We start from the raw sequence: 72,089 nt of genomic DNA, 5'->3' as shown, positions 1-72,089 counted from the left end.
TTAACCTTAGTTTCAATATTTGGGGGTGAATGATCAGTCTCTTACAGATTAAATGAGGACAAAAGTACTTTAATGAGGCACACATCTGCATATAACCACTTTCCAATAGAAATTAAATGTAAACCACATACATAGTTTAAAATTCTCCAGTGACTACATAAAAAGCAGAAAGAAACGGGTGAAAATAATTTTTATTATATATTTTACTTTAATATATCCAAAATATCCTTTCAACATGTAATCAACATAAAATTATTAATGAGTTATTTTCTAGCTTTTCACAGTAAATCTTCAAGACCTCAGTTGCACTTTATACTGACAGTATGTCTCGGTTCAGACTTCAGTGACTCACTAGGGACTAGGGGCTACAATGTGGATGCGAACAGCTATGTGTATATAATTATTAATAGTGCTTTAAAAGAAAACACAGTGGGGGCTTACAAATGGAGGAAACATTGACAATATTATGTAGATTAAAAAAGAATTTTAGCTGGAGGATGATTGATCTACAATGTTGTGTTGGTTTCTGCCATACAACCATGTGGAAGTAATTTCTTCTCCCTTGTGAGCCTCCCTCCCACCCCTCTAGGTCATCACAGAGCACCTTGGCTGGACTCCCTGTGTTATATAGCAGCTACCCACTAACTATCTATTTTATACACGGTAGTGTATACATGTCAGTGCTACACTGTCAACTTTTCCCCCTCCCCTCCTTCCCCCACTGTGTCCACAAGTACATTCTCTGTGTCTGTGTCTCTAGTCCTGCCCTGCAAATAGGTTCATCAGTAGTGTTTTTCTAGGTTTTTCTCACTCTGACTCACTTAACTCACAGACTCTAGGTTCATCCACTTCAGTTATACTGACTCAGATTTGTTCCTTTTTATGACTAATATTCTATTGCGCATATGTATCACAACTTCTTTATTTATTCATCTGCCAATGGACATTTAGGTTGTTAAAAAAAAATGAAAGGGAACTTGTTTCTCCTCTCCCCAGCTTACACTATGGAATATTGATTTGTGAGTTCATTTGAGTCAGACAGTATGTTATGCCAATAGTAGTGCTTAATTCCTTAGCGAATGAGTATCTCAGAGCTCTTCCTGCAGTTAGGTAGTAGTAAACTGAGGCAAGCTCTGATTACTTGAAATTGAGACCATTCGGGAATAGCAGAGGGGTTGAAAGTTGGGAAACACAAGCTGCATTTAAGTCTTTTTAGGGTTTGGATTGGACTGTATTTATAGGCAAGGAGTGCAAAGAGTGAGGAGTCTGACCAGAGTTCAGGCAGTAAGTTCTTGGGCTTGAAGATGGAGAGACTCATGGTGGATGTTCATGGATCAGGAAATAATGCTTGATCTTCTGTAAATTAGGTATTTAACAGAGATCAGTCTCATGTTCTGTTCTTCTGAGGGCAGATACATGAAGTTCTACCATTTCATATTCTCAAGTTCCATTCTAGGCTGAAATCCTTCTACATTTTCCCTATTGGATCAAGAGCTTTCACAGAAGGTATTGCTGATCAAATGTATAGTGTAGACATTGTTTTCCTTCCTTCTTTGTTAACTTGTTTGTTTTTATCAAAGACATTCTTATCTGGAGTACATGTCCCTTGGGAATGAGGAGGACCTATTTCAGTTGCCCTGTCCCACCATGGAGGGAAAGGACAACTGAATTTTATTGATTTCCTTTAAACAACAAATTTAAACATCAACTTGAATCAGGATAGCTGAATCAGAGAAACAAGGAAGTCTAGAGGTGGCATGGACAGACTTGGCCGTTGGGGGTTGGTTGGTATCCTTTGCTATTTTCTGAGAAGAGCTGCAAATTCCTGTAAGACTAGGTCCTTTTATGAATTTCACTTTTGCAAAAGCAACAGAGTAGAACGATAAATCTGTCCTGAACTCCTGACGAAACGGATGGGCACAAGGGCCTCTGCTGGTACCCCCATCCAGTTTCTTGTAAAGTTCAGGTGAAGGAGAGAATTCTGCTCTGTGTCCCTTCATGTTGGTCACCAAAACTGTCTACTGAAAAATATAGTCACAATCTTAAAGTAGAATTAGAGAGCATCTCAGTAGCTCTGGGTAAGCTCCTTTATGAGCTTGCCTTGACCATCTTCATTTTTTTTTTTTCCTGCCATACATAACTCCACTTCAGTTTGGTTCCATATTTCCCCTTTTTGGGCAAGTACTCATTAGGGGGTTTGATAACCCAACATATTGCTAAGTGTTTCTTCTGTATAGACTTCATTATTTGACTGATCATCTTTTTTGTTTGTTTTTCTACATCTTGACACAATTGGACATCTTTCTTCAGAGTGAGAGAAGCTTTTGAAGTTAGTAGCAACCAAAAGGCCACAGTTGAACAATTTCTTATATTGAGTCAAAGTGGAGGGTCAAAGCAGGAAGACTTTGTCAGAGATACAGGGTTTAGATATCATTTCAAAGCATGGGTGCAGGCATCAGGGTGTCAGACTTGTTATTTTTACAAAGACCAGATAAACAAAAACTGAATACGTTAAACACCACAACACAAATTGAAGTATACATCTAAACCCTGAGTCCAATCCTGTCGATAACCAGCTAAATAAATCAAAATTCCAAGATGAAGCAGTTTACATTTGTTGTAGCCAACAGGCTTCTTCTTAGAAGTTATATATTTGAAACATGACGTTGCAGAAATGTTAATTCAAGTACAAGTGGTGTTGACTATAGCACAGACACATCCTTGTTTAGTCAAGAGATAATCTTCATGTCAGTTACTTCTCTTCCTAGTCCATTTGATTTTGAGACTACGGTGTTTGCCTGGGATTAGAATGTCAGGTGAAGTCTTGTTCACTAGTGAAATATGCACTGGAGGTTTTTCAGCTTGTGCTTTGGCAGTCAGGTCAGAGATCAAGAGTACTTAGCAGGGTCCTTTTATGAATTTCACTTTTGCAAAAGCAACAGAGTAGAACAACAAATCTGTCCTGAACTCCTGACGAAGCAGATGGGCACAAGGGCCTCTGCTGGTACCCCCATCCAGTTTCCTGTAAAGTTCAGGTGAAGGAGAGAATTCTGCTCTGTGTCCCTTCATGTTGGTAACCAAAACTGTCTACTGAAAAATATAGTCACAGTCTGAAAGTAGTATTATTTTATTTGGTGGGAATGTTTAGGACTCTGAGCCCAGGAGAGAGCATCTCAGTAGCTCTGAGTAAACTGCTCCATTTTTCTCTGAATTTTTTTTTTTTTTTAAATCAGTGGTGTCTTTTGTGCTCTGAAAATGTTGCAGGCTGTGGGGGGTTTTAACCCAGAACTGCAAAACTTGATGTGGGGCAGCTGCTTGTGCCCCAACACCTTGCTTCTTCCTGCTTTACTTCTCTCCCTAAGGAGAGACGCAGGAATATGAGGGAAGGAGGAAGAATGGAGTGGAGACTCTCCCCACAAACCCCCATTACAAACTTTTGGCCATGTTTGGAGACGTTTTGGTCACAACTGAAGAAGCAGTGATGTTGACACCTTCTGGAGGAGGTGACATTGAGAGAAGCTTTAAAGAGTGAAGACGAGCTAGCCACCCACAAGGGATGAGGAGGGAAATACTTGAAACAGGGGTGTAAGAGTAAAGTGGGTGTGTGCAGGGGTTGACAAGCTGCCTGGTGAAGCTTCAGGATAATTGTGATGCCAGGAGAAACAACCAGTGTAACTTGCTATTATACCCTAAGTCAGTCCTCTACAATTCCATTTGACCTGCTTGATTTCCCCCCAAACTGTGTCTTTTACTTCCTCTAAGCCTAACCCCATGCTCAGTTCTATGGGGAAAAGAGCTAATACGTGAGATGTGATTTCTGCTTTAGGGTATCCCGAGCACATGCAGAGTCCAGGGTGATGGCTGGCCAGGGCTGTGACCAGACCTCAGCAGGCTGCGTGGACCACCATCATTCTGATTTGAACCTCTTCTGATGGGTTTTGCCCTTGCTTATATATGACTTGGAACATAGTTTGCTCAGAGTTGTGCAGGCTAAATCATTCTTGATTCAGAGTTCACCTCCTCAGCAACCCTTCCTCATCCTCCCTGTATGACCCTCACCTGCTCTAACCTTCTGTCCACTTCACATTTTGCTGCCTTGCTTTCCTGGCAGATCTTATCACTATCTGAGATTACCTTTATTTGCTGGTTTGTTTGCTTGTTCATTTCTCTATGGCCTGACCCCTGGCAGAATGAGAACCCCAAGAGATTAGGGCCTGGCCTTGCGAGTTCAGTGCTGTGTCATTGGCCTGAAATGTTTGCCTTGAACCTGCTGACACTCAGTAAATATATTTAAGTAAATGAAAGCATCCACCTGGAAAATAATCAAAGAGTAATTAATAACACATTTCCTGACACAGGTGAGTGGCCCCATCGGGTCATTGAGATCATAAGGGGTCACCTAAGAGGAGGTGAGAGCCTTCTGTGGGAATTCCTGGCAGAAGGAAGCTAGTAAATACAGTGTGTGTAGTAATCAATTTCTTTATCAATTTCCATCACGGAATCATTCACTCCCTTTCCCGGATCCTGGAAAGAAACTGGGAAAACAGGCTTAGGTTTAAAATATACCCTCAGTCCTCCACCGGGAGCTTGTCCTGGGCAAGGCCAGGCAAGATAGGGCGGGTGACCAGCTTGCAGATGGAGAGGAATGGATTACAATTCAGATTGCTGCTGCTTGCTTTTGCTTTCAGTTTAAGACCTGAAGACAAGGGGCCTTCCCCCTCCCAGGCTGGCAGATGGGTCATGGTCCACTTTTATGGAGATGAAGGAAAAATGTCTAAGATAATGAAGACATGGTGGGCAAGTTCAGGAGAAGCCACAGGAGGAAGGGCTGTCTGTGCAAACTGCCAACTGACTTGCCCTCAGAGGAAGGAGAGAACAGTATGTCTGAGCAACTCCGGGAGGGCCGGGGCCATTGCTTGTGTGCAGGGGCCTGTGGAGTTCCATGTGAGAAAGTCTCCTCACACAGTGTCTCCCCAGAACATGATGTACAAAGGTCATCTTTAAGATGTCATTCCAAAACACCTTGATCCCCCACCACTGCAGTACTTTCCAGTGAGTCTTCCTCATCTCCGTGACATCATCGTCTACCTAGCTGCCAAATCAAGACCTGAGAGCTCTCCCAAGGCCCTTATTTCCATCACTCAAAGTCAACTACACCCTCCTCCCAGCAGTAGATCTAGAATCAGACTGCTGCTCCCATTTCTAATGCTACCATCCCGGTCAGGACCAGTATCACTGGAACCTGGACTGTAACACCCCCTCCACCCCCAATCAGGTCATTTAGTTCTACTCATACTCCTCTGTTCTTTATGCAGAAGCTGAGATGACCTCTGAAAGATTTAAACTAAATCATCCCACTAACTACCTCATTTCTTTGGCTTCTCCCTGCACTTGAGGAAAATAGAAAACCAAAAACAACTCTCTGCCTGAATTAGCTTGTTCCTAACCTGAGTTTCCAACTTCACCTCACATCACCTTGCTCCTGATCATATCTCAGCTTTGGGTCCTGAGAAAGTCAGGATCCCATGTCTAGGCTTTGCCACCTTTTGCTCCTGGGCTGTCCTGCCCTCCCCTTGCTCTTAGCATGACTTTTTCCTTCTGACTCTTCTGATTTACACTTAAATGTGGCTTGTTCAATGATGTCCACTTGGACTTTTCTCCTCTTGGCACCAGTCTCTGCCCCCGGTGACCCTCATGTGGTTCTCCTGAGGCTCTCAGCATGTGTTGGCACCAAGGGAGCTCATGGGGTGCTACTCTGTATGTCTGTGGGAGGAACAGGGTGTGTGAGAGGCCTGGGGTTGGGATGAGGACGTGTGTGACAGTCTGGTGGCTGAAGGCAAATGACAAATCCAGAACGCGGTCTTTATCAGCAGGAACCATGCTAACTGTAGGGGAACCCAGCAGAGGCAGCCACACCTGCTCAGTCCCGGGGAAAGGATCCTCAGTGCCCAGGAAAGGTGGGCAGGACAGATCCAAAGGCATGTATGAACAAGTAGTCCTTACTTGCAGCCATGGTGCTGCTTAACCTTTGCTTCCACCTGAGGAGGATAAAGAATGACTTCTTCAGACAGTATTTAAAAAAACGCAATTTAAACTTTGACTTGTACCACGTGGGCAGTCAACTTGATGCTGCGTTAACTTCATATGGTACCAGGCTATCCCCAAACCCACGGAACATAGGAACTCAAAGACCAAATTGAAATGCTTGAATCACAGTCTTCATTAAGTCAATGGAAACTGCCAATGAAAATGAAGCAAGGGGGAAATATGCAGCAAATTAATACAGTTTAGAGATGCTGCAGGCAGGATGGAAGGACCAACCACACTACCCGAATCCTGGGATCCAGGAAGTCTGCATCTCCTGTCTTTTTCTACCGCCTTCAGCCTCCCCCACTGATGACATCATTACAAGGATCAAAGTTGACATTCAAGTCAGAGGCCCATGATCAGACGTGGCGCTAGGCCAACAACACAGACTAGCTCTAGTAAAAGACTCAGGGACAATATACCTGACTGACCACTGCAGCTTGGCAATTAGCCAGATGAACAGTTTCTTGTTTGTTTCTTGGGAACAGGACACATAGAACCAGAATGGAGGTCTCCAGTGGGCAACTGAATCAAAAACTCATGTATACTTAGGCTCTCAACACATTCACCTTATAAATGCACTCAGTACCTTGTAAATCCGATGCATACTTAGTGTGCAACAGTCATTATTACTCAGGTGCTTCATGACTGCTAGGTATCTTTTGCTTTTCCCATCTCTTCCTATCCATGCTTAACACACACATGCTCTACTTTCTCTATTAATATTCAGTTCAGTTCAGTCACTCAGTGGTGTCCAACTCTTTGTGACTCAATGGATTGCAGCACACCAGGCTTCCCTGTCCATCACCAACTCCTGAAGCTTGCTCAAACTCATGTCCATTAATATTAGTATATTTAGCAAAACTATTTCTATTATCAAAGATGAATGTCTTACAGAAATTTATCTTCAATAATAGAAATGAATATAATCTACAAAAAACCTGAATCCCTTTGCTGTACACCGGAAACTTACCCAGTATTGTAAATCAACTATATTTCAATAAAAAAAGGAATGAACATTCTCTAAAAACAAATGTGTTTTTACATCATTACAAGTTGGTTGTCTATTTACCTCAAACAAACTAGGAATAAATGCAATATCTTTGTGACATTTAAGCTTTCCTTTATTTTTCTTTTCTGCCTTCATTAGGAATGAGAGTTCAAGAGCAAGATGAGAAGATTTACAGACAAAGAAAACTACTTGATTTTCTACTTCTGAGCTCTAGTTCATAGAATGTCACCAGAACACGTTGCAAGCAGAACGGTGTCTAGGAAATTGATCACTCTGTTCCATGACCTATTTTTATGCACCTCTCCTTCTCTGAGGGCCCTTGTCTCTTAGAGTTTGGGACTCGGTTTGTGTTCAATCTCCTGCATCATTCTCTCTCCCTTGCTGTGCTGGTGACAGATAGCACGTGCTCCAGGACCTCAGCAGTTCTGGCTTCAATTCTGACTCTTCCTTGGGGATGGAGGGTGGACTATGTCCCTCTGATTTCACACAAACAGCTCCCCATGCTGTTGACTTACACCCATTTCATTTCCAAAATAGAAAGTTATTTAAAGTTGTTCAATCATGTCCAACTCTTTGCAACCCCATGGACTGTAACCTGCCAGGCTCCTCTGTCCATGGAATTCTTCGGGCAAGAATACTGGAGGGAGTAGCCATTCCCTTCTCCAGGAAATCTTCCCAACCCAGGGATTGAACCCGGGTCTCCTGCACTGCAGGCAGGTTCTTCACCATCTGAGCCACTAGGTAAGTTCAAAACTAAAGCATTCTGTGAACAAAGAAGGTTAAGAGCCCCTGAACTGTGTTCTATAGCTGTTCTGGGTGATGATGAGCCAGGGTCTGCTGAGAATCTGCATATTCTGAAATGGGCCCCAGCTGGACTCCCACAAAGAGGCAGGGGTGTCAGGTCTGAGGAGAACAGGGAGGAGAGATGTGAACAAGGGCCTTGAGGCTTCAGTGGCAAGCATCACCTACACAGCTGAGCCACAGGGCAGTCTGAAGCTTCTGTGAATGGGAGTGTGATTTCATCAAATTTCAGGTAAGATTAATTCTCATCTCCAGGATACTTTAGTGACTCCCTCCTTAGTGGATGAACTCCAGACCCGAAAGGGAAACACCTCTGGCCTTCTCTACCTGGATCTTACCCTGACTTTGCTGGGACCCTCCCTGGCATAGCCCTATGTTCACCCTCACAGGGATACAGACTGTCCCTGACTTAGGATGGTTCAACTTATGATTTTTCAACTTTATGATGGTGTGAAAGTGATATAATTCAAGAAATTACACTTTGAATTTTGATCACTTCTCAAATTGGTGACATGTGGTATGATATTTTCTTATGATACTGGGCAGCAGCAATGACCACGGCTCCCAGTCTGCCATGTGATCAAGAGAGTGAATGACCAATACACTAGCAACCATTCTTTATTCAGACCATGATTCTATTTTTCATTTTCAGCACAGTAGTCAAAAGATTACATGAGATATCCAACACTTTATCATACAATATTCTTTGTCCTAGGTGACTTTGCCCAACTGTAGGCTGACATAAGTGTTCTGAGCATGTTGAAGGTAGGCTAAGCTACCTTCATGTTAGGCTAAGCTATGATGTTTGGTGCATCAACTGCATTTTCAATTTATCATATTTTCAGTTTATGATGAGCCAGTTTATCAAGATGTAACCCCATCATAAGCTGGTATAGATCTACCCTGAACCAGTTGTCACTTCCAAGATACTGGACATCCCTCTGCCTCAAACAGCCTCTCCCTCTCCATCTGATTATTTACTGCCTGAAGAATTCTCTGCGTTGCTTAAGCCAGCATCACAACTGTTCACAAAGTTTGCCTTGTTAAGTTGGGAAAAGTGTCTCTCTTTCTAATGTGAACTGTCTCTGATGTCAGGAACTATGTGTGCTGTGTTCAGTGGCTAAGTCATGTCCAACTCTTTGCAACCCCGTGGACTGCAGCACACTAGGCTTCCCTGTTGTTTGCTGTCTCTTGGAGTTTGCTCAAATTCATGGCCATTGAGTCAGTGATACTATCTAACAATCTCTTTCTCTGCTGCCCTCTTCTCCTTTTGTCTTTGATCTTTCCCAGCATCAGGGTCTTTTCCAATGAGGCAGCTCTTCACATCAGGTCATCAAAGTATTGGAGCTTCAGCCTCAGCATGAGTCCTTCCAACGAATATTCAGGACTGATTTCCTTTAAGATTGACTAGTTTGATCTCCCAGCTGTCCAAGGGATGCTCAAGAGCCTTCTCCAACACCACAGTTCAAAAGCATCAATTCTTTGGTGCTTAGCTTTATTTATGGTCTAACTCTCATATCCATACACGACTGCTGGAAAAACCTATAGCTTTGACTATATGGATGTTTTTCAGCAAAGTGATGTCTTTATTTTTTAATAAGCTGTCTAGGTTTACCATAGCTTTCCTTCCAAGGAGCAGTCATCTTAATTTCATCACTTCAGTCAACATTTACAGTGATTTGGGAGCCCAAAAGAATAAAATTCATCACTGTTTCCACTTTTCCCCCTTCTAATTGCCATGAAGTGATGGGACCAGATGCCATGATCTTAATTTTTTGAATGTCGAGTTTTAAGCCAGTTTTTTCAAGCTACCTGACAATTGCACGCATTTTGTATGCTGGTAAAATAATGTTCAAAATCCTTCAAGCTAGGTTTCAGTAGTACGTGAATCAAGAACTTCCAGATGTACAAGCTGGAAAGGCAGAGGAACTGGAGATCATATTGCCAACTCTCCTTGGATCATAGAGAAAGCAAGGAAATTCCAGGAAAACATCTACTTCTGCTTCATTGACTGCACAAAAGGCTTTGACTGTGCAGATCACAACAAAGTGTGGAAAATTCTTAAAGAGATGATAATACCAGATCATCTTACCCATCTCCTGAGAAACATGTATGCAGGTCAAGAAGCAAGAGTTAGAACTTTACATGGAAAAACTGACTGGTTCAAAATTGGGAAAGGAGTATGCAAAGCTGTATATTGTCACCCTGACTATTTAACTTGCATGCAGATTCCATCACATGAAATGGCAGACTGGATGAATCAGAAGCTGGAATCAAGACTGCTGTGAGAACAAGCAACAGCCTCAGATATGCACCAGTCTGATGGCAGAAAGTGAAGAGGAGCTAAAGAGCCTCTTGATGAAGGTAAAAGAGGAGAGTGAAAAAACTGACTCAAAACTCAGGAACTTTATCTTAACTCATCTCTGAGTCTCTAAAACTACATGCAGCTCTTTGTAGATGGTAATTGAATTAATTAATTCCATGGATTTATTAATTAATATTGAGCTACAGCTGCAGGGGTTCTATCCTATGCTCTGGCAAGAGCTCAAGCATCCAAACACACGTTCCTCACTGATGAATGCTGATTAATAAGGCTTGAACGGCTGACCAAGTTTGCTTTCCCAAGTAGAAAGTAAAAAGGTTTAATTCCTGCCAGCTCCTTGGCAGGCTGGGTAGTAATAGAGCATTATGTCAAAGCCCAAGAAATGGATGTGCACTCAGCCATGGTGGGTGACATGCACAATTAGAGATGCTTATAATTAGCACTTGTGAACACAACTTCAGATTAAATGGTTATTAAGAGGATACTCATGAGGCTTGAGGTTTCCTTTTCCTAATTTATGCTTTTTTTTTTTTAAATTCATGCTGAAAATCAATTAAGCATGATGAACAAAGTAGCTAAATTATACATTTTCATAATTTGTTTCCTACAATGAAGAAAAAAGCAAGAAGGGAGACCAAAAAAAGCAAAGCTCATTTGATTCATGTATGTTAAGTTGCCTTAGTCCTGTCTGATTCTTTGCAACTCAATGGACTGTAGATGGCCAGGTTCCTCTGTCCATGGGATTCTCCAGGCAAGAATACTGGAGTGGGTTGCCATGCCCTCCTCGAGGGGATCTTCCCAACCCAGGGATCGGACCTGGGTCTCTTATGTCTCCTGAATTAACAGCCAGTTCTTTACCACTAGCACTACCTGCAGATTCTTCCTCCTGATTAATATGATCCCTCCACAGTGGAGGGAGTTTCATTTACCATCAAAGTTTTCCAGTAGAGGAAAAACATCTTTCTAAAGTCAAGTTTCAGAGGAAAAGTCATCACTGAATTTTCTTCTTCTTTTATCTTTTTTTTTCATTTTGAAATGGCTTATTCTCTCGACCGAGGCAGTACTTTTCCAGTCCTCAAATTAAAAAAAAAAAAAAAAAAAAGCTGCCCATTTGATTACAAGTGTTTCTCTCTCGACAAATAACATCCCAGCCCATTTGATTCATGGCATCAGGGTCTTTTCCAATGAGTCAGCTCTTCACATAAGGTGGCCAAAATATTGGAGCTTCAGCTTTAGCATTAGTCCTTCTAATGAACTCTGTAACCCTATGGACCATAGCCCACCAGGCTCCTCTGTCCAGGGGATTCTGCAGGCAAGAATATTGGAGTGGGTTGCCATGCCCTCTTCCAGGTGATCTTCACAACCCAAGGATCAAACCTAAATGTCTCCTAAATTGACAGGCATGTTCTTTACCACTAGCACCACCTGGGAAGCCCTCATGGTCCTATACTGGGTGTATATGTTTATGAACACTATATCTCTTATTAATTCCTTTATGATTATATAATGTCTGTCTTTGTCCTTCATTATAGACTTTGTTTTAAAATCTACTTGGTCTGATATGAGTAAGGCCACTCCAGCTTTCTTTTGTTTGCATTTGCATGGAATATCTTTTTCCATCCCCTCACTTTTAGTACATGAGTGCCTTTAGCTCTGAAGGGAGTCTCCTGTAGGCAGCCTATCTATAGGTCTTGTTTTTCTAATACAATCAGCCACCCTATATCTTTTGATTGGAGCATTCAGTTCATTGACATTTAAAGTGATTATTGATAGATAACGTACTTAGTTCCCTTTTGTTATTTGTTTTCCACCTTTTTTGTATGTCTTTGCTTTTCTTCTTATTTTAGTCTCTTTTCTTGTGACTTGGTGATTTTATTTAGTGTTGTATTTGTGTTCCTTTTTTCTTTAGCTTTTGTATATCTATGATAGGTTTTTTTTTTTTTTTTAATTGGGTTGGAAAGTCATTCAGGTTTTTCAGTAAGACTGTCAAAGAGGAAAATAGTACACTTAGTAAGATAAAATAAATAGTTTAGCAAAGTGGCAAAAAAAAAAAAAAAGAAAAAAAAGAACTTACAGAAAACTTGAACAAACTTTTTGGCCAATGAAATATTTGCCATTACCATGAAGTCCATATATGTTGACCTTTAAGTATATCTACCTGATTTAAACTGATAGTCATTTAAGTTTAAAATCATTCTAAAAGGTCTCCCCAACCCTACTTTTTGAATTTTCTGTATCATATTTTAGGTCTTCATGTATGTCACTTAAGTCTTTATTTTATTTATAATTGACTTTTCAATGTAATTATCTTTTAGGCTCAGTGGTAAAGAATCTACCTGCCAATGTTGGAGATGCAGGAGACACAGGTTCAATCCCTGGGTCAGAAAGATTCTTTGGAGGAGGAAATGGCAACCCACTAAAGCATTCTTGATGGGAAAATCCCATGGTGGGCTACAGTCCATGGGGTCGCAAAGAGTCAGACATGATTGAGTGACCAATCATGTACATGCACGCGTGCATTAGCTTATGTGTTTGTTCCACAGTGTAGTATTTATTTTCTTTTACCAGTAAGATTACCCTTTTCCTCTGATTTCGTATTTCTTATTGTAGCCTTTTTTTTTTCACCTAAGGAAAACCCTTTGGAGCTATGACCGTACCCAAGTGTCCTTCCTTTCTCATCTCATAAGGTGAGATGAATGGAGCTGTCAGGCCTCAGAGGACTGGGCCTGACTGTCAGCGGGCTGAAGATGGGAGGTGCTGAGGAAAGCTAGCCCTGGAAAAGGTTCAGCTCTGCACCCACAGCCGTGTCACTGCCCTTGGGCCAGAGCTCACCACAGTGACCCCAAATTGAAGGAAGAACAGAGGTGACCCAGCCAGGGACAGAAGGTGACTCACTGTGTAGAGTGGCTTACTAAGCAAACCCTGCAGACAAAACACGGGAGTGGCTGGTCAACCACAATGCTGCAGTACTTCTCAGAATCCAGAACTTTCTCTGGGTGACATGGCAGCCTTGTCTTCCTCCTTGTTGTGCTCTGATGAGTGTAGCAGAGAGCCCAAATGTGGGGTGAGCATCATCGCTCCCTCTTATTGCTAAGACTCTGCAAAGAACAATATGCTTATTGTCAGTTGATATGTTTATGGATACCTGTGCACTCACCATGTGCAGCCTGCAGGCAAGCCTGGACAATTTGGGGAGGATGAGAGTTGGACACTTTTCCTGAGGATTTCTGGATGGTCCTTCATGACTGAGTATACTCTGTTCAGTGAAATTTCAGCCTGGAGATGAGCTGAGTAGAGGTGCAGCAAAGAGATATTTGTGTTCCATCTTTGGAGGAGCAGAAGGATATTATGAAAGCTCATGAGAAGAGCCATGTGGAACTTGAATGGCCCCCAGGTCTGATCCAAGATGGAAAGCAGAGTTACCATCTGTCCTGTTCCAGTGAGGGGCAGAATAAGGAGGCCATGCCCTTCTGTGGGTCCAGTAAACAGACTGAGTGTGATATTCCTAGAGCCTGCCAGGATGAGGCTTTGTAGGAAGCAGAGGTCTCTTTGTTTGGACAGGTGCGTGCCTATGGGACCAGATTCCTCCACAAACCATGAAGCCTCTGTTCCGTTTGACCTTTATGGCACTTTAGCTCTGACTTCTCTCTGGATGCCCTGCTAGACCTTTCTATTGAGAAGGCAGAAGGGAAATGAAAACGTTAGAAGAAAGAGAGTTTCTGAAGTCCTTGCTCTGAGACAAGAGTTAGTGGCTTATCTGCATTTGTCTACCCATTCACCCTGTACATGGGCCATCTGGAGGGATATGTTGGCTCTGGCTGTGGATCACAGCCATTATCATGGTTAAAGAGTGTCAATATTTAACTTGGAGTTTTATGGGTTAACAGATAGGAGATTAGGACCCTGCATCAAAGAGTTTCTTCCCTTCTCTTTGTTCTTAATGGAATCCTATGTGGGCATGTCTGATTCCTTCTTGTTTGGCTTTGGGTCTCTAATGGTTGTTAAAGTTTTACAGCATCTGAAAAGATTTACCTTGTGGGTTTACAACAATAAAGCAAAATGACACATTAAAAACAAAGAAGATTCTTTAATACTTCTTGTAATGTTGGTATAGTACTGATGAACTATTTTAGTTTTTGCTTGTGTGAAAAACTCACTAACTCTCCTTCACTTCTCAGTGATAACTTTTCTGGGTAAAATATCCTAGGGTGTAGAATTTTTCCTTTTAGCTCTTTAAATTTATTATACCACTCCCTTCTGATCTGCAAATTTTCTGCAGAAAGACAAGCTGATAGTATAATGGGAGTTCACTTGTATGTAATTCTTTATTTTTCTCTTGTTATTTTATAATTCTTTTTATCTTTAACTAATAATTATGATATGCCTTGCTGTGGGTCTCTTTGGGTTCATCTTGTTTGAGTCTCTCTATAGTCCTATACCTGGATACCTGTTTCTTTCTTCATGTTCAGCAAGTTTTCAGCCACAATTTTATCAAATGTGCTTTGTATACCATTCTCTATCTTTTCTCTTTCTGGAATACCTATAACGTGGATATTAGTATGCATTAGGTTGTCTGTGAGGTCCCTTAAGCTATTCTCATTTTTGAAAGTCTGTTTTTCTTTTTGCTTTTCTGACTGGGTGATTTCTATTAATCTGCCTTCCAGATTGCTTACACATTCTTTGGTATCACCTAATCTCAATATATGAGTTTGAGTAATCTCCGGGAGTTGGTGATGGACAGGGAGGCCTGGCGTGCTGCGATTCATGGGGATCACAAAGAGTCGGACACGACTGAGCGACTGAACTGAACTGATTGAATCTCAATATGTTGATTCCCTCCAGTGTATTTTATTTTAAATTTCAATTGCTGTATTATTCAGGACTGACTGGTTCTTTTTCAAGTTTTCTAGTTCTTTGCTAAAACTCTCACTGTGTTTGTCTATTTTCCCCAGTTCAGTTAGCACTCTTCCTATTATTGCAATGAACTCTTTATGAGGTATATTTATCTGAGGTATATTTATCTGAGTTTCATTAGGGTTCTTTCAGTACTTTTTATTGTTCTTTCATTTGAAAAACCTTCCTCTCCCTTCTCATTTTGTTTAACTTCCTCGGCATCTGAATTTAGGGGACACATTTACCTATCTCAGTCCAGAGTGTGTGTCCTTGGGTGGGATCATCCCTGTGGAGTTGGCCTGTGCCCAGTGTCTCTGGAGGGACAGTTGGATCTGAAGTGAGCAGGGGCTGTATTTGTCCCCAGGGTCTGCTGGCAGCAGTCACCTTGGTGTGAGATAAGGCTGGAGTTGGAGGGGTTAGAGCCAGAGTCAGGCTTGAGCTGAGGCCTCTCCTATGCTCAATGACCTCCGCCACCCTGTTGGCAATGGGGTCAGGGTCTGAGGGGCTGGAGCAGGAAGCCTGTGAGTGTTGGATTTTCCCCATATCTGATGGTAGTTTCCACCTCATTCTGGGATGCAATCAGAGCCTAAGGGCTTGAGGCTGCCCTGCTGCGCTGGTTTCACTTTCTCTCCAGGGTGCATGCCTTGGTTAGAGGCTGACTGGTGTCCCACCACTGAGGGGTCCCGCCCCCTCCCTCATTTGCACAGGGTACCCCTGCACTGTGGTCTCCACCCTGGAGCAATTCCACCCCAGCGTGTTTGCAGGGTTGCTTGAGCTGGCAATGGCTGCCTCTGCTCTGGTCAGAGGCAAGGCCAGGGTCGGAGCTGCCTCTGTTCCCTGCAAGCTTGCACACTCCCATTGTCAACAGCAACCTTTGTCTTAGTGGGGATCAAGAGGGTCCGGAGCAGGAACCTGGTGCAGACTTGGGGTGCACTTGGAAAGCCAATCAGACCCCCAAGTTGTTGTCAGTGTGCTGACTCTGGGAATAAGCAAAGCCAGCCTGTGTCCACACTCTTTGAGAGTGGAGTTTTGGTTTCTTATAGGCGTTGGGTAAGCCCTGCTGGTCTTCAAACCAGCTAAGGGATCCCATCATCCTGGTGTTAGACCCCAGCACTGGGGTGCCTAATGTGGCTTGAACTCCACGCTCTCCGGGGAGGATCCACTAGTCTGTGATAATCTCCTGCTTGTCTGTGTCCGCTGCAAAGGCTGCGGTCCTGAAGAAACAACTTCTCCTCCCTTCCCATTGGACTCCATGTGGATTAATCTTCACAATCTTGGCTGGAGAGGAGCTGTCCTTCTAGCCCCCAGGTAGATTTCAGGGAGAGTCACTCTGTATGAAGTTGTAGTTTTGATGTGTTTGTGACGGGAGGTAAACTCAGTGTCTTCCTATTCTGCCATGCTGATCTCTTCTCTACTTGTGTGTGTTCTAAGTCGCTTCAGTGATCTGACTCTTTGTGACCCCAAGGACAGCTGCGACCCCATGTCTGTTGTGACCCCCACCAGGCTCCTCTGTCCATGGGATTCTCCAGGCAAGAATACTGGAGTGGGTGGCCAAGCCCTTCTCCAGGGGATCTTCCCGACACAGGGATTGAACCCGGGTCTCTTACATCTACACTGAAAGGTGGATTCTTTAATGCTGGTGCCACCTGGGAAGCCTGATCTCTTCTCTAGGACCTCACTTTTTATTTAGGTCACAGACTTGGTCATCTCAGAGGCCAGAAGAGAACAGGCCTAGAGAGACTGACAACAGCAAAGTAGGCTCACAAGGCAATAAGGGGCTATCACGGGCCTGGACCCTGGGTTTCTGGGTGTTATGGTGAGACCCTGCCACACATACTTCTGGGATATGTGCACGGAGCTTCTGCAGCAGGTGGTACCCAGCTGTGGAATTTGCTCCTGGTCACCACCTAAATGCCAGCCTTGGGGAACAGAACAGAACAGTGGAAAGTCTTAGAAACCACAGGACGCAGGAATCTGCTTTAGGGATGCAGAGGCTCATGCTCTGAAACTGGCCCTTGGATGGAATCCTGGCTGCAGGGTCAGGCCTGGGCTTAGGGCCAACCTAGACTGCTTGTACTGGGTTGTGCTCAGCTTCCAGAGAGGTGGCTGAATGGCAATCCTCTTTGGGAACATTCCTATCTCATAAGACAAACACTGGGAAGAGTGGTTGGAAAGAGTGTCCAGCTGCACGGCCAGCAAGGTATAGCCCCACAGCCCTGACTCAGAAAGGAACAGAAGTGGTAAGGAGCTGAGGCTGGACCTGGGGGAATTTCTGCTCTAATGACCAAAGGAGAATGGAATTCTTTTTGTTTGGAAGCCCATGTCTGTAGACAGGGTAGTGCTTGGAGTCTTTTGGAAATGTTTAGGACAGAGACATTTCTGAGCAACTTTTAAGCCTGTCCACTAATCTGTCAATTGGATAGCACCAAAAACAAAGAAGGGATTCTGTCTCCTTAGATTACTTCTCCTTGGGTGTGGTCAAGCAGAAGATGGTTAGAACACACATCAACATCTTAGGAGTCAGTGAACTAAAATGGATGGGAATGGGTGACTTTAGTTCAGATGACCATTATGTCTACCACTGTGGGCAAGAATTCCTTGGATGAAATGGAGTAGCCCTCATAATCAACAAAAGAGTCTGAAATGCAGTACTTGGGTGCAACCTCAAAAATGACAGAATGACCTTGGTTCATTTCCTAGGTAAACCATTCAATATCACAGTAATCCAAGTCTATGCCCCAACCACCAATGCCTAAGAAGCTGAAAGTGATCAGTTCTATGATGACTCAGAAGACCTCCTAGAACTAAAACCAAAAAGTGGGGATTGGAATGCAAAAGTAGGAAGATCAAGAGATACCTGGAGTAACAGGCAAGTGTAGCCTTGAAGTACAAAATGAACTAGGGCAAAGGCTAACTCATTTCTGCCAAGAGAATGCACTTGTCATAGCATACACCCTTTTTTAATAACATAAGAGATGATTTTAGACATGGACATCACCAAATGGTCAATGATGAAATCAAATTAATTACATTCTTTGTAGCCAAAGATGGAGAAGTCATATGCAGTCAGCGAAAACAAGACCTGGAGCTGACTCTGGCTCAAACCATCAGCTTCTCATAGCTAAATTCAGGCTTCAACTAAAGAAAGCAGAGAAAACCACTAGGACGATAAAGTAAGACTTAAATCAAATCCCCTGTGAATATGCAGTGGAGTTGACAAATATTTTCAAGGGGTTAGGTCTAGCAAAGGTCTAGTAAACCGTGTCCCTGAAGAACTATGGATGGAGGTCTGTAATATTGTACAGGAGGCAGTGAGCAAAACCATCCCAAAGAAGAAGAAAAGCAAGAAGGCAAAGAGATTATTTGAGGAGCTTTACAAATTAGCTGAAGAAAGAAGAGAAGTGAAAACCAAGGGAGAAATGGAAGAGTACACCCAACTAAATGCAGAATTCCAACGAATAGCTCCAAAAAAGAGACAAGAAGGCCTTCTTCAATTAACAATGCATAAAAATAGTGGAAAACAATAGAAGGGAAAAGACTAGAGATCGTTTCAGGAAAATTGGAAATATCAAGGGAACATTTCACCCAAAGATGGGCACAGTAAAGGACAGAAATGGTAGAGACCTAGTAAAAGCAGGGGAGATCAAGAAGACATGGGAAGGATGGACAGAAGAGCTGTATGAAAAAGATCTCAGTGAACTGGATAACCATGGTTGTATGGTCCGTCACCCAGAGGAGTCATTCTGCAGTGTGAAGTCAAGTGGGCCTTAGGAAGCACGGCTGTCAATGAAGCTGGTGGATATGACAGAATTCCAGTAGAGCTATTTAAAAGACTAAAAGATGATGCTATCAAAGCATTGCACTCGATATGTCTGCAAATCTGAAAGACCCAACATTGGCCACAGGACTGGAAAAGGTTAATCTTCATGCCAATTCCCAAGAAGGGCAGTGCTAAAGAATGCTCATACCATCAGACAATTGCACTCATCTCCTATGCTAGTAAGGTCAGGCTTAAAATCTTGCATGCTAGGCTTCAGTGTTATACGAACCAAGAACTTCCAGATGTCCAAGCTGGGTTTAGAAAACACAGAGGAACCAGAGATAAAATTGCCCACATTCACTGGATCATAGAGAAAGCAAGGGAATTCCAGAAAAACATTTATCTCTGTTTCATGGACTATGCTAAAGCCTTTGACTGTGTGGATCATAATAAACTGTGGAAAACTCTTAAAGAGATGGGAATGCCAGACTGAGAAACCTGTATGTGGGTTTACCTGCCTCCTGAGAAGCCTGTATGTGGGTCAAGAAGCAACAGTTAGAACCCTGTATGGAGCAACTGATTGGTTCAGAATTGAGAAAGGAGTATGACAGGACTGTTTGTTGTCACTCTGTTTTTTTCAACTTATCCATGGAGCATATCATGAGAAATGCCAGACTGAATGAGTGACAAGCTAGAATCAAGATAGGCGGGAGAAACATCACCAACCTCAGATATGGGGATGATAACACTCTAGTGGCCGAAAGCGAAGAGGCACTAAAGAACCTCTTGATGAGGGTAAAGGAGGTGAGTGAAAAAGCCAGTTTAAAGCTATATATTAAGAAAAAAAAAATAAGATCATGGCATCCAGCCCCATTACTTCATGGCAAATAGAAGGGGAAAAGTTGGAGGTAGTGACAGGTTTCCTTTTCTTGGGCTCTAAAATGACTGCGGTTGGTGACTGCAGCCATGAAATCAAGATGATTGCTTTTTGGCAGGAAAGTTATGATAAACCTAGACAGTGTGTTAAAAAGCAAAGAAATCACTTTGCCAACAAAGGTCCATGTAGTCAAGGGTTTCCCATGTGGTGCTAGTGGTAAAGAATCCACCTGCCAGTGTAAGAGACCCAAGAGATGTAGGTTCAATACCTGGGCCAGGAAGATTCCCCCAGAGAAGAAAATGGCAGCCCACTCCAGTATTCTTGCTGGGAAATCCCATGGACAGAGGAACCTGGTGGGCTACAGTCCAGGGGGTCGCAAAGATTTGGACATGACTGAGCACAGCATAGGGACAGTCAAGGCCATGGTCTTTCCAGTAGTCACGTACAACTGTGAGAGCTGGACTGTAAAGAAGGCAAAGCATTGAGGAATTGATGCTTTCAAATGGTGGTGTTGGAGAAGACTCTTGAGAGTACCGTGGACAGCAAGGAGATGAAACCAGTTAATTTGAAAGGAAACCAACCCTGAATATTCATTGAAAGGACTGATGCTGAAGCTGAAGCTTCAATTCTTTGATCACCTGATGCAAACAGCCAACTCATTGGAAAAGACACTGATGCTGGGAAAGATTGATTGCAGGAGGAGAAGAGTGTGACAGGGTGTGACAGAGTCTGGATTGCATCACCAATGCAACGGACATGAACTTGGGCAAACTCCAGGAGATGGGTGGTCTGGTGGGCTGTGTAGTCCATGGGGTCACAAAGAGTCAGACTGGGAGAATAACTCCCTAGACTCAGTTGTGCCATTTGCCTTCCACTTGCTTTCTTATCTGTGTCACCTTGGTATCTAACCTAACCTAATAGCTCTTCTTTCTAATCATGAGCTAATAGCCCAGACCTGGCCTTAGGAAATGGCCCAACCTTGGCCACTTAGAATAAAGCCTCCTGTGTGTCCTGTGTCCTGCCCTATCCGAGGCATCCTCCCCAAGTTTCTCTGCTGCCATGTTGTCAGCCCCAGGGGACCAGACTGGTGGTGCATGTGAGAAGTGAAAGGCATGAGCTCAGATCGTGGCTACAAGAATGAGGAGGAGAGGAAAGGATTTGAAGGCTGGAACAGGATATACGTCCAGGAAGCATAAACAGTGTGAGAAAGGGTGTAGAGTGTGGACATACATGGGCTGCCCTGGTGCCTCAGATGGTAAAGAATCTGCCTGGCAATGCAGGACACCTGGGTTCAATCCCTGGGTTGGGAAGTTCTGGAGAAGGGAATGGCTAATCAGTCGAGTATTCTTGCCTGGAGAATTCCATGGATAGAGGAGCCTGGTGGGCTACAGTCAATGGGATCACAGAGTCAGACATCACTGAACGATAACACACACACACACACAGATAGACACATGCAGCTGAGGCGGAGAAGCAGAGGGCGGCTGGAACACGGGGAGCATGGTTAGGGTGCCTGGGAATGAGGTCCTGAGGGTTGCAACCTCCTCCAGTTTCAGTGGTGAGATCTCTGCTCCAGGCTCCCGGCCCCTCACAGAGCACGAACACCAGCCCCTCTGATCCTGCCCTTGTAGAGCGCGGCTGCCCAGGTACCCAGCACAGCTGGGAGAGGCAGGCGGGCAAGGATGCAGATGTCCACCTGTTTGGCACTGGTTCTTGCTTGGCTTTATTTTTAATACTGGTTTCCTACTTGCGACCCCACACTCCTTGGAACCACTGACCCCTGGTTGCGTTGGTGATGTCTTGACCCTAGGAGAGATGGGACCTGTGGATGTTTGTGCTCACCTGAAAAGTCTTGAGGACTAGCCAGTGAAGGATCCCCAGGTGATGTCTTGGCTGCTCTGTCAGAGACGAGCTTTGTGACCTCAGACCCTTTGCCTCCACTGTTTCCAGTGCAGTCAATACTGCATGGCCTCCTTCTTCAGATGGATGATTTGAAAATAAAATGCGATAAGATACAGATTTCAGACTAACTGAAACTTAGATGCGGTGCTACAAATTTTTGCCTTCTTCAGAGTTTCAGTGGGGAATGAAGCAGACAGTTTAAATGAAAAAATCAGAGGAGGGAATGTAAGCGATTTGAAAGAACACCGTAGTGCAGACAGAGGCCTGCACATCTCAGAAGTAAACACAAGAGGGCGCCATATGCTCATGCTAAGGAATCAAATTCAAAATAGATTCCTTAGCATTTAATGCCTGATTTTTTAATGATTTTAAAAAAAAAATGATTTCTGTGTCACTCGACCTCACTGACATTCTTCATGTAGGGGTTAAAATGGGACAGCTTACCAGGAATCTGTCAGCTTCACTCTTAATCCGATTCTGATCTTGTGCAAAATAATTCTAAAAAGTGATATTTTGCCTGGTCTAAAGAACTATTCTTTCTCTCCAGAGCCAAAATCCCTCTCTTACTTCATGTATCTGAATCTCTGTCCTGAGAGTTGATGCATCTTAAGACTTCATTTAGCAAGGTCTAGTGATCTATACAGGACAGAAGAAGAAGGACCGAAGATCTGGACTAAGTGCTCTCTGGGGCAGATCAGGGGAGGGCGATAGAACAACCACGGTATTGAGAGATGGTCCAGTTTGGCCATCGGAGCTGAGGCTGTGGAGTATGAGACAGGCCTTCGTTCCAAGAGGAGGGACCCAAACGGAAAATCAAATGGTCCCAGCAGCGCTGAGTGGGCCTAGCAGCAAGGTGGAGCTGGGTTCAGGAGGAAGTTGATTTCAGGGTGAAGAGAATGTGTCGCTACCAGTTTTATTGCTTGACGGGGATCAGGTATACATGGGGGGTGGGGCGGGGCGGTGGTCACTGGGTTAGCAGCAGTGTTCCTGCGTCTGGTTGGGCAGGAGGCTTGGCAGGAGAGTGGTAAGCTGAGAATTTCTGTGTGACCCTAGGTCCAGACAGGCTGTCAGAGCAGGAAGTGGAGGACCCAACCCTGGCTCTCAGAACTGGACATCACCAAGGTCTGCTGGGCTCTGTTAATTTGAACCTTGGGATATAAAGGCTAAGAGATTGTCAGGTCCAGGACTGGGCAAACCATGGGCTGCAAACATGGCCTCCCTCATTTCTTATTGTTGTGGCTACTGTTTGTGTTATCAAGGCAAAGTTGCAGCAGGGACTGAATGCATTTTAGACTCTCACAAAGTCTAAAATAGTAATAGCTGGCCCTTTACAGAAAAAGTGAGCAGGCTCCTGGTCTAGTCTGACCTGTCCATCTTAGAATGAGGAAAGAGGTTCCTGGAGACACGAAGGGGTCAAGCTGGAAGTAAACAGAGATGAGAGCTGCCAAGGGGTTCCAGTGACTTGGACAGACTACGATGCCAGTCTGAGCTCATGCAAATTTCTTCTTTTTCTAATTACCCCACAAAGGAAGAGCAGACCGTGGACTTGCAATTCAGATTGATTTCAGTGACATTGTTCACTGTTTGGATGGGATTCTGGCCATGCTGGGACACAGAGCTGGAGATGATAACATCTTTATTATTCAAAGGAAGGACCTGGCTGGGGATGAAGGGGATGGTTTTATTGACTCGTCTCCTCAGGTCTTTAACTCCCTCTCGCACGTCTATGTTTTTTTTAAATCTAACGATAAATCTCTGCTGTACATTGACTAGAGGTTTTATTGATTTACCAGAAGTGGTTTTATAAGAATTTATAGTCCACGCTTGGCTCAGGGACTGACATGGATATAAGCTTAGCCAAGTATTCTTTATATCTGAGACTGCTGGTGTCTGGAGAGAGACCTCTCTGACCCTGGATTTCAGAGTTTGGATGACTAGATGACCGCTAGAAGAGACACTGAAATGAGGTGTCATCCAGGATTGCAGGTGAGCTCACTACTTCTTAGAGAGCCTCCCACATTTAAGATGTTATGATTCTTTTGTTTCATACCCAAAATAATGCAACCTCAGCCCCCAAATCGATGAGGCATGTGGATGTAAAAACTCAAAAGGAGACCTCTGAATCTTTTCAAAGTTCAGAGAACTTTGAACCTCCACAGGCTCAAAGAGCACCAAATTTTGAACTTCCACAGCCCATGGACTACGCAGCACTCCCTTCCATTCAACTGAGTCAACACTTACTGGGGGCTTCCTGTGGTCAGGGAAGGCAATTCACACAATTTGCTAAAATCTAATAGGTCAAGTGTTCAAGTGTACTTGTTTCTTTTAACTGTTTATTCCATTGGCTTTTTCTGCTCTACATTAAAATATTTAGAGGGGAGTTAGCTTTGTCTGTATTCACACTCCCTACTACTTGCAGCCAAAGATTAAGGATGGGGAGAAATGAGAATCCATTTTATTAAAAAATAAAATTTCCAAATAAGAATAACTCCTGAATAACTTCTTTGTGTTTTCAAAAATACTTTATTCACCATTTCTTTTAATATTGAGGAGAAATGCCCACCTCCACCCACTTGTGTGAGATACGCACAAAATTGTTGGACAAGTCATAAAGTTGGGATTGGCGGCCTGCCCTTACACCCTCAGGACAGGGGTGAAGCTCTGCTCTTCTACGACTATTATCGTTATCCTCTACTATCTCCAAACCCAGGAGTCCTCAGCTGTTAGACATCAGAGAGTAGAAAAGAGCATAGGATCAGGAGTCAGACAGGCTTTCAAATCTGGCGGCTCCGAGAGTGTGATGGGGAGTTTGAGACAGCGCTGAGAGGCATTGTTGCGGGAGGGGTGCTGGGCTGGAACAGACGACAGACGACGCGGTGAGCAGGACGAGTGGGTGCCGTGGCTGCTGAAGAGGAAGAGGGGGAACAAAATCCAAACTGGAACTGCCAAGCGGGTGCTGTGTCCAGAGCGGCTCCCTGAGAGGACTCGCTGCCTCTAACGGTAGCGGTCTCGGGCGCCCTCTTCTGGGGGCCCAGAGTTGTACAAGAGGTGGGTGGTTTGGGACTGAAGCCAAATGAAAGCAGGCTGCTTCTTCAGTTCAGTCGCTCAGTCTTGTCTCACTCTTTGCGACCTCGTGGACTGCAGCATACCAGGCTTCCCTGTCCATCACCAATGCCTGGAGCCTACTCAAACTCATGTCCATCGAGGCGGTGATGCCATCCAACCATCCCACCCTCTGTTGTCCCCTTCTCCTCCTGCCCTCAATCTTTCCCAGAATCAGGGTCTTTTCAAATGAGTCAGCTCTTTGCATCAGGTGGCCAAAGTATTGGAGTTTAATCATTAGCATAAGTTCTTCCAATGAATATTCGGGACTTATTTCATTTAGGACTGACTGGTTGGATCTTCTTGCAGTCCAGGGGACTCTCAAGAGTCTTCTCCAATACCACAGTTCAAAAGCATCAATTCTTTGGCGCTCAGCTTTCTTTATAGTCCAAGTCTCACATCCATACATGACTACTGGAAAAACCACAGCTTTGACTAGACGGATCTTTGTTGGCAAAGTAATGTCTCTGCTTTTGAATATGCTGTCTAGGTTGGTCATAGCCTTTCTTCCAAGGAGAAAGTGTCTTTTAATTTCATGGCTGCAGTCACCATCTGCAGTGATTTTGGAGTCCCCAAAAATAACGTCAGTCACTGTTTCCCCATCTGTTTGCCATGAAGTGATGGGACTGGATGCCATGATATCATTTTTTGAATGTCGAGTTTTCTTTTTTCCATAACTTATTTACTTTAATTGGAGGCTAATTACTTTATAATATTGTAGTGGCTTTTGCCACACATTGACACGAATCAGCCACAGGAATACATGTGTCCCCCATCCTGAACCCCCCTCCCCATCCCATTCCTCAGGGTCGGCCCAGTGCACCGGCCCTGAGAGCCCTGTCTCATGCATCGAACCTGGACTGGTGATTTATTTCATATATGGTAATATACATGTTTCAATGCTATTCTCTCAAATCATCCCACCGTTGCCTTCTCTCACAGAGTCCAAAAGTCTGTTCTTTATCTCTGTATCTCCTTTGCTGGTCTCACATATAGGATCATCGTTACTATCTTTATAAATTTGATATATATATACATTAATATACTGTATTGGTGTTTTACTTTCTGACTTACTTCACTTTGCATAATAGGCTCCAGTTTCATCCACCTCATTAGAAATGATTCAAATGCATTCTTTTTACTAGCTGAGTAATATTCCATTGTGTATATGTACCACAGCTTTCTTATCTATGCATCTGCTGATGGACATCTAGGTTGCTTCCATGTCCTAGCGACTGTAACAGTTATGTGATAAACATTGGGGTACACGTGTCTCTTTCAGTTCTGGTTTCCTCAGTGAGTATGCCCAGTGGTATGATTGCTGGGTCACATGGCAGTTCTATTTCCAGTTTTTTAAGGAATCGCCACACTGTTCTCCATTGTGGCTGTACTAGTTTGCATTCCCACCAACAGTGTAAGAGGATTCCCTTTTCTCCACACCCTCTCCAGCATTTACTGTTTGTAGACTTGGATAGCAGCCGTTCTGACTGGCGTGTAATGGTATCTCATTGTGGTTTTGATTTGCATTTCTCTGATAATGAGTGATGTTGAGCATCTTTTCATGTGTTTGTTAGCCATCTGTATGTCTTCTTTGGAGAAATGTCTGTTTAGTTCTGTGGCCCAATTTTTGATTGGGTCATTTATTTTTCTGGAATTGAGGTGCATGAGCTGCTTATATATATTTGAGATTAATTCTATGTCAGTTGCTTCATTTGCTATTTTTGCTTTTTATTTTTGTCCCATTTGTTTATTTTTGCTTTTATTTCCATTACTCTGGGAGGTGGGTCATAGAGTATCCTGCTGTGATTTATGTCAGAAAGTGTTTCGCCTATATTTTCCTCTAGGAGTTTTATAGTTTCTGGACATTTGTTGAAATGTAAGCCAGTTTTTTTCACTCTTCCTCTTTCACTTTCATCAAGAGGCCCTTTAGTCTTTCTTTGCTTTCTGTCATAAGATGGTGTTATCTGCATATCTGAAGTTATTGATATTTCTCTTGGCAATCTTGATTCCAGCTTGTACTTCATCTAGCCCAGCATTTTGCATGATGTACTCTGCATATAAGTTAAATAAGCAGGGTGACAATATACAGCCTTGACATACTCCTTTCCTGATTTGGAACCAGTCTGTTGTCCCATGTCCAGTTCTAACTGTTGCTTCTTGACCTGCATACAGATTTCTCAGGAGGCAGGTCAGGTGGTCTGGTATTCCCGTCTCTTGAAGAATTTTCAACAGTTCATTGTGATCCACACAAAGGCTTTGGCGTAGTCAGTAAAGCAGAAATAGATATTTTTCTGGAACTCTCTTGCTTTTTTGATGATCCAACAAATGTTGGCAATTTGATCTCTGATTCCTCTACCTTTTCTAAATCTAGTTTTAACATCTGGAAATTCACAGTTTATGTACTGTTGAAGCCTGACTTGAAGAATTTTGAGCATTACTTTGCTAGCATGTGAGATGAGTGCAATTGTTTGGTACTTTGAACATTCTTTGGCATTGCCTTTCTTTGGGATTGGAATGAAAAGTGACCTTTGTCAGTCCCGGGGCCACTGCTGAGTTTTCCAAATTTGCTGGCATATTGAGTGCAGCACTTTCACAGCATCATCTTTTAGGATTTGAAATAGTTCCATTGGAATTCCACCACCTCCACTAGCTTTATTTGTAGTGTTGCTTCCTAAGGCCCACTTGACTTCACATTCTGGGATAAGGATACTAAGAAGAGGTGGCAAGAATACACAGAAGAACTATACAAAAAAGATCTTCATGACCCAGATAACCACAATGGTGTGATCACTCACCTAGAGCCAGACATCCTGGAATGCGAAGACTTCCTCTCGGTGAAGTAAGGCAGTCTCAGGGCAGGTTAGGCTGGTGTTCAGGTAATGCAGAAGCCTCTGTGAGGCTTTGTGGGCACAAAAAACCTGTGCAGGCCCTTGCCTTCAATCACTGCCAGGGCAGCAACTCACCAGGCATCACTGGGAGTCCTTTATAGACACTCTGCTGAGATGGGCTTCCCAGGTGTCTCAGTGGTAAAGAATCCGCTTGCAATGCAGAAGACATGGGTTCGACCCCTGGTTGGGAAGATCCCCTGGAGGAGGAAATGGCAACCCACTCCAGTTTTCTTGCCGGGACAATCCCCATGGACAGAGGAGCCTGGCAGGCTACAATCCCTGGGGTCACAAAGAATCTGGTGAATCTGAGAAGGCTTGATTTGGGCAGAAGCACTTGGGGAAGAGTCTCCATTAGGGTCAGTCAAGTAGGGTTTCCCCTCAGATTGAATTATAATTTCCATTTTATCTTTCATTAAAGGGAAATATTAATAGTAATGACTTCATAGCTCTTGTTAAAAGAGTGTATTTAAAACAGATGAAATCATGATTACAGGCATAAAGAGAATGTGTCCAATATTTTATTTGACTCATTATTTAGTGAGAGAACCATTAAGATAATTCAAAAACTTTTAAAAGAGTCAAAAAGGAGAGGTGTTTATAGATTAAGAATACTGAAATGAATTGGTGTGTCTCTTGAATCTCCTGCATTGGCAGGGAGATTCCTTACCACTGCACTGCCTGGGGAGCCCATGAAATGAATTGGCAAATGGTTGCAAAACTGGTGTATCTACAAATGATTTAGGGGAGAGGTTTCATCCTAACAGAATTCGGGGCATGTTCTACAGACAAGGTTATTTACATTATGATCGGGTATCTAAAACTTCTGTTGTCAATAGCTGTTTGACAATAACTGTTGTTGAATAGCTCCAAAGACAATGAAAGGGCAGGTTCCTGTTAGAATTAGAATTGGATTCAGAATGAGAACCAGAACGGTATGGTCCGGTTTTCCATTAAACACATTTTTCCTGCAGTGGGCTCTGGGGATGAAGAGTTCCCTCTCCCTGGGCACACAGGACTTTGTAAGCTAAGAGAAGTGAAAAAGTCGTTGAGTTGTGTATGACTCTTTGCGACTCCATGGACGATACAGTCCATGAAATTTTCCAGGCCAGAATACCGGAGTGTAGCCTTTCCCTTCTCCAGGGGATCTTCCCAACCCTGAGATCGAACCCAGGTCTCCCATATTGCAGGTGGATTCCTTTCCAGCTGAGTCACCAAGGAAGCCCAAGCTAAGAGAAGCATTGACCAAAAAGAGCTGGTATACTTGGAGAGAAGGGGAGACTGGTGGAGGTGTATTGTCCAGCTGCTGGAGACAGAAGGTCAAAGAAGCATGTTACTAGGGGTTTTAGGTCAGTAAGAATAGTGATGACTAACAAGCTGAACACTTAGCAAAAGTCTGACTACGTTGTAAGCTATTCAAATTAATTCCATTTAATCTTCCTATTCACCATTATGAGGAAGGAGTCATACCATTTTACTGATAAGAACACTGACCTCCCGAGATGGGGCGTGGGTGGAGGTGCAACAAGTACACTGACATCTCAGGGGTGAGGTGTCCTGAATGGCTCCTCGCGATGGGGTCAATGACTGAAGTCTGGGGACAGACAGTGATGTCCAAGGCCTGTAGGGGAGGGGAGGGATCAGTAACAGCGCGGCAGAAGGGCCAGGCTCAAGGCGGCGCGGAGGTTCTGTAGTTGTCAAGAGCCTCTGAGAAGAGCCGGGAAGGGAGCGCCCTGCAGGTCACCAGAAGCTCCTATCCGGGCAGGAGGGCAGGCTTAGAGCAGCCCACTTGGTGTAACCAGGAAGGATGCAAGTCATAGTCTAGTCCCTCTAGGGGAAGAGGCCGGGACCCTCAGACGTCGACCTCAGGGCCTGGGGATCCAGGGAGGAGCAGGTTAGAGCGTCCTGGGAGAGTTTTGAGCTGAGAGACCGAGAGCGAGGAGCAGGGAAGAGCTGGGTTCTTGCAGCATCCCCCACGAGCAGGGAGTTGGGGGCAGCGTCAAAGGGCACGCGAGATGGGACCGACCGCAGAGTCAGGGCGGTGGTCCGAGGGAGAGGAGAGCAGGGCCTGGGACCTGGAACCGTCCCCTCCCGGCTCCCAGCCGCCCCCAGCGGGGAAGGACGCTCCCGCCCGGTTTCCACTGCGGCCGGAGTCGGAGGGCCGGGCGTCGGTCGCCGGTCGCTAAGGCCCGGGCCGGCGGGGAAGTCGGGCGGGGGCGGGGCCGGGGAGATCCGCAGACCGTGGAAGGCTGACGCAGCTCACTTGATGGGGGTCCCCCGAGGCCCCGGGGCTCAGAGGGGAGCGTGCCGAGGTCTCGGCCGGGCTGGGTGCTGAGGTCGGAGCCGCGCTTGGGCCGCGACCCGGGTAGTAGGGTTTCTGCGCCGAGGAGAGTCGAGCACAGCGGAGAGGAGAGGCCCAGGCTTCTAGGTCGAGCGACCCAAAGGACAGGGATGTGGGGAGGAGGATCAGCGTCACATCAGTCCCCCGACGTGTGACAGCCGCGGAGCCGTGGCGATTTAGGGCAGGTAGTGGTAGGACGGGGACGCGGGACGGGGCCGCGGGAATCCGAGGCTGAATAGAGAAGCCCCTCCTTCTCCGGCCCCGCCCCAGCTCGCTGGGAAGTGGGTCCTGCCGGGCGGGAGCTCTACGAAGCCGAAAAAAAGAGTCCTTGGTAGGGGGCTGAGTCAAAATCCCAGCGAGGCTTAGAGAAGCGGCAGGGTAGGCTCTTGGGGCGGAGAGAAATGGAGGTTCAGGGAACTGCTAATCGGGAAGTCCCGCACTGCGGGACCTGGCGCGCCCTCTCGTGGCCATTTGGATGAGCGCAGAAACATTTCCAATATCTCCGCATTAAAGGCAAAAACAGTGGAAGTGACAAAATAGATTCAAGGGATTAGATATGATAGTCGGAGTGCTGAAGACCTATGGGTGGAGATTCGTGACATTGTACAGGAGGCAGTGATCAAGACCATCCCCAAGAAAAATAAAGGCAAAATGATTGTCTGAGGAGGTCTTACAAATAGCTGAGAAGAGAAGCTAAAGGCAAAGGAGAAAAGGAAAGAAATACCCATTTGAATACAGAGTTCCAAAGAATAGCAAGGAGAGATAAGAAAACCATTGTGAGTGAACAATGCAAAGAAATAGAGGAAAACAATAGAATGGAAAAGACTAGAGATCTCTTCAAGAAAATTAGAGATACCAAGAGAACATATCAAGCAAAGATGGGCACAATAAAGGACAGAAATGGTATGGACCTAACAGAAGCAGAAGACATTATGAAGAGGTGGCAAGAATACACAGAAGAACTGTGCAAAAAAGATCTTCACGACCCAGATAATCATAATGGTGTAATCACCCACCTAGAGCCAGACATCCTGAAATGTGAAGGCAAGTGGGCCTTAGGAAGCATCACTACAAACAAAGCAGGTGGAGGTGATGGAATTCCAGTTGAGCTATTTCAAATCCTAAAAGATGATGCTGTGAAAGTGCTGCACTCAATATGCCAGCAAATTTGGAACTCTCAGCAGTGGCCACAGGACTAGAAAAGGTCAGTTTCCATTCCAATCCCAAAGAAAGGCAATGCCAAAGAAATGTTCAAACTACCAAACAATTGCACTTATCTCACACGCTGGCAAAGTAATGCTCAAAATTCTCCAAGCCAGGCTTCAGCAATACATGAACCGTGAGCTTCCAGATGTTCAAGCTGGATTTAGAAAAGACAGAGGAACCAGAGATCAAATTGCCAACATCTGTTGGATCATCACAAAGGCAAGAGAGTTCCAGAAAAGCATCTCTTTCTGCTTTATTGACTATGCCAAAGCCTTTGACTGTGTGGATCACAACAAACTGTGGAAAATTCTGAAAGAGATGGGAATATTAGACCACCTGACCTGCCTCCTGAGAAATCTGTATGCAGGTCAGGAAGCAACAGTTAGAACTGGACATGAAACAACAGACTGGTTCCAAATTGGAAAAGGAGTATGTCAAGGTTGTATATTATCACTCTGCTTATTTAACTTATATGCAGAGTATATCATGTGAAATTCTGGGCTGGATGAAGCACAAGCTGGAATCAAGATTGCTGGGAGAAATATCAATAAGCTCAGTTATGCTGATGATACCACCTTTATGGCAGAAAGCAAAGAAGAATGAAAGAGCCTCTTGATGAAAGTAAAAGAGGAGAGTGAAAAAGTTGGCTTACAATTAAACATTCAGAAAACTAAGATCATGGCATCTTGTCCCACTATTTCATGGCAAATAGATGGGAAAAGAATGGAAATGGTGAGAGACTTTAATTTTGGGGGCTCCAAAATCACTACAGATGGTGACTGCAGCCATGAAATCAGAAGATAGTTGCTCCTTGAAAGAAAAGTTATGACCCACCTACACTGCATATTAAAAAGCAGAGACATTACTTTGCCAAGAAAGATCCATCTAGTCAAAACTATGGTTTTTTCAGTAATCAAGTATGGATGTGAGAGTTGGACTATGAAGAAAGCAGAGCGCCAAAGAATTGATGCTTTTGAACTGTGGTGTTGGAGAAGCCTCTTGAGAGTCCCCTGGACTGCAAGGAGATCCAAGCAGTCAGTCTTAAAGGAAATCAGTCTTGAATTTTCATTGGAAGGACTGATGCTGAAGCTGAAACTCCAATATTTTGGCCACCTGATGCAAATAACTGACTCATTGGAAAATACCCTGAGGCTAGGGAAGATTGAAGAAAGGCAGGAGGAGAAGGGGACGACAGAGGATGAGATGGTTGGATGGCATCACCGCCTTGATGGGCATGACTTTGAGCAAGCTCTGGCAGTTGGTGGTAGACAGGGGAGCCTGGCATGCTTCAGTCCATGGGGTCGCAAAGAGTCAGACATAACTGAGTGACTGAGCTGAACTGCATTGAAAGGCAAAAGCAATTTTAAAAAGAGAAAGATGAAGGAGGGACAGTGTAACGGGTAAGTAGAATGGGGAGTAAGGAAGGAGAAGTGATAAAAGAAGTCTGGAAGGTAAGTAAAACATTAAATAGAAGGAGAGAGCAATTCTCAAGTGGGATCCAGAGGCGATCAGCCTGCCTTCCTCCAAGGCTGACAGGCTGGGGGCCTGGCTGGAAGTATCGGAGGTTGGGGATCAGCAATCTTCACATAGCATGCCCCTGCCCCAACCCACAGGAAAGGACAGGATCCGATGTGCTGTTCATAGTTGTAACTATTACACAGAATAGACTATTGGATAAAAACGAGTTAGAAATTTAAGAAAGAAAGCAAAGTACTTATTCTGAAAAGTAGTCAAATGCTTAGAAAGAGTTGCAAAGCCCACCCCATTTCCAAGACCTCAATGGACACTCACCATGTAGTATCAGTAAAACAAATCAGTGGGGATTTAAATTTCTGTCTCAAGTGTCATTTTAACTAAATTATCGGTATTAACCAACAGGTTTTCTTTTACTCAAATAACTTTTGGCTGAATACAGTCCAGGGCTCAAGCCAGGGATAACTTGTAGCCTCTCTCTAGCATAGTTTGAGAAAGAAGTTTCTCTCTGGGCCATGGTTTGCAAAGAGCACAGTGTCCTGAGATGAGGAGGCAACCTAGTGTGTGGAACTCGGCCCCCGGGGAGGAGGACCCAGGTCTGTTGAGTGACTTCCTTCTTTGTGATGCTGATCCAATAACCATTTCTCTTTGTGTCTCAGTGGTGAGGACTAGGCTGTTCCTCCTGGTAGTTTGCTGAGAGCCACGTGAAAATGACTTGAGACCCTGGCATCACCGCCCGCCTCTACTATTTACCCCTGGGCCCTTCAGATACGTGGGGTAGGTTCTAAAACTCTGTATCACAAAAGAAAAAAACTGAGGATGGTGCACTAATAAACTTCTTAAGGAGACAAGAATTATCGGTGATGTTCTATGGACTAGACCTCTTGTTGTTTTGAATTTTAGTCCATGGCCTTTTCTATTCTCCTCCCTACAGAACCTGAAAGCACAGAAGCAGAGGTTCCCTCCACAGAGGTGAGGCAGTGTTGTGCTGGGCCATCTAAGCATCTCAGTCTCTCTCTCTCACTGTTCCTATAAATTTAGGATAAACGGCAACTATTTACAGATTTAGTGTCAGCTTAACATCCTAGCCCTTGACATTTTAATTCCTTCAACTGGGACCAGTTTATTAACTTTTAAAATATTGAGGCTCTGTGAATTGGGGGCTAGGGTCACAAAACTAGTGAGGGAGATGGATGTGTAAACTAATTGCAGTGAGTAAGGTGTGACACATGAATCAACACAGAAATGGACAAATAAAGTCAGGTGTCCAGGAGGGGCACCTAATTTGTCTTGGAGGTATGACTTGAATGTAAAGACACAGTGACACTTTTAATTAGATTTTGATGAATGAATAAAACAAATAGAATGAAGGTAAAGGTTTGATGCTGGGCATTTCCCAGGGATATATTTCATTAAAGCTAGAACCTGGAATTTGTGATAAGGGTTGGAAGAAGGGGAGATGATATGGAAAAGATACAGTGGCTGGGTTTTGGTTTGGTTTTGTAAGGCAGGGGGAATCAGTAGCTTTTTGGAGGGCATAATAAGCTATGCTTTATTATTTCTTTTATGAAATCTTAGGGCACTGTGAAGAATGGATTTAGGGGTGAGGTGAAGGGGCTGGCAGTTGGGAGATCACTTGGAGTGCTGTTTCAATAGTTTAGGTAGAGACTGAAAACTTTAGCAAGTGGAAGGTAGTATCATTCAGTAACTAAGAGAGTGGTTTTTGTGTCGGGTAAGTCCTGGTTGAAATTTGAGTTCTGTGTGATTTGGGGAAACTTGTTTAATTTCTTTTATCCTCGATTTTCTGTTTTATAATGACAATTTGTAGGATTCAACTGGATAAAGTGTATAAAGTGGTCAGTGTGGTGCTTCAGTTCAGTTCAGTCACTCAGTCATGTCCAACTCTTTGCAACCCCATGGACTGCAGCACGCCAGGCTTCCCTGTCCATCACCAACTCCTGGAGCTTGCTCAAACTCATGTCCACCAAGTCAGTGATGCCATCCAACCATCTCATCCTCTGTAGTCCCCTTCTCCTCCCGCCTCCAATCTTTTCCAGCATCAAGGTCTTTTCCAATGAGTCAGTTCTTCGCATCAGGTGGCCAAAGTATTGCAATTTCAGCTTCAGCATCAGTCCTTCCAATTGAATATTCAGGACTGATTTTCTTTAGGACTGACTGGTTTGATCTCCTTTTAGTCCAAGGGACTCTCAAGAGTCTTCTCCAACACCACAGTTCAAAAGCATCAATTCTTTGGCATTCAGCTTTCTTTATGACTCAACTCTCACATCCATACATGGCTACTGGGAAAACCGTAGCTAGTGTGATGCTTAGCACTGGTAAAAGCCTTCACTGCTAGCATGTAGAGTTGTGAAGAGGGCTTTCAGAGTAGGAGTAGGAAACTTACAGTTCCCAGTACTGTCACTTATTTCACTTGGTAGTTTTTGGTGATTAGGAGGCTGATTCAAGACAGATTAGATAAAGTGTGTCTAGAAAAGGGGAGGGCTTCCCTTATAGCTCAGTTGGTAAAGAATCTGCCTACAGTGCTGGAGACCTGGGTTCGATCCCTGGGTTGGGAAGATCCCCTGGAGAAGGAAATGACAACTTATTCCAGTGTTATTGCCTGGAAAATCCCATGGACAGAGGAGCCTGGTGCACTGCTGTCCATGGCTTTGCAAAGAATTGGGCATGCCTGTTCTCCAAGCCAGGCTTCAGCAATACGTGAACCGAGAACTTCCAGATGTTCAAGCTGGATTTAGAAAAGGCAGAGGAACCAGAGATCAAATTGCCAATATCTGCTGGATCATAGAAAAAGCAAGAGAGCTCCAGAAAAACATCTATTTCTGCTTTATTGACTACACCAGTCTTCAACTGTCTGGATCACAATAAACTGGAAAATTCTGAAAGAGATGGGAATACCAGACCACCTGACCTGCCTCTTGAGAAACCTGTATGCAGGTCAGGAAAAAACAGAACTGGACATGGAAAAATAGACTGGTTCCAAATAGGAAAAGGAGTACGTCAAGGCTGTATATTATCACCCTGCTTATTTAACTTATATGCAGAGTACATCATGTGAAATTCTGGGCTGGATGAAGCACAAGCTGGAATCAAGATTGCTGGGAGAATTATCATAACCTCAGATATGCAGATGACACCACCCTTATGGCAGAGAGTGAGGAGCAACTGAAAAGCCTCTTGATGAAAGTGAAAGAGGAGAGTGAAAATCTTGGCTTAAAGCTTAACATTCAGAAAACTAAGATCATGGCATCTGGTCCCATCACCTCATGGGAAATAGATGGGGAGACAGTGGAAACAGTGTCAGACTTTCTTTTTATGGGTCTCCAAAATCACTGCGGATGGTGACTGCAGTCATGAAATTAAAAGACACTTACTCCTTGGAAGGAAAGTTATGACCAACCTAGACAACATATTCAAAAGCAGAGACATTACTTTGCCAACAAAGATCCATCTGGTCAAGGCTATGGTTTTTCTAGTGGTCATGTGTGCATGTGAGAGTTGTACTGTGAGGAAAGCTGAGCACCGAAGAATTGATGCTTTTGAACTGTGGTGTTGGAGAAGACTCTTGAGGGTCCCTTGGACTGCAAGGAGATCCAACCAATCCATCCTAAAGGAGATCAGTCCTGGGTGTTCATTGAAAGGACTGATGCTGAAGCTGAAACTCCAGTACTTTGGCCACCTCATGTGAAGAGTTGACTCCTTGGAAAAGACCCTGATGCTGGGAGGGATTGGGGGCAGGAGGAGAAGGGGACAACAGAGGATGAGATGGCTGGATGGCATCACCGAGTCGATGGGCATGGGTTTGAGTAAACTCCGGGAGTTTGTGATGGACAGGAAGGCCTGGTGTGCTGCGATTCATGGGGTTGCAAAGAGTCGGACATGACTGAGCGACTGAACTGAACTGAACTGAAGAGCAGAGAGTAAGGGAGAAGAGAAACAAAGAGAGTTTACTGGCATAAGACTGATGGTGGTTGATGATGGCTTCATTAGTCAAATGAATTCTGGAGAAAGAGACATTGTGGGGAGAGGGAAGCATTTGCTTTGAGGGTAGCGTTTGCTTTCAGCTTTGAGACTCAGTTTCCTAACACATATCCACATAGGTTTGCTTCAGAGGTAGATGATGAGGGCTGGAAATGCATATTTTTGGAGTTAGCAGCCTGAAAATGATCATTGAGACCATGGGTCAGTAGTTATATGGAAAAGACAAGAGGCTGAGGATAGACCACTGAGACCACACATATAGTTAAAGAATGAGTTCAGTAAAAAGGGCACGAGGAGTCCGTTTACTAAGTGTTTATGAACTCTTTGGTAAATAGAAAGGGAAAAACCAGAGAGATCATGGAAATGAAAGGAGTTACTCATAGGATTCTGCTTACTGTACCAAAAGTCAGGACAGGACAATGTACACTGGGTTCTTTAGGCCCTTTTCAGATTGCATTCAGTAAACTTAGGAGTAAATTCGAGACAATTAAAAGTAAGCATGTGGAATAGGTTGCTTTGCCAAGATGCTCAGTTTTGAGGAGAAGAAGGATGCATCTCTAAGTTCAAATTAGGTTGGCCTGAAGGTCAGTTTGTTTGTTTGCTTGTTTTTAAGCTTTCCCTTTCCCTGATAGCTCAGTTGGTAAAGAATCCACCTGCAATGCAGGAGACCCCGGTTTGATCCCTGGGTCAGGAAGACGCACTGGAGAAGGGATAGGCTACCCTCTCCAGTATTCTTGGGCTTCCCTTGTGGCTCAGTGGGTAAAGAAACTGCCTGTGATGCGGGAGACCTAGGTTCAATCCCTGTGTTGGAAAGACACCCTGGAGAAAGGAAAGGCTACCCACTCCAGTATTCTGACCTGGAGAAGTCTATGGACTGTTGACACAACTGAGTGACTTTCACTTCCCAAACTTGTTGAGGTGCATGTGACAGATGAAAATTGTATGTTTTTCAGATGTACAATGTGATGTTTTGATGTATGTATACACTGTGAAACTATTGCTACAGTCAACCTTATTAATATATCCATCACCTTATATAGTTCTGATTTTTATTTGTGTGCTGAAAACACTTAGTATCAACTCCATTATCAAAGTTCCAATTTTTGTTCTTTAGTCGCTAAGTTGTGTCCAACTCTTTTGTGACCCCGTGGATTGTAGCCTGCCAGGCTCCTCTGTCCATAGAGTTCCCAGGCAAGAATACTGGAGTGGGTTGCTGTTTCCATCTCTGATACAATACAATGAGGGCTTCCTTGGTGGCTCAGATGGTAAAGAATCCGCCTGCAATGTGGGAGACCTGGGTTTGATACAGTACTATTAGCTATAGTCTCCATCCCGTATATTAGATCTCCACAACATATTCCTCCTGCATAACTAAGACTTTGTACCTTTTGACCAATACCTCCTCCTTCCCCATCCCTCTGCCTCTAACAGTCACTGGCCTACTCTCTGTTTTGATGAATTTGACTTCTTTAGATCCACATATAAGTGAGATCATGCACTATTTGTCTTTCCATGTCTCTTATTTTACTTAGTATAATACCCTCAAGATCCATACATGCTTTTACAAATGGCAAGAGTTCCGTCTTTCTATTTTAAGACTGATTAATATTCCAGTTGTGTGTGCATGTGTGTGTCTCAAACCCTAGAGTGGGAGTGATGAATTAGATAGTAGCTTCATTTTTAATCTTTGAGGACCCTCCATACTCTTTTCCGTAATGGTTACACTAATTTATAGTTCCACCAATAGTTCAAAAATGGTCCCTTTTCTCTGAGTCTTGGCCAATCCTTGTTATCGCTTGTCTTTTGGATAATAGTGATTCTGACATGTATGAAATAGTATTTCATTGTGGTTTTGATTTGCATTTCCCTGATGGTTAGTGATGTTTCATATAGCTGTTGGCTGTTTTCATGTCTTTTTTGGAAAAATATCTATTCAAACCCTTTTCCATTTTTTAATTGACTATTTTATTTATTATTAGTTGTTTGAGTCTCACATATTTAACCCCTTTTCAGATATGTGGTTTGCAAATAGTAATATTTCTTCCCGTTCTGTGGGTTGTCTTTTCACTCTGTTGCTTGTTTTGTTTGATGTACAGAAGTGTTCAGTTTGATTCCATCCATTTGTCTTTTTTTGCTTTCATTGCCTGTATTTTGGGGGTCATATCCTAAAAATCATTGCACAGACCAATGTCAAGAAAAGTTTTCACTGTGCTTTTGTCTACTTGTTTTATACTTTCTGCTTTTATACTTGTCTTCAATCCATTTTGAGTTGTATTTTATATATAGTGTGAGATAAGGGTCCAGTTTCATTGTTCTGCATTTGAATGTCTAGTTTTCCCAACATCATTTATTGAAGAAACTATCCTTTCCCCATCATATGTTCTTGGCACCCTGGTCAAATATCATTTTGTCATAGATGTGGGGATTTATTTCTGATCTCTATTCTGTTTCATTGGTATATATGTCTGCTTTTACACCAGTACCATACTATTTTGATGACTGTTGCCTTGAAATTTAAAAATATGATGCCTTCAGCTCTATTCTTTTTCAACATTGCTTTGGTTATTTGGTGTCTTTATGAATTTCATAAGAATTTTAGGATGATTTTCTGCTTCTATAAATAATACCTTTGGGGTTTGGGGAAGAATTGCATTGAATCTATGGATAACTGTCGTATTGAGATTTCAACAATATTAAGTCTTCCAATCCAAGAAGTCCTCTATTTATTTGTCCTTTTTAGTTCCTTTTGAGTGTTTTATAATTTTAGTGTGTAATTCTTTCATCTCTTTGGTTATCTTTATTCCTTTGTTATCTTATTCTTTTGTTGCCATTGTGAAAATGATTACTTTCTGTTTCCTTTCCGGATAGGTTGTTGTCTGTGAATAAAAACACAGTCGTTTTTGGTATGTTGATTTTGCATCCTATAACTTTTCTGAATTTGGTTATTAGTTCTATGTGCAGGCTCATTTGCTTTAGTCTTGTCCAACTCTCTGTGACCCCAGAGACTATAACCCACCAGCCTCCTCTGTCTGTGGCATTATCCCAGCCAGAATACTAGAGTGGGTTGCCATTTTCTCCTCCAGGGAATCTTCCCAATCCAGGGATCGATCCTGAGACTCCTGCAGGCTCCTGCATTGGCAGAGGGATTCTTTACCTCTGAGCCACCTTGAAAACCCAATTATTAGTTATAATAGGTTTTTCTTGTTGTTATTGAGTCTTTAGAGTTTTCTAAATATATGGGTATGTCATCTGCACTTAGACATGATTTTACATTTTTCTTTTTGCTTTGGATTCCTTTTATTTCTTTTTCTTGTCTAACTACTCTGGCTAGGATTTCCAGTATCGTGTTGAATAGAATTGGTGGCAGTGGGCATCTTTCCCTTGTACTGTATCTTACAATAAAAACTTTTAGCTTTTCCCCATTTATAGCTGTAGGGTTTGTAGGGTTTTTATACATGGCCTTTACTGTATGGAGGTGTGTGTGTATGGTAAGTTGCTTCAGTCATGTCTGACTCTTTGTGACCCTATGAACTGTAGTCCAATAGGCTCCTTTGTCCATGGGGTCTTCCAGGCAAGAATACTTGTGTGGGTTGCCGTGCCCTCCTCAAGGTGTTGAGGTAGCTTCCTTCAGTTCTTATTCTGTAGCAAGCTTTAATCACAAATGGATACTGAACTTTGTCAAATGCTTTTTCCATGTCTATTGAGATGATTGTGTCGTATCTTTTTTTTCTAATTTGGTCACACTAATACTAAAACCAGTGAAAGAAACACAAGAAAAGAAAACTATAGGCCAATATCCTTGATGAACATAGATGCAAATATATTTAGTAAAAAACTAGCAAATCAATTTTACAATGCATTAAAAAGATCATACACCATAACAAAGTGGGGTTTATCCCTGGGATGCTAGAATGGTTCAACATATCCAAATCAATCAATGTGCTACACCATTTAACAAAATGATGACTTTAACTTTTATATTTAAGGACTGGCCCCCTAAAGGGACCAAGGTCTTGGGCTCTATTTGACTGTAAGTGGTTATAAGAATGTTTGAACCATTGCTTAGCAAATTAGCCACAAGTCGGCTTGACTGTTGTATACTCTGCAGGACTAGAAGCCAAAAATTACTTTGACAGCTTTCTATTTATTTTAAATTTAATTTAGAAATAGATTGGTATATTCCTTTGGATAGAATATTAGAATTTACATGAAGATTAGAATGTTAAAGAAGTTAGAGTTCTTGGACCATATGGCTGGAAACCAAAGTTTGGCATACTCCACTGGTTTCTAATGCATATTTCATTTTATACACTTTGTCAGATTTATGCACTGTATATACATCTAGCTAGATGAGATTAAAAAGAAAAGGGCAGCCACTTTGTGGATTGGAGAATTTCTGCAATATTTGTAAGTTAAGTTTATGACAGCAATATTTTGCAAGTGTAACCAGTGATTATTAAAATGAAAATCATCCTCTAGGTTCCTTGTCCACATCACTAATGACATGTGGGCATTGGGGGAAAGCATGCAGAAAATTCATGATGTAAAATGATTAAATATCAAGGGACAGTGAATTCTTATTTTTGGCAACTGGGAGTAACATGTAACTGGAAATCAGTAGAAACATTGTAGAAAATTATTAGAATGAATTAATTTACATATATGTAGAGAGAGAGTATATCTAAATATTTTATGATAGGGAGGACTCAGTACACAATACCATCTTTTTATTTGATAGATATTTTAGATATTACTTGAGAAATTCCCTGTTTACCACCTTGTTGATAATAGAAGGAATTCAAGATGGGTAATGAGTAAGTTAAAATTGAAAACCAAAATCTCAGAAGAGATATCTACAGTATGTAGTTCATTAGATTCTTTAAAGCTGTGTTATCAAAGTTTCATGGGTAGAAAAATCAGTATGTTTTTTGTAACAAGAATTTAAGAGCATTGAATAAGACAGTAAACATCAGAAGTAGTAAGGGGATATGTTATATGACACTTTGGAAAATGTTATTTGACACTGTGTTATATGACACACACACTGTGTGTGTGTGTTTATATGGGATTGTGATGTAAAATTAATATCCTACTATAGCTTTCAAATGTTTGAGAAATGATTTAGAGTATATTAGAGAAAGGACACTTGGAAAGAATAGGAAAATATAAAGTACATGTAGAATTGAATTATTAGAAAATTTTAACCAATGACTAAATTGATCAACCTCTGCAAAACAGATTATTATGATGATAGAGAAGTTTCAAGAGCAGAGATATGCACACAGAAGAATTGGGATAGACATCCAAGTTTGGCCTTTCTTCTCAGAAGATGAGGTGAGGTTTAGCATCATTTCTAAATTGAATGAAAATATAAGAACTACATTTCTTTTGACCTCAGGGGGTTGGAAGCCAAAACCAAGACTCTGAAGCTATAGCAAGACTGAGGGCAAAGCATAAAAAATTTGGTCCAAATGGTGAAGAGACTATTGATATCAGAGAAAACTTGAGAAGGAATGCCAAATTTTTACATAGTTGCCTCTCCTTTTTCCTGAGCTCCTTTAAGGTAAAAGTTTGCTTTTCCTGATTGCACCTGTGCTAGGCTGCTTCAGTCCTGTCCGACTCTTTGCGATCCCCGTGGACTGTAGCTCACCAGGATCCTCTGTCTATGTTCTCCAGGCAGAAATACTGGAGTGAGCTGCCATTTCCTACTCCGTTTTTGCCTGATTAGATAGTGCATAATATGAGTAGTGGGTTTCCCTGGTGACTCAGTGGTAAAGAATCCACCTTCCAATGCAGGAGATCCAGGTTTGATCCCTGTGTCAGGAAGAGTCCGTGGAGAAGGAAACAGCAACCCCCTCCAGTGTTCTTGCCTGGGAAATCCCGTGAACAGCGGAGCCTGGAGGGCTGCAGCCCATGGGTTCGCAAAAGAGTCGGACATAATTGAGCAACTAAACAACCACCACAATATGAGTAGTGTGGGCCACTCTCACCCAGCTGAAAAAGTGATATTAAGTTGTATCATAATTTTATTTTAATCCTTTTCGTTGGGATCAGCTGATGGTCCAATTGGTGGGAAGATAATAAATTATGAAACTTGAGGGATGCACCCTTGTCAGGATCCCCACCTCCTCTCCTGTGTGTGTGACTCTTTCAGGAAAGTTAGGATACAGTTTGAGGAAATTTTTTGATATGCTGCCTGCATTCTCTTTTAGAACATGTGTTCTTTCAGGGAAAAGACTAGCTATGTTTGTCTTTGAGAGGTCACACTTTGTTGCTGACTTCCTCACAGTGGGAAAGCCATCCACATTTAATACCTTAAACAGTTTAATCTGAAAACAGCAATAAAAACTACCAGCAAAATCAAATATAGTCAATTAACATAATCATGAGTCCCAAAGACTTAAAAGTTATCAAGTATGTAAATTAATTAAAAGCAAATAAAACAGTGACTGTACTCTCTGATTATTCAGCTATATTTTTCATGCCTTTGAATGCCTGGTATTTTCTTCCTCCTAAAAGTGAATGCATGACTTAGGAAAATTAGTATCTGATAAATGGCATGCTTGATCTATTCCTTGGTGAGGTGATATTGCCTAGCTATTTTGAGAACAGCCTTTATGCTTTCAGAGACTACCTACACTTAGATCCTAGTAGCCAGATTTCTGCAATGTATAGGAACTCTCTTGTCAAACCAGCTTGTGAAATTAAGGGCATGTATTAGATAGCATATCTGAAAAGAGGTATGTTGAAGAGTTTTGAGGTAGTTTATTCAAGGTTCCAGCTCCTTTCTTCTGTGATGCTCTCATCTTTGTCATGTCTATACTTATTCCTTGGCTCTGCCCCCACTATGGTTTAAAATTTTTGCAGCAGTTTCAAATCTTACATGTTCATAATGAAATATCCAGGTGAACAGAGTATGCCACTGACATATTTCCCAGCAGAAGTACCCAAGTTCTTTGGCTCTGTTTGTTTAGAATCCTTAGATTGCATGAGCACATGAACCACCCACAAGAACTAGAGGAAATGACTTGGGGCAGGGCGGAGGTGGTGGAATTGCCTTAGCCAAAGTGGAGGACTCTATCCTGGCAGCTGAGAATGGAATCAAATTCCCTGAAATGACATGAATCAGCCAAGGTAGTCAGGCAGTAGCCTTTCTCTTTTTTTTACTTTCCATGCACACATTGGAGAAACAATGCCATTTGTCCTGTGTGACATTTTAGACATGGCTGATTGCATCCCCAGGTGTTGTTTAATTTCCTCTTCAATTCCCTGACTCCATCAGGCTGAGTTGGGGGTGAGGGGGATGAAGAGATAGCATATCATGGCTCAGGTGCCACAAACTTGTTTTCACTGAGGTTTAGTAATTTTATCAAATAGCTATTTATTATTTGCTGTAGGCTCTTAAAATACTTCTCAGAGACTTTAAATGTTTTCTTTTTATTTTAAATAAACTTCACTTTTTATGGCTGCTTTACTGCAGAAAATAACTCCTCACACCACTTTCGTGGAAGTAGAACTCTATATTATGAGGAGCATATTTGGACTTGTTTTCTGTCATTATTTTAAGATGCATATTTGTCTAATTTTTTTACATATTTTTAAAAATTTTGAATTTAAAAACTGCTTCTTGCTTGATTTTTTTTCTCTCAGTTTTTTAAAGAATTTATATAGTATACTTGGGTAGTGATCCTTGAAAGTTTACCATTTATGTTTAACTTTAAAAAGTATAAAATTAAATGAGTAATTCTCAACTGGAGGTAATTCCTCTCCCTCCCCTCAAAGGATATTTTGCAACGTCTGGAAACATTTTCTGTGCTAAGAAGGGGTGGCCATGTGTTACTTGCATTTATGGATAGAGAACAGAGGTGGTGCTAAAAATCAACACAAGGATAACCTTTCACAGCAAAGGATTATCCACTTTGACCCTCATCATTTTTATCACTCTGGCCTTTGTTTATTCTTATTAGGCTTGAGACTTCAACTTTTGTGAAACCCGGGATGCCACAAATACTGTATCCTTTCTAGGCTTTAGTTGTGCTGTAGTGAAAGGGTTACTTGGAATCCCTAGTCGGCCCTAGCACCAGGGTGGAAGTCTCCCTGCATCTCTGTCAGAAGGCCAAGCAAAAGAATACTTAATAATTGACAGTCTGTTGCTTCCATCAGACCAGAAGTTCACATAACAGGTTAAAGAAGGAGTGGATACACTGTGTTGTCATTTTGCAAATTGAACGTTTGCAGCAAAGCCTTTATTGGCTAATGATCAGTGCCATGACATTTTGGACGGTTTCATGGTATAACAGATGCTGGTGTCTCATGATAAAAGTCAGGTTGGTGAAATGGACTTATTTTACTAGGTTGCCTATACGGTATGTGTAACTTTGCAGCCAAATTTGTGTTCAGATTCTTTGAGGTAAAACTGCCTCCAATTTTTCTAGACATAGATGGATCAACTTTATAAAATGCCAGTGTGTAATAGTGGGAGCAGGTGCTTGATCCTTACCTATTAGGGGCTCCTCTTGCCGAGGGATGGGTAGTCAGCACGGTCACTAGGTGCTCTGCAGAGCCGGCAGGTGTAATAGCTCATCTGTGACTTCCTTTGTTTTGGGAAGCCATTGCTGTCAGAGTTGGAATAAGTAATTTGAACACTTTAGTTACAGCCAGCAGAAATGGAATCAATACATGCCAAGATTAACTTCAGTGATTAATCCCAGAATCAATGAACCAAATGATTATCATTTCTGTCAGCTGAAGATTCTGGATGCAGAATTGTGATTAAAGAGGTGGGTTGATGTTCACCGGCTGGCTTCTGCAGCAGGCGTAGCTGAAGCCACTCTCTTCCACTTCCCTCGCCTCACAGTTGCTCCAGTGATGCCTTCATGCTGTAGCCAGTTCCTGTGTCACACGGCAGGATGCTCAGAAGCCAGATTTGACAATGATGAGATGCAAAGTCGACTTAGTCTGGGCTGCTAAATCTCCAAGGATAATGCCAAGCTAGGGAAACTTCTAACTTTTAAATCAGAGTGATTATTCTGACTCTGTGTTATGCGTGGGCAGGTGTCATTTGCCGTTTTTCAAAAGAGCAGAGGAGACTGGAGGAAGGGCTGAGACTGTGATTGCCTAACTGAAGTTTGTGTGTATCATCTGCACAGGGGATTGGAATCATTACCGTTGCGGTGCTTCCTGGTGCAAACCCAAGGCAGAGAACCCCACCCCTACTGGTGGGATTAAAGACTTACCATGTGCCAGGGGCAGTGCTCAAGGACCTTAGTATCTTAGTTAAAGATCACAGCGTCTTGTGACCTTTGTGGCAGATGGTTTTAATATCCTCACTTTACAGATAAAGAAACCGACATAACTTTCCCTGGGACACACACCTAATTTGAATCCGGGTCTACCTGATTCTGGATACTCAGGGCTCGGTTGCTTAATTATTCTCATCTAGATGTAGTTGAAGAGAGATGATTCTTTTTTAAAACTTTTTAAAAATTTATTTTAATTGGGGGATAATTACAACATTGTGGTTGTTTTTTATCATGCATCGATATGAATTGGCCATACGTATACTTGTGTTGCCCCCATCCTGAACCCCCCTCCGTGTCCTTCCCCACCCTAACCCTCCAGGTTGTCACAGAGCAACGACTTGGGAGCCCTGCTTCATACATAAAACTTGCACTGGTTATCTATTTTGCATATGGTAATGCATAAGTTTCGATGCTATTCTCTCAAATCATCCCACTCTTATTATGGGTTGAATTGTATCTATTTCCCCAAATAGATATGTCGGGCTTCCCAGGTAGCACTAGGGGTAAAGAACCTGCCTGCCAATGCAGAAGACTTAAGAGACATGGGCTCGATCCCTGGGTCAGGAAGAGCCCCTTGAGAAGGGCATGGCAACCCACTCCAGTATTTTTTCCTGGAGAATCCCATGGACAGAGGGGCCTGAAGGGCTACAATCCATAGGTGCACAAAGAGTCGGACACAACTGAAGTGACTTAGCAGGCACACACGCAAATGTTAAAGTCCTAACCCCCAGTACCTCAGAATATAAACTTATTTGGAAATAAGATCATTGCAGGGGTAATTAGCTAGTTAATATGAAGTCATACTGAAGTGGGGGCTTCCCAGGTGGCTCAGTGATAAAGAATCCGCCTGCCAATGCAGGAGATGTGGGTTCAATCCCTCGGTCTGGAGGATGCCCTGGAGAAGGAAATGGCAACCCACTCCAGTATTCTGGCCAGGACAATCCCATGGACAGAAGGTAGGTTACAGTCTAGGGGGTCACAAAGATTCACACATGACTGAGCAACTGAGCACATACGTGCTGGAGTGGAATGGATCATGAATCCAATAGAGGTGATGTCCTTACAAGAAGGTGGCCATATGAAGACAGACACAAGGGGAAGACCAAGATGAACCATTGGAGTGATGCTCCATAGAGCCTAGAAAAGCCATAGATTGCCCACAAACCACTAAGCTTCAGAGAGCACATGGCTCTTTCAACACCATGATCTTAGACTTTGAACCTTCAGAGCTGTGAAACAATAAATTCCTGTTGTTTTCAGCCACCCAGTTTGTGGCACTTTGTAATAGTCAACCTAGCAAACTCGGGTTAAGTGCTTATGTATGTGTGTATGTATTTTGGAATATCTATCAAAGCAAGGCACTCATAGTCCCTAAAGGCTACTCTGTACAGAACACAACATCAAGAGTGATGGGAAGAGATCTCTGACATGCAGTCTCTGTGCCTGGCTAGCATTACGCTCATCATTTCCTTCTCATTTCCTATTTGCCAGGCACTCCCTGGGTGAGGCCTTCATGTTACGAAGTGAGCTCTACCCCTGGGGTCATATCTGCTTCCTTGTGAAGACTTTACCTGTATCTGTGCTTCTTGATCTTGGAGAAATGATTTAGCCTGCCCTCTGTCTTCGTTTCTTATCTCTGATGGTGATGATGATAATAAAGTGGTGGTTGTGAGCACTGGTTAAACTAGTTTGTGCAAGGATTTTAGCGCCATGCTTAGCACACACATGTCCCATAGATGGGATGTATTCTTATGTTATCTTTGTGCCTCAGATAACTGTACAAGGTGGGTACCATTATTCCTCTTTTACACAAGGGCTAAGTGACTTCCCCAGGACTGTGGAGACTGTAGTTGGCAGAAAGGAGTATCTGCAAGTGAAAGTGAAAGCCATTCAGTCATGTCTGACTCTTTGCAACCTCATGGACTATACAGTCCATGGAATTCTCCAGGCCAGAACACTGGAGTGGGTAGCCTTTCCCTTCTCCAGCGGACCTTCCCGACCTACGAATCAAACCGGGGTCTCCTGCATTGAAGCCTGATTCTTTACCAACTGAGCTATCAGGGAAGCTGAAAGGAGTGTCTACCCTACCGGTGTGCAGTTCTTCAAAATCTGGGGCTTCATTTCTTCCACTGCATGGCCTCTCACACTACAGAGCATGCAGCCTGGTCTGATAACTCAGAGGAGATGGGTATAAGGCAGTGCAAGGAAATGAGCCCAGTGAGGGGGCTGACCTCCTCTGAGCATATTCTCCTCTCACTGGGACATTCAGAGGAGGCTCCGCTGTGGAGTAAGTGAGGTCTCAGCACCACTGGTCTGCTCTTCACATGTCCCAAGAACATCTATCAATCTCCCATTTTTATGTCTCAGTTACTTTGGAGAATACTGTATTTTGAAAGGGGGAGAAGGGCACTCCCAGGGCAGGGTGAGTTACAGGTGGGTACATTCACTTCTTGCACCATTAGGCTTATAAAGTGGGGAGATTTGAGACTGGACATCAATATTCTTAAAAGGCTTGTTGGCTGGAAATGTCAAGAAGTCCCCTTTTTCTTCTTGTTACACAAAAGATAGAGCAAAAAATAGAGCCAAACATAATACTTTAATGGACCCATTGGTTATGAAAATGAAAAGCCAAAATCTAGCTTCAAAATGGAGAAATTCAAGGCAGTATGGAACTAAATAATTTGCCTATATAAAATCTAAATATTTATATTAATATCATGGGCCAAATTTCAAAGTGAAAAGGGAAGAGGACCACTATGAAATATTATTCAGTAGGGTAGACACACATGCTGAGTAACTGGGCAGAGGGCATAGAACCAATTAAAGGTCCCAGGCTGAAACAACATTGTCTGTGGTAGAGAAACACAAAAGCCATTTCAAATAAAATGCTCCTGAACTCTTAGCCTCAAACCACTTTCCTGATAAAATTACAGAGCTTGTTCCATTTATATGTGTATTAACTTTTAACCTCTGCACTATTCCAATAGTAGAAGATTAATCACAGAGCCTAATGGTGTAAATTAATGAGGGCAAATCTGAATTACTGATAGTACCAAATGCCAGAAGTGTTTAACAAGAATAACGTTTTATTGTCTCTTGTTGTATTTGTAAGTATAAATAAATTCCAAATAAAAGAAAGCTCTTTCACCAGTATCACATGGCATAAAGTGCTGAAAATACTCCTCCGTGTTAAAAGATGCCTAGTAAACATAAATGAATTGATATTGTTGTTGAAGGAATTCTCAAATGTCCTTGGCTACTGATTTTAGTCACAGGTGTGTAACCTTGAATATCCACAGAGGAATAATGTTGAATTCTTCACTAAATGAAGCTCTCAAGATTTGATTATACATTCAGGGTTAATAGGTTAGCGTCTATTGATACTTTCAGATTCATCTGAATAGGCTGTCTGGGAAAGTCTCCATCATGTTCCTTGATATAAAAGAAGCAAAGAGCCAGCAGGTGGCAGTGTGGCCCCAACTGTGAGGCGAGCTTCCCCTTTCAGGAAAAGCCCCCACTCAGGCTGCAAACAAGTAGCAGGAAAAGGTTTCTTTGCTCTGTGAAGGTTGGAAATCCCTCGACCATGTTCTTTTCTCTACACAGCTGCAGAGGGCTGGTGAAGCACCTACCAGCAGAGTCCTTGGCTCTGAGGCAGGATGGAGCCTGCTGGCTCCTGTGTCCTCTGGGAACGCTGGTGCCCTTGGCCTCTCCCAGGGTCAGTTTGAGACCACAATCTCACACCTGAGTCAGAGCCATCCCAGTCAGAAATGTGTAAGCTCCAAACTCTCTCTAGGTAATGAAAGCTGATGGGGGAGCAGAAGGCTTCTGGCAGTGCTGCCCGTCTTCTTGCTTTTGATAAAACCTCCCCTGGGTTTTGCTCAGCAAACCAAAGTCATGAATCGCTGAGTTGGAAGGAACCTTAGAGTTCATGGCCAATGCCCTTGTTTCACAGAGAAAGCAACTGAGGCAAACTTGATTATTCACCTTGGACCACACTGTAGGTTATGTGATCTTCCTCCCACTCAGCTACCCTTTTGCCCTTAACATTTGCAATGCTTTGGAAGTAGGTGAAAAGGCAAAAGGAAAGGACATATTTTTTTTTTTTTTTTTGGTTTGTTTTATTTTTGGACTGGCTTCTATGTTCCACATGCTTTACTTGTTTCTTTTGTACACATCCAGTCCTTTAATCCCCAGAACAAGCTGCTAGCTGATGTTATCCTCAATTTATAAATTCATCACCCAAAGCTGAGGGGTTAAATGACTTGTCCAAGGTCACTCACTAGTAGGTGGTGGTGGATTTGTGTTCGGTACCTACAAAGAGAAGCAAGAGTTGGTTTTTAGGAGTTGTTAAATGCTGAGCAGGGAGGAAAGCATAAGAAAGATGAGCAGAGAATCCATGGCCAAATTGACTCATCCTTTGTCTTTGCAAATATCCCTCTGACTTTCATGGGATGCTTGCACCTGTCCTCTTTTTATACTCAAATCCTCTCATTCTCTGAACACTCCAACTCAAAGTGCTTAATTCCCTGAACAAATGTTTTATTTATGGTTGGTATCCATCACCAGGAACATATCATTTATCGCTTTTAAGAACCAGGTATCTCTTTATCCATTAAAAATATTTTCTTCCAGTTTGACAATAAATATTTACTTAATATTTTGTTGGACTAATGAAATATTAAATATTTAAGTAGTCAGTTGAAGTTTAAAAAAAATAGAACACATCCCTCAAGAGAACATGAATACTACTCTTTTAGAGTCAATGTTTTTTAGTTCTGTGAGTTCAGAATTTCATAGAACAGGGATCCTTGCTGCCGGGTTTCTGAAAGCAATGAACTGACTACTAGTGGACTGGTCTGACTAGCCTTGACTGTTGAGGCCATGCGAGTCCTTAGGAGAAACGAAGCAACTATCAGTTTTCCCAAGGCTCTAGTTGCTGTAATTTAAGCAATATGTTTTGTGAATTCTGGGATATCAAGGCCAGGGTAACTTAGATTGTGGAGGCAGCCATGTGTGGTCAGAGATTAGAGAGTCCAGCCACTTATGACGTAGAGCTAGAGTTTCTAAAAGGAACTGCATGTTGAATAGTAGTCATCATCATGCCCAACTGAAACAGTTTTGAGGAAATGCATTTGCTTGGCAAACAAAGAAAATGGGCCATTTGGGCTCAGTTTAGTATGCTGAGTGAGCCTGAAAGGTTTCCCAGTTCCCGACCTGGGTTGATAGTGGACAAAGGTGACCTGCTGTTGAGATGACATTTGTATGCCATACCACATTTCCAGGTATCCTATCTAATTCTGTATCACTAATAGTTATTTCTTCCTTTCTCTTTCCCTTGAAATTCTGAGACTGAGTCACATAACTAGACATTTTATTTCCTGAAACAACAAAGTCAGTAAAGGTAGAATGGAAACGAGAAAACAAAAGTACATTAAATTCTGTCATACATTAGTTTTTGAGCTTGTGTATTTTCTCAAATCTTTTTTTTTTTTTTTATCTTGCCTGTGAGCAAAGTGAGAATAACATTTTCTTCAAAGTGGGCTGAAAAAGTAATGTTCATAAAGCATCTAGAAAAATAGATGCCATTTAAGAGCTGCATAATATAAAACAATGACAGTTATATCAACCAGTGGGGTGAGGAACACTTGAAAATGCTTTGGCCATGGAGAACAGAAGGACAAAATCTTATTACTAAACACAAGCCACTTGCTCACTTACTCAGACTAAGTATTGTACTGGACCTGAGCTAGATACAGTTAGTGAACTGGGATATGGTGATTTTTTCTACTTTAAAGTAAACTTTATTGAGATATAATTTCATACAGTAAAATAAACATATTTTAGAAATAGTAAAGACTAGAGTTGGGATAAATAAAGAATAGAAAAGTAATAGCGAAAATCAAAGAAACCAAGAGTGGTTCTTTGAAAAGATCAACAATATCATCAAATATTTTCACTAGAATGACTAGAAAACAGAGGAAAGTCTCAAGCAACTAAAATTGAAAAAAAAAAAAAAAGAAAGGCATTACTATCAATTTTCTAGAATAAAAAAAAAACATTGTAAGAGAGTACTATAAACAATTGTACACCAACAAATTGGACAACCTAGAAGAGATGGACACATTTCTAGAAAAATACAACCTACTGAGACTGAATATGAAGACACAGAAAATCTGATTATAAGTAGCAAGGAGATGGAATCAGTAATCAAAAAAAAAAAAAAGCCTCCCAACAAAGAAATGGCTTCACTGGTGAATTCTACTGAATATTTAAAGAAGAATTGCATCAATCTTTCTCTTTTTCCCAGGAGCAGAAGATGATACCAATATGAGACTGAGACACTCTAAGAAAAGGAAATTGCAGACCAATGTATCTCATGAATACTGATGCCAAGATCTTCAACAAAATACTAGCAAGCTGAGCTCAATGGCATATTAAGAGGATTACACATCATGGCCAAGTGGGATGTATTCTGAAGTGCAAATATGATTCAATATACAAAAATCAGTATAATATGAATACTAAATTAATGAAAAAAAGATGCAGGAAAAAAACTTAATGATCATCTCAAATGATGTAAAAAAAAAATTGGCAAAATTCACCATACTTTCATGATAAAAATTCTCAAAAAATTAGAAATAGAATGAAAGCATCCCAACATAATAAAACCCTGTAAAGAAAACTAGGAGCTAATGTCATACTCAATGGTGAAAAACTGAAAGCTTTTCCTCTAATATTAGATGCAACGCAAAGATGCTAGGTTTTGGTACCTCTATTTCATATAGTAATAGAAGTCTTAGAGCAATTAGAAAAGAAAAAGAAATAGAAGGCATAAAAATGGGAAAGGAGGAAGTAAAATTATCTCTGTTCACAGAAGACATGATCTTTTGTGTAAAAAGTCTAATTACATAAAACTGTTATTAAATAGAAATCATGAAAAATAAATGGATTTATTATCATTGTTGTTGTTCAGTTGCTCAGTCTTGTCTGATTCTTTGTGACCCCATGAATTGCAGCATGCCAGGCTCCTCTGTCCTCCACTGTCCCCCAGAGGTTACTCTAATTCATGTACATTGAGTCGATGATGCTATCTAAATTTTCATCTTTGCCATCTCCTCTCCTTTTGCCTCCAATCTTTCCCAGCATCATGGTCTTTTCCAGTGAGTTGGTCAAAGTATTCGAGTTTCAACTTCAGTAACAGTCATTCTAATGAATATTCAAAGTTGATTTCCTTTAAGATTGACTGGTTTGATCTCCTTGAAGTCCAAAAGACTCAAAAGTCTTCTCTAGCACCACAATTTGAAAGCATTAGTTCTTCCGTGCTCAGCCTTCTTTATGGATCATTTCTCATATCCATATGTGACTACTGGATAAACCATAGCTTTGACTATATGGACCTTTGTAAACACAGTGATGTCTCTGCTTTTTAATACGCTGTCTAGTTTTGCCATAGCTTTCCTTCCAAGGAGCAAGCATCTTAATTTCATGGCTTCAGTTACCATTTGCAGTGATTTTGGAGCCCAAGAAAATAAAATCTGTCACTGCTTCCACTTTCCCCCCTTCTGTTTGCCATGAAGGGATGGGACCAAATGCCATGATCTTAGTTTTTTGACTGTTGAACTTTTCCCTCTCCTCTTTCACGCTCATCAAGAGGCTCTTTAGTTCCTCTTCACTTTCTGCCATTAAAATGGGTCATCTGCATATCTGAAGTTGTTGATATTTCTCATGGCAATCTTGATTGCAGCTTGTGATTCATCCAGCCTAGCATCTCTGCATATAAGTTAAATAAGCAAGGTGACAATATACAGCCTTGACATACTCCTTTCCTAATTTGGAATCAGTCCATTGTTCCATGTCTAGTTCCAACTGTTGCTTCCTGATGTGCATTCAGGTTACTCAGGAAGCAGATAAGGTAGTCTGACATTCCCATCTCTTTAAGAATTTTCCGTTGTTTTTTGTGATCCACACAAAGACTTTAGTGTAGTCAATGAAGCAGAAGCAGCAGTTTTTCTGGAAACCCATGCTTTCTCCATGATCCAACCAGTTTTGGCAATTTGATCTGTTTCCTCTGCCTCTTTGAAGCCTACCTTGTACATCTGGACATTCTCAGTTCATGTACTGCTGAAGCCTAACTTGAAGGATTTTGAGCATTACTTTGGTAGCATGTGAAATGAGTGCAATTGTATGGTAGCTTGAATATTCTTTGACATTGTCTTTCTTTGGGATTGGAATGAAAACTGATCTTTTCCAGTCCTATGACCACTGCTGAGTCTTCCAAATTTGCTAATGCCTTGACTGCAGCACTTTAACAGCATCATCTTTTAGGATTTTAAATAGCTCAGCTGGAATTCAGTCACCTCTACTAGCTTTGTTCATAGTAATGCTTCTTAAGGCCCACTTGACTTCACACTCTAGGATGTCCAGCTCTAGGTGAGTAACTACACCATGGTTGTTACCTGATGAAAAAATCAACATTAAAAAAAATCAGTCGTCCTCCCCAAAAAAATCAGTTGTTCCTGTATGTTAATAATGAACAATCCAAAATAACAAGGAAATAAAACAGTTCCAATTACAATAGCACCAAATGAATACATTAAAAAAAAAAAGAAATAAAATACTCAGGAATAAACCTAACTAAAAAGGAAAATGACTTGCACACTACAAAGTACAAAACCTTGCTGGAAGCAACTAAAGAAGACACTCATAAATGAAAAGACATTGTGTGTTCATGAATTGGAAAAAATTAATAAAACAGTTGCTAGTGGGGAATTTTAGACAAAGTAGTCATTAACAGCTTATGTAACCTCTGGCTTGCTTTGGACTCAGGCATCACTTTTATTTTCTTCAATTTTGTGGCCTCCACTCTTTACAAATTTTACTTTGATAGTGTTCATTCCTATATATACCTTATGAAAACACTTCCTAGTATTATTTTTCTCTGCTATATATCTTCAAACATACTCTTCCACCATTTATGTGAGCATCTGAGACTACCTACTTGGGTGTCATTAAATATATATATATATATATGTATATATATATATATTTATTTATTTATTTATATACTTAGGATAAGTATTTTTTCTGTCCAGTGCTGAATAAAAGCTACCAGAAATCCCGTGTTATTATGTGGATGAGACCAAGGAAGTTTAGTGAGTCAAGAGGTAACAGAACAAACAGTGAACTGATATAGTAAAAGATACACAGCAGTCCTTTGGCAGCAGGAGAATTGCTGACAGGGAGAGATGGCCATTCAGCAGTGGTGTGGTGGCCCTGAGAAAGAACAATACTAGCAGAGGCAAATGGAATACTTGAGAACCCAAGAAGTGAGTGCATTCATAGGCCAGATGGATCAGAGCAGTAAGTTATGGCAGAACATCTTAGAAGTTCATAGTGCCCTCTCTTGCCTCCTCTTTTCAACATTAGTACTAGAAGTATTAGCTAATTTAATAAAAGAAGAGGAAATAAATGGTATACTGATTGAGAAGAAAGAAATGAAACTCTTTGTTCTCAGATGACGCGATGATCTCTGTCAAAAAATCCAAAAGAATCAATCAAAAAACTCTTGGAATTAATGAGTAATTATAGCAAAGTATAAGACATTAGGTAAACATACAAAACAAATATTATTTTCCAAATAAGAGTAATGATCAAATGGAATTTGAAATTGAACACACAACACCATTTATATTAACATACAAAAAACGAAATGTTTAGCTATAAACCTAACAAAATATATATACCATTTGAGAAAAATTATGAAACTCTGATGAATGAACTCAAATGAGAACTAAATAAATGGAGAGCTATTTTATATTTATGGGTAGGAATACTCAATGTTTTTGAGATATCAGTTTTTCAAAACTTGATCTATACATTGATTGTAATCCCAATCAAAATCGCAGCACTTTATTTTATGGCTATTGACAAACTGATTATAAAGTTTAGATGGAAAGGCAAAAGACCCAGAATAGCACACACAATACTGAAGAAGAGCAAAGTTGGAGGACTGACCTATCTAACTTTAAGATTCATGATGAAGCTACAGTATTCAAGAAAGTCTGACATTAGCCAAAGAATAAAGAAAGTAATCAATGGAACAGACAGAGAACCCCAGAAATAAACCCATATGTGTATGTGTGTGTGTGTGTGTATATATATATATATATCTGATTTTTGACAAAGCAAAAAAAAAGTCAATGCAATGAAGCAAAGATAGTCTTTTCGAAACATTGTGCTCAAATAACTGGACATCCACATGCCCCCCTCCCCCCAAAAAAATCTAAACACAGACCTTACATCCTTCACAAAAATTCAAAGGTTAACTCAAAATAGATCATCAACCTAAATGTAAATGCAAAACTATAAAACTCTTAGAACTGAAGAAAATTTACATAAACTTATTTTTAGTGATGACTTTTTAGATATGACACTAAAGACATGATCTATGAAAGAAGCAATTGATAAGCTGGTCCTCATGAACTTAAAACCATCAATTATCTGTGAATAATGATGTCATGAGAATGAAAACACAAGCCACAGACAAAGAGAAATATTTGCAAAGGATACATCTGATATGGCTCTGTTACCCAAAACATACAAATAACATTTAAAATTCAACAATAAAACATTTGAAAAATCCAATTAAAAATGAATCCAATACCTTAACATGCATACATCTCATCAAATAAGATTACAAATGTGGCAAATAAGCATGTGAAGAGATACCTACATTATATGACAGCAAGTAAACTAAAATTAAAAAACAAACAAACAAACAAACAGATATCACTATTCATCTATTAAGCTTCTCAGGTGGCACTAGTGGTAAGAACCCACCTGCCAATGTAGAAGACATAAGAGACATGGGTTTGATCCTTGGGTCAAAAAGATCCCCTGCAGGAAATCATGGCAATCCACTCCAGTATTCTTGCCTAGAGAATCCCCATGGACAGTGAAGCCTGGCAGGCTACAGTCTATGGAGTCACAAACAGTTGGACATAACTGAAGGGACTTAGCACACACACATTTACATCTATGAGAGTGGCCAGAATCCAGAATATTAACTGCTCCAAAAGCTGACAAGGAATTGGGACAGCAGGAACTCTCATTTATTGCTGGTAAGAATGAAAATTAGTGCAGTCACTTTGGAGGACAATTTGATGGTTTCTCATAAAAAGGAACAAACCCTTACCATATGATCCAGCACTTGTGCTCCTTGGTATTTACACAAAGGACTAGAAAACTTCAGTTCAGTTCAGTTCAGTCGCTCAGTCATGTCCGACTCTTTGCAACCACATGAATCTCAGCACGCCAGGCCTCCCTGTCCATCACAAACTCCCGGAGTTTACTCAAACTCCTGTCCATTGAGTCGGTGATGCCATTCAGCCATCTCATCCTCTGTCATCCCCATCTCCTCCTGCCCCCAATCCCTCCCAGCATCAGGGTCTTTTCCAATGAGTCAGCTCTTCGCACGAGGTGGCCAAAGTATTGGAGTTTCAGCTTCAGCATCAGTCCTTCCAATGAACACCCAGGACTGATCTCCTTTGGGATGGACTGGTTGGATCTCCTTGCAGTCCAAGGGACTCTCAAGAGTCTTCTCCAATGCCACAGTTCAAAAGCATCAATTTTTCGGAGCTCAGCTTTCTTCACAGTCCAACTCTCACATCCATACATGACCACTGGAAAAACCATAGCCTTGATTAGATGGACATTTGTTGGCAAAGTAATGTCTCTGCTTTTTAATATACTATCTAGGTTGGTCATAACTTTCCTTCCAAGGAGTAAGCGTCTTTTAATTTCATGGGTACAGTCACCACCTGCAGTCATTTTGGAGCCCCCCAAAATAAAGTCAGCCACTGTTTCCACTGTTTCCCCATCTATTTCCCATGAAGTGATGGGACCAGATGCCATGATCTTGCTTTTCTGAATGTTGAGCTTTAAGCCCACTTTTTCAGTCTCCTCTTTCACTTTCATCAAGAGGCTTTTTAGTTCCTCTTCACTCTCTGCCATAAGGGTGGTGTCATCTGCATATCTGAGGTTACTGATATTTCTCCCGGCAATCTTGATTTCAGCTTGTGCTTCTTCCAGCCCAGTGTTTCTCATGATGTACTCTGCATATAAGTTAAATAAGCAGGGTGACAACATACAGCCTTGATGTACTCCTTTTCCTATTTGGAACCAGTCTGTTGTTCCATGTGCAGTTCTAACTGTTGCTTCCTGACCTGCATATAGGTTTCTCAAGAGGCAGGTCAGGTGGTCTGGTATTCCCATCTCTTTCAGAATTTTCCACAGTTTATTGTGATCCAGACAGTTGAAGACTTTGGCATAGTCAATAAAGCAGAAATAGATGTTTTTCTGGAGCTCTCTTGCTTTTTCGATTATCCAGCAGATATTGGCAATTTGATCTCTTGTTCCTCTGCCTTTTGTAAAACCAGCTTGAACATCTGGAAGTTCACGTATTGCTGAAGTATGGCTTGGAGAATTTTGAGCATTACTTTACTAGCATGTGAGATGAGTGCAATTGTGCGGTAGTTTGTGCATTCTTTGTCATTGCCTTTCTTTGGGATTGGAATGAAAATTGACCTTTTCCAGTCCTGTGGCCACTGCTGAGTTTTTCAAATTTGCTGGCATATTGAGTGCAGCACTTTCAGAGCATCATCTTTTAGGATTTGAAATAGCTCAACTAGAAAACTTAAGTTTTGTCCACACAAAAATCTGCACATGGGTGTTTATAGACACTTTATTTATAATTGAGAAAATTTGAACACAGCCAAGATATTGTTCAGTCGGTGAACAGATAAGCTCACCATGGTACATCCAGACAATGGAAATTTATTCGACACTGAAAAGAGCTATCTAGTCCTGAAAGGACATGGGGAAATCATTAAATGCATATTACTAAGTGAAAGAAGCCAATATGAAAAGGCCACACACTGTATGAGTCCCACTATATGGCATTCTGAAAAAGACAAAATTGTGCAAACAGAAAACAATAAGTGGTTGCCAGAGGTTATCAGAGAGGAGATGAGTAATCAAAGGACAGAGGATTTTTAGGATAGGGAAAATGCTCTGTGCTTTTGCTTAGTCGCTCAGTTGTGTCTGACTCTTTGTGACCTCATGGACTGTAGCCTGCCAGGCTCCTCTGTCCATGGGATTCTCTAGGCAAGAATACTGGAGTGGGTTGCCATTCCATTCTCCAGGGGATCTTCTCAACCCAGGGACTGAACACAGATCGCTTGCATTGCAGGCGGATTCCTTACTTTCTGAGCCATGAGCTGTGTGCTAAGTCCCTTCCGTCGTGTCTGACTTCTTGTGACCCCATATACTGTAGCCCACCAGGCTCCTCTGTCCATGAGATTCTCCAGGCAAGAGTACTGGAGTGGGTTGCCGTTGCTTCCTCCAGGGGATCTTTCCAACCCAGGGACTGAACCCTTGATTTTTATGTCTCCTGTATCAGAGAAGCCCTAAAGTACTCTGTGTGAGATCTTTATGACAGATTTCTCTCACATATTTGTCCAAACCCATAGAATACACAATACCAATAGTAAACCATAAGGTAAACTGTAAACTATGGACTTAGGGTTTTTCTGATGTATCAATGTAGGTTCATCAGTTGTAACAAATATACTTCTCTGGTAGTAGATGTTGATAATGACGGAGGCCGTGCATGTGTGGAGGCAGATAGTATATGGAAAGCTCTATACTTTCCCCTCGATTTTGCTATAACTGTAAAAATGCTCTAAAATCTTAATTTAAAAAAAAGGAACTTTGTGTTTGGTGAAAGGGAATAATTCAGAATTGGAAGGGATGTTATGAACTTTTCATGGTAGTACTGAAGTCATAGATTATGCATAGGAATGGTGAACTGGAATAGCAAAGATGGAGCATTCTCAGTGTTCTATGTCCAGTAATGGGGATATAGGGATGCGGATCTCAACTTAACCCAGCTCAGGACAAGGGAATGCATCAAAACAGGGAGTCTGGTATTATTTATAATTCAAATAGAGTACCAAATAACATATTGTAAGAGAAGACTAGTGAAAAGGATGGCAGAATATCCTCTTAAAAACTGCAAACTCCTTAGTAGCTTCATTTAATATCTTCACTTCTGTTACTGCATGCTATTTTATCCAGCTATAACCTCTAAATGTTCCATCAAGAGGCATATCTCACTCTAGATAAAAATACTAACCTTTTTAGAACCAAAATTATCATTCTTTCAGAGTTATTTTGCCTCTAAGCAAACATAAGTATCCAATCAGTGGCTTTGAATGCCTGTGCAGTGTTGGAAGGCTTTGTAACAGTGTGTGAATTCACTGCTGAAATCAGTAAATTCCAAATGACCATCTCTGATTACCTCGATTACATCACTAGCCCTGGTGTCATTTTGGAACTCAGTGCCAAAACTTCTCTTTGCAAAAGAGAATCCCTGGCAGTCGGGCTGGAAATAAGTTCAAGGTCTGAAACAGAGTTCACTCTTTGAAATTGAAAACTGAAGAAAGAAATTCCGTAACTTGGCCAAAGACCCAGTGCACATCAATGTTTGATCTGTATGAGAACCAAAGCCTTCAGATTCTCCAAGACTTTAATTATATGGATCCATTACTGCAAGAGGTGGCTCATAAGCCAAATTCCTGATTTAACATATAATTTTCTTTGAGAAAGATTTAAATACATTTGGCCAGATGCATGGATAAAAGCTCAATAGTCAGTTTATTAAGGTAAACCAGGGACATTTCAGAGGCATATAAATCTTTCAAGGTCAAGAGTGATCTCGGTTTGGAATATCGAAGTCGTTTTGGCTGTCTTGCTATTGAATTAATTGTGAATCCCGAGCTTGCATTTTGTGGTTCTTATTCAGGAGGCACAGTTGTGTTGTAGAGTCCAGCTCTCGGGCAGGCTCAGCTGCAGAAGAGCCTGGAGCAGTGCTCTCTGAGAAGACCTTGGCCCAGCTCTCCTCACAGTGGCTGTGGCTCACCTTCTCTTTGCCACGGTGTCAGTTTTCATTACCTTGACATTTCTCACGCTTTGATGTGTGATATGAAATGGTAGCCTTTGGCAATAGATGGGGAAATGAGGCTTCACGGGGACATGGAACACTTGCCAAAGGAAAAGTGTGGAGAATGGATGTGACAAGGTTATTCAGTTTGCTTTCTTAAGGAGTTCCGGCTCCGCTGTATGGGATGCCGCTACCAGTTTCTATTTCAGCTTGTTTATTACAGAGGGAGCTGTGTATCCCTTTGTGAATTTGTTATGGACGCTTTTGTCATCATGTCTAGCATGGGCAAGCACTGCCTCGTAGGGAAAGCAAAATCACCAGTCACCTAGAAAAGCTTCAGGAACAACATTCATTTCCATTTCAATTGCTCAGACCTCAGAAGCATAATGGTGACCTTTCTTTTCCATATTGCTATTGCTGCCTCTATTTTCACAGGTTTTATTTTGCTATTGTTTAGTGAGAGTCTTTATACCATAATTGAATTAAAAAACTCCCTTAGCCTTTCTTTTGTTTATAGTAAAATAACAGCACAACAGAAATAAAGATATTCAGGCAACACTGCTTTTTTTTTTTTTTTCTCTTAAGATACTGTAATAAGAACCTGGGACTGGTACTCAGAGAGTTGAGCCAGAAATTCAATACAAACTTCCAAAAGGGCATGTGAATCCAGGCATGATCTGCGGTGAGACTGCTATCTAATGGGATCCTGTCGGCTGGCTGGGTTTTCGTGGTAGGCTGTTTTAGGCAGGTGGGCATTGACAGCACAATTGCAAATGATGGATCTGTTTGGTATCAGGATTCTGTTCTGCCAGTGACTGGAAGAACAGTGTGGGTGTGTGGGTGTTTGCCTGAAGTCTGGCTTCTGTTCCTGTGTTAGTGTTCTATCACTGCATAACGAATTACCACAGACTTTGGGATTTAAAACCACATGCATTTGTTATCTCTTAGTTTCCACAGGTCAGGAATTTGGGGCAAGAGTTAGCTGGGTCTTTTGCTCAGGGTTTCATCAGGCTGAAATCAAGGTATTGGCCAGAGCTGTTGTCTCATCTGAGGTTTTTTCTTTAAAGATTTATTTATTTATTTTTTCACTGTACTGGGTCTTTGTCGCTGCATGAGGGCTTTCTCTAGTTGTGGCAAGCAGGGCCTACTTTTTGTTACAGTGCCCTGGCTTTTCATTGTGGTGGCTTCTTGTTGCAGAGGGCAGGCTCTAGGCTTCAGTAATTACCTGGAGTGGGCTCAGGAGTTGCGGCTCATGGGTTCTAGAGCACTGGCTTAGTAGTTGTGACACTCAGGTTTAGTTGCTCCAAGGCATGTGGGATCTTCCCCGACCAGGGAGTAAACCAGTGTCCCTTGCGTTGCAAGGTGAATTCTTAACCACTGTGGACCACCAGGGAAGCCCTCATCTGAGGTTTTCAAGCTCATAGGTTTGTTGGCAAAATTTCATTTCCTCAGGTTGTAGGACTGAGACCCTCATTCCTAGAGGTTACCCCTCTTCACAAGCAGTTCACAATGTGGCAGTTTTGCTTCTTTCTCCAGGCCAGCAGGCATCAGTCTCTCTGATGCTTTTTTTCTCTTTTAGAGGCCTCAACTAACTAGGGCAGGCCCATTCAGAATAACTTCCTTGATTAACTCAGATCCTACTGATTAAGGCCTTAATTACATCTGCAAAATCTCTCCACCTTTGCCACATTCTACTGGCGAGAAGCAAATTACAGGTTCTAACTAGCAACCAAGATTATAAACCACAGAATGAAGATCCCAGGTCACTGTCACCCTTCTAGTTGCCAAGTCCCCCAGCCTGAGTTTTCACCTTCCCAGTTCTTACCCTCTCTGTGGCACGAAGCCCTGCTAGACACTTTTTTGATCCTTCTTAGGGTTTTCCAATGTCACTCTCTCCCAATTTTCCTACCAGAGAGCCAAAGTAGGATCAAAGACAGCATATAATGTTTACAGTCAAGCAGAACCAAATCTCAGTCCTAGCTCTGTCTCTTATCAGGACTATTCCAAGGGAAGCTTGTGTCTGCTGCTTCCATGACGCGGCCAGAAACTGAAATGCAAAGGAACTCTTCCTCCTCTACTTCCCCTTTTCAATCTCCATTCAGAAGCTTCCAGTCAGTAGCTCATTGGAAAAGACCCTGATGTTGGAAAGACTGAGGGCCAGAGGAGAAGGGCTTGACTGAGGATGAGATGGTTGAATGGCATCACTGACTCAATGGACTTAAGTTTGAGTAAACTCAGGCAGATAATGAAGGACAGGGAAGCCTGGTATGTTGCAGGTCATGGGGTCGAAAAGAGTCGCAAAAAGTCAGAAGTTACTGACTAAAAACAACAGTAGCTTTCGTTAACAGACCCTAACAGAAGCCAGTAGTTTATAGCAAGGAAATTTGAGAAATATAGATTGCAGGCTCCAGCCTTAGCATCCTAGAGCAGCATAGAAGGTGGTCTCAAAGCTGAGTCAGTAGATAAATAATGGACAGAGTTACCTACCCAATGTAAATAGCCATTATAAACAACAGGAACACAGTTGAGCAAATATACCCAAGTCCCTTGTTAACTCTAATCCATAATAAATATCCCCTTTGGGTACAACTCAGCTTCCTGTCTCAGCTAATGGTCTTTTCCCCTGAAGCATCTCTCTCTGCTTCTCAGACCTGTTTGGCTGGTTAAGTGGCTTTCCATCTGCCTTGGTTCATCTCACAAACTGGGGGTTCCTGGACTCTCCATTAATGAGTTTCATCCCTTGAACTTTTTCAGAATGATTTCAATCCTTTACTGAACTCTGCTTCTGAAAGTTCTACCTTCCACGACTCCATGGTGCTGTTGCCTTCTCTCCTACTTCTGCTTGCCTGAATCACAGCAGGCTTCACAGTAGGAATTTCCACAGAAGCAAAATCAGTTCTGATACCACTGCATACTGCTCAGGATACTGCTCCCTCCATGCAGAGCCAAATAATAGTCGGACCCACTTCAAACCTTCATCTGACAAGACTGGAAAAGACCAGTCTCCTAAGGGTTAATCCACTCAGACATTAATCTGCTCCTTTTCATTGTGCCTTTTACTGTTCTGGGTTATTGTAAAGGTGCAGAGATTAATTAGCAGATTTAAAACCTTGAAAGCTTCATTACATAATTTTAGTCATCAGCAAACCTTGGGAAAACTTAAAAAATGAAGGCACTAAATCATTTTAATTGGAAATTTAACTGGGTATCTTTATAGAATATTTTATTGCGTATCTTCTGAACAGACAGCTGCCGTAATATGTCCTCAGACACTGGAGTTCAGAGCTGGAAATCTCCTTGGGAGAGCTTGTTTTTGTCTTGGTTTAAGAAAGTGGAATTTGCCTGTAGCAACTGCATTGCTAACTACAAGCAAGCCCTGCTTTAAGAAATTCTATCATATGAAAGGTAGAATGTGCAAATTAACCGTTGTGTTATAACAAGAATCTCCTTTTTAATAAAATGATGAGATTCTAAAATAGTGCACATCTTTCTGTTTCCATAGACTAATCTAATTTGTAAGAATTTGTTTTTCTCTCAGTTATGCTAAGGACATGCTCACTGGACTCCGATAAATCCTGCCACACCTGGGTGATGCCATCCTCACGGGACTGTGGATTATGAGCAGAAAAACAAATTCTGTTCTCCTGGAGATTGAATTTTCTCATCGCTGCGTGGGCACACCGCCCTTGGTCAGTACTAGGCTGACCTTCTCCCCTCGCCCCCCACCCCATCTTGCTCTGCACTTTATCAAAAGTTCAGTAGGGAAAGGATAACCTCTGAGCTTCTACTACTTGCTCAAAAGGAGATAATGCATGTCCCTTGACAAGAAAGAAGTGAAAACAGAAAGATAAGTAAAATATTTTATAAGAAAAAATTTAAAAAGTAAATACCTATCTGAAAAAAGTAACACAGACTCAAGGATTTTGTGTTTTCTGTGATGCTTACACTTTCCCAAAAGTGCATTGAATTGAAATAACCAAATATTCCTGAATCCCTTGAGGAGAGACAGGCCTCTGGGAGGTGGGTTTGGCCACTGAGAGGTAGCCTGAGACATCTCCTCCCTCCTCCAATGGCCTTCAACCTGGGTTCATGATGTTTCATTCAAATTCCTAATAATTAGAAGGGAGGGGCTGTTCAAGTCTCTACAGTGTCCTGTGCATATTGTTCTGAACTGCCCTGTCTGCAAACCTTAAAAAAATTTTTTTTTCCTGCTGTCTGTCCCTGAGATTGCTTGTTTGGACTCTGTGGAGAGGCCATGGGAGCAAGGGCACACATAACAGCACAAAATCCCAAGTGCTATCTTTAGCCCTGTCTCTGCCGCTCCCCATTTCTTAGCAGTTCTGGGCTTGGTTTTCTTTCCATTTCAGTCTCTGAGTCTGTGTGTGGGTGCATGTGCTTTTGAGCTTCTGTTTCTCTCTATTAATACATGGTTTAATCATATGGGATGATTCACTTTACAGATTTTTTTTTTAAATAATAGGCACTTGGAGTCAAATATAGACCTAGGAGTTGCACTTCATTGTTTGTTTTATTTTATGTATGAACTGTTTTATTCCTAAGAAAATCATTTGAATTACATCCTTTGAGGAAAAGTCACATAACATTTTTAAAAAGAACTATGATTGTAATAACACTGATAAGAATTTCAGAGTTTGGAGAGTTCCCTCTCTGTACAAGTTTTTCGATCATGTCCTTGACATTAATTATTTTCAGTGCCAATCATCCAAAAATATTTCTTATTCCTTTTGAGAGTTTGAAACACATAAAAGTATTTAAGACACAAATGCTCAGAGAAAATCATTAACCACTAATTATGAGTTCCTATATTATTAGACATACTTCCTTAGTCCCTCCCCCAATGTCACTCCCAACCCTTTTCTCCTTGGGGTTGTACTTGGATCTGGGAGTGAATCTGGGTTTGCATCTGATTTAAGGGTTTGTCATTAACCTGCACCAGTATCCAATGACGTGTCCTTATTCCCGTTTGGTGTTCAGATGTGTTTTTAATGACACAGGCCATTGCTATCTTCCCTGGAATCCCAATCCTAAAGCAGCTTCCATTTTGCCACTCTCTTTGTCACCTACAGACATAGCAAGTAACTTGCTGTCCATTATATCTTGAGGGTAGATGGGGTGTTCACTCAGGCTATCTCAGGCATGTCTGCTGGCCACCCAATGCAAATATTTCTTCTATCCATTCTCTTAGAATAGCATCTAGATCTGATTTCAACCATCACCCTTCAATATCTTTGCCTTCAAATTTGACTTATCTCTTAGAAATTACTGTTTTTATTTAGAGGAGGCCACGTATTGACTGTGTGGATCACAACAAACTGTGGAAAGTTCTTAAAGACATGGGAATACCAGACCACCTGACCTGATTCCTGAGAAATCTGTATGCAGCTCAAAAAGCAACAGTTAGAACTGGCCATGGAACAACAGACTGGTTCCAAATCAGGAAAGGAGTACGTCAAGGCTGGATATTGTCACCCTGCTTATTTAACTTATATGCAGAGTACATCATGAGACCTGCTGGGCTGGATGAAGCACAAGCTGGAATCAAGATTGCCGGAAGAAATAACAATAACCTCAGATATGCAGATGACACCACCCTTATGGCAGAAAGCAAAGAAGAACTAAAGAGCCTCCTGATGAAAGTGAAAAAAGAGAGGGAAAAAGCTGGCTTAAAACTTAAAACTCATTCAGAAAACTAAGACGATGGCATCTGTTCCCATCACTTCATGGAAAATAGATGGGGAAACAATGGAAACAGTGACAGACTTTATATTTTTGGGCTCCAAAATCGCTGCAGATGGTGACTGCAGCCATGAAATCAAAAGACGCTTGCTCCTTGGAAGAAAAGCTATGACCAACCTAGACAGCATGTTAAAAAGTAGAGACGTTACTTTGCCAGCAAAAATCCATCTAGTCAAAGCCATGGTTTTTCCAGTAGTCATGAATAGATGTGAGAGTTGGACTATAAAGAAAGTTGAGCACCGAAGAATTGATGCTTTTGAACTGTGGTGTTTGAGAAGACTCTTAAGAGTCCCTTGGACTGCAAGGAGATCCAACCAGTCCATCCTATAAGATATCAGTCCTGAATATTCATTGGAAGGACTTATGCTGAAGCTGAAATTTCAATACTTTGGCCACCTGAAGCAAAGAACTGATTGACTAGAAAAGATCCTGAGGCTGGGAAAGATTGAAGACGGGAGGAGAAGAGGATGACAGAGGATGAGATGGTGGGATGGCATCACCGACTCAATGGACATAAGTTTGAGCAAGCTCCAGGAGTTGATTTTGGACAGGGAAGCCTGGCATGCTGCAGTTCATGCAGTGGCAAAAAGTCAGACATGACTGAGTGACTGAACTGATGACTTCTCATATCTCCTTAGGATTAAGTGATTTTCCCCAAATTTTGCTTAATTATAAAAAAAAAAAAAAACAAGCATATGGATAGTTGAAAGTGTAGTACAGAAAATACACATATACCTACCATATAGATTCCAAAGTTGGTAGTATTTTGCTATAAAAGTTTTATCTCTTGTCTATCAATATATTTATTCATCTACCCATCTATCAGCTTGTCTTTTTCTAAATGCATTAACTTGGGTTGTAGACATCACTACCCTTGTGGTAGCTAGCCTCTGAGATGATTCTTACATCTTGATACTTTCACCCTTGTGTAGTCCTGCCTATCAAGGTTAGTCTATGTGACTGGTAGAATAGAATCTATCAAAAGTAGTGGCATATGACTTCTAAGTTCAGTTCAACCACTCAGTAATTTCTGACTCTTTGCAACCCATGGACAGCATCATGCCAGGCTTTCCTGTCAATCACCAACTCCCAGAGCTTGCTTAAACTCATGTCCATCAAGTCGGTGATGCCATCCAACCATCTCATCCTCTGTTGTCCCCTTCTCCTCCCACCTTCAGTCTTTCTCAACATCAGGGTCTTTTCTAGTGAATCAGTATTTTGTATCTGGTGGCCAAGATATTTGACTTTCAGCTTCAGCATCAGTCCTTCCAATGAATATTGGACTGATTTCCTTTAGGGTGCACTGCTTGGATCTCATTTCAGTCCAAGGGACTCTCAAGAGGTCTTCTCAAAAACCAAAGTTCAAAAGCATCATTTCTTCAGTGTTCAGCTTTCTTTATAGTCCAACTCTCATATCCATTCATGACTACTGGGAAAACCATAATTTTGACTGGATGTCTCTTTATTAGCAAAGTAATGTCTCTGCTTCTTAATAAGCTGTCTAGGTTGGTCATAACTTTTCCTCTAAGGAGTAAGTGTCTTTTAATTTCATGGCTGCAGTCACCATCTGCAGTGATTTTGGATCCCAAGACAATAAAGTCTGTCACTGTTTCCATTGTTTCCCAATCTATTTGCCATGAAGTTATGGGAACAGATGCCATGATCTTTGTTTTTTGAATGTTGAGTTTTAAGCCAGCCTTTTCCCTCTCCTCTTTCACTTTCATCAAGAGGCTCTTTAGTTCTTCTTTGTTTTCTGCCATAAGGGTGGTGTCATCTGCATATCTGAGGTTATTGTTATTTCTATTTCCATTGTTGATTCCAGCTTGTGCTTCCTCCAGCCCAGCATTTAGCATGATGTACTCTGCATATAAATTAAATAAGCAGGGTGATAACATACAGCCTTGACTTACTCCTTTCCCACTGTGGAACCAGTCTATTGTTTCATGTCCAGTTCTAACTGTTGCTTCTTGACCTGCATACAGATTTCTCAGAAGGCAGGTAAGGTGGTCTTATATTCTTGTCTCTTGAATAATTTTCCATAGTTTGCTGTGATCTACACAGTGAAAGGCTTTGGTACAATCAATAAAGCTGAAGTAGATGTTTTTCTGGAATTTTCTTGCTTTTTCTATGATCCAACAGATGTTGGAAATTTGATCTCTGGTTCCTCTGCTTTTTCTAAATCCATCTTGAACATCTGGAAGCTCACAGTTCATGTACTGTTGAAGCCTGACTTGGAGAATTTTGAACATTACTTTGCTAGCGTGTGAGGTGAGTGCAATTGTACAGTGGTTTGAACATTATTTGGCATTGCATTTCTTTGGGATTGGAATGAAAACTGACCTTTTCCAGTCCCATGGCCATTGCTGAGTTTTCCAAATTTGCTGGCATATTGCATGCAGCACTTTCACAGCATCATCTTTTAGGATTTGAAATAGCTCAACTGGAATTCCATGACCTCCACTAACTAAGTTTGTAGTGATGCTTCCTAAGGTCCACTTGACTTCTTGTTCCAGGATGTCTGGCCCTAGGTGGTGATCACACCATTGTGGTTATCTGGGTCATGAAGATATTTTTTGTACAGTTCTTCTGTGTAATCTTGCCACCTCTTCTTCATATCTTCTGCTTCTTTTAGGTCCATACCATTTCTGTCCTTTTTTTTGTGCCCATCTTTACATGAAATATTCCCTTGTCATCTCTAATTTTCTTGAAGAGATCTCTAGTCTTCCCCATTCTATTGTTTTCCTCTATTTCTTTGCATTGATCACTGAGGAAGACTTTCTAATCTCTTTGTGCTTTTCTTTGGAATTCTGCATTCAGATGGGTGTATCTTTCCTTTTCTCCTTTGCCTTTAGTTTCTCTTCTTTTCTCAGCTATTTGTAAGGCCTCCTCAGACCACCATTTTGCCTTTTTTCATTTCTTTTTCTTAGGGAAGGTCTTGATCACTGCCTCCTTCCTGTGCAATGTCTATAGGCACTCTGTCTATCAGATCTAATCCCTTGAATCTATTTGTCTGAAGAAAAATTATACCAAAGAAATTATCACACTATTAAGGAAGTTCTAGAATCCACAACAGATTTCCCAACTTGCAGATCTGGCAAAGGGACTGTGAACTCCCAGGGAATTTGACTTTGGAGGCCAGTGGGATTTAATTAAAGAACTTACACAGGACTCGGAAAACAGACTCTTATGTGCACCAGGACCCAGGAGAAAGAAGCAGTGATCCCAGAAGAGACTGACCCAGATTTGCCCTTTGAGTGTCCAGGAGTTTCTGGTGGAGGCATGGGCCTGCGGTGGCCTGCTGCAGGGTCGGGGGCCCTGAGTGTGGCAGAATGTGCAAGGAAGCTTTTGAAGGAGGCTGCCACTATCTTCACTACCTCCACCATAGTTTGGTCTCAGGTCAAACAACAGGGAGGGAACACAGGCCTGCCCATCAACAGAAAATTGGACTAAAGATTTACTGAGCATGCCCCTGCCCATCAGAACAAGATCCAGTTAGTCTTTCCCATCAGGAAGCTTCCATAAGACTCTTATACTTATCCCTCAGAGGGATAACCAGAATGAAAACCACAGTCACAGAAAACTAATCCAACTGATCACATTGGAGCACAGTCTTGTTTAACTCAATGAAACTATAAGCCACACCATATAGGGCCACCCAAGAAGGACGGATCATGGTGGAGAATTCTAACAAAATGTGGTTCACCGGAGAAGGGAATGGAAAACCACTTCAATATTCTTGCCTTGAGAACCCCATGGACAGTATGAAAAGGCAAAAAGATATGACTTCTAAGGCTAGATCACAAAAGGCACCAAGTCTTCCTCTTTGCAATCTTTCTGGGGATGTTCACTATAGGTGAAGTCAGCTATCTTATCATGAGAAGCCCTATAGAGCAACTGGCATGATGAGCAGCTGAGCCTCCTGCCAACAGCCATGAGTGTGAGCTCACAGTAGAAGTCCCCAATATCTATCAAGCTTTTAGGTCACTACAGCTTCTTATATTATCTTGATTGTAGCTTCCTGAGAGATCCTGAGTCAGAACAACCTAACTAAGCAGCTCTCAAATTATTCACCCATTAAAAAAAAAACAAAACTATAATATAATAAAATATTTGTTGTTCTGAGGCACTACATTTTGGGATAATATTTTACAGAGTAATAGAGAGCTAATATAGTACTTTACCCTTAAACACTTCAACATGAATAGAACTAATTAGAAAAGTAAACAGTATTTGACATTTGTTTCCTTTTTGTGACGTTAACCATACATCTAATGAAATAAGAACATCGTAAGTAAACCATTCATTGAATTTTGACTAATACATTCAATCCAAATCCCTATCTATCACCATCCTAAAAAATTTCCTCTTAACACTTTTTGTCAGCTTATGACCCATCCCAGTGTGCCCAATCACTTCAGTCATGTCTGACTCTTTGCAACCCCATGGACTGTAGCCCACCAGGCTCCTCAGTCCATGGGATTCTCCAGGCAAGAATATTGGAGTGGGTTGCCATCTCCTTCTTCAGGAGATTTTCTCAACCCATGGTTCAAACCTGCATCTCCTGCGTTGCAGGCAGATTCTTTACCAACTGAGCCACTGTCCCATCCCAGAAACAAACTTTATCCCAATATTTTAAATCACCAGTTAGTTTTGTCTGTTAGAAAAATTAATACAAATCGAACCATGTCGTATGTACTCTTTTTGTAAGTCTTCTTTGATTCAGTGAAGTTTGTGATATTCATCCACCAGTTATGTTCATTACCAGTTTATTCCTTTCTGTTGCTGAGTAGTTCCCCACACTATGACTGTGACTAGTCTATTAATATTAACCTATTTTAGGTTAATATTTTAGATGTTTGGGTTGCTTCCAGTTTTTTGGCATTGTGTGCAAAACTGCACAATCTAGTGCCAGTTTTTTTTTTTTTTTTCCGAAACATGTTCTCATTTCTCTGGATTAAAGATGTAGGAATGGAATTGCTGAGTCACAAGGCACTTATATGTTTAAAATGATAAGACAGTACCACACCTTTGTCAAAGTGGCCATACCATTTTCCGCTCCCTTAATAATGGAGGAGAGTTCTAATGGTGTCACATTCTGGTATTGCCAGTCTTTGTCATTTCAATAGGTAATGTATCTCACTGCAGTGTTTTTCTTCTCTTTCTTGTATGAAACTTATTCAGAGGTAATATTTTATTTTTTTCTAAGATAATGTTTCATTCCTCTGATTCACATTTTTAATAATTATTCACTTGTAGGTTTATTGTCTTTTTATTTTTTTTTATTTTTAGCCTTGTCATATTGGTCATCCAGAGAATGCAATGGCAACCTACTCCAGTACTCTTGCTTGGGAAATCCCATGGAGGGAGG

Source organism: Cervus elaphus, chromosome 11 (assembly GCF_910594005.1).
Source record: "Cervus elaphus chromosome 11, mCerEla1.1, whole genome shotgun sequence".
Taxonomy (NCBI): Eukaryota; Metazoa; Chordata; class Mammalia; order Artiodactyla; family Cervidae; genus Cervus; species Cervus elaphus.
The sequence above is the reverse complement of the archived record's forward strand: the minus strand, read 5'-3'. Positions refer to the sequence as shown.